The sequence below is a fragment of the Molothrus aeneus genome, chromosome 6 (assembly GCF_037042795.1).
Source record: "Molothrus aeneus isolate 106 chromosome 6, BPBGC_Maene_1.0, whole genome shotgun sequence".
Lineage (NCBI taxonomy): Eukaryota > Metazoa > Chordata > Aves > Passeriformes > Icteridae > Molothrus > Molothrus aeneus.
In genome coordinates this window covers 38939476-39011564 of record NC_089651.1, presented here as the reverse complement: position 1 = coordinate 39011564, position 72089 = coordinate 38939476, and the positions used below count along the sequence as shown (strand labels likewise).

Sequence of the window (72089 nt, the reverse complement as noted above, 5' to 3'; positions counted from 1 at the left end):
AAATGGGTTGCTATATTCATCATACTTCATGAATCAATATCCATTTGCTTAGGTTTGGACAACTGTAACAACATTTTATAGTTTACCTCTCCTCATATACCTTTCTTACAATCAGGAATAATGTAAAACTTTTCCCAGAGGTTGACAAAACTTAGCAGAATTTGCAGCTTGTTTTACGCATCTTTAATTTCCCTTCCTAATGAAAAAGATTCTGTTTCCTTGTCAAGTTTTAAAGTTAACACAAATAAAATACACAATGTTCCCCACAGATCTGCTGGCCAGTGTTGCTCTCTGAATAATAAGTCTTACCAGTGCAAATGATACTCTTATGATATATTACACTAGCATATTCATATGAATACATTCATCCAGATCCTGCTCATCACCCAAGGAAATCAGAATATCCACAGATTTGTGGTGACAAATTATGTACTTGGCAAGAGCAGGGCTCACCTGAGATGCATTAGGAATGAAGACAAAATGCTCATTATCAAATCATTTGTTCTCATTTATATGAGAGAGAATCCCACCTGACTTTTGCAAACAAAAGCAGAATTTCATCTTAGGGAAGGGATTATATTTCACTGTTACAAACATCCTTTTGTCTTCCTGCAATCTTGTGTCAATGTTTATTCCCTGTGGCATAATACAAATGGACTTGTTTAATTTTCCTTGTCCCACATTTTGCCACAGATGTTTTGTCCTTGCTACGTGTTAGCATATATTTCACTTGTATGGCCTTTGCTCCATCCTGGAAATTGGACCATAAAATTATTTCAGAGCCTGGGTTTAAATACTGAGTTATCCCGAATGCAAAGCACATCAATTAATCTTTCATTCTTTGTTTAAGTTAAAACTTCTGCCCCAGCAATCCTATGTGGTTCTAGAAGAAGAGTCCAGCAGTGCTGTTTCTGTTTTCTATAATAAAAATATTATATTTTTATAATATCCATATTATAGTCAGTCCTATTTCATTTAAACTAGAAAAGTCTTATCCCTACTATTTATTTTATAACACATAATTGAGCATTTACCTACCACTAACCTTAAAGTGTTTAACACCAGTATTTTTATTGATACAGACACGATAGATTATAGATAAATATAAGCTGAAAAATGCGTTGGAGAAGCAGGATAGCTGAGTTTGCACTGAGCTACTTTTATTCTTCGGACAACTTGTTCAAACGTAGATAGTTTGTCTAGTCTGTGCTGCAGTGATCATTCTGTCCTAAACTCTTAGGAGTAAGCATGTGGAATAAGTATTTCCAGCTTGGTTCTCTTCCTGAGGTGTACAAAATAAGATCTATTCCAGTATGGATATACTTACCATCATGTTTAAAGTGTGCGCCTGTGTTTTAATTCAGGAATATTACATCTTTGTCAGCATTAGAGTTAATAAAAAATGAGAGGAGGGGCAGATTTCATTGATTGTTAAAGTGAGTTTCTTGTTTGTGCAGCCACTCACCTGGTTTGTCAATGAGGTGATGGAAATCTTGCAGGAAAATTGGCTAAAAATATCCCTGTTTTTTTTTCAAAACTGATCAAAACTTCACATGTTTGTGACTTACTTAATGAACAATGGACTGATGAAAATATGTAGATAGGGGCTCTGAATATTGTTGTGTTGTGGAAAAAATATAGATGAAGCAGAGCAAGACAGCTTACAATACTAGAGGGAGGTTGCATGTAAATCTGTACAGTGCATTAAACCATTGTTGAATAACTTTGTTCTTCGAGGGAAAGAAATGTTAAAAGAAAGCGCATAGAGAAGGCTCATTAAACTTGAAAAGACATTGGGGATTTTTGAGTATTTCAGTTATTTTCAGTGGAAAACATATTTCATTTTGCGCACTGTTCAAGGTGACAGTAGCTAGGGTCATCTACTGCCTGAAAGGAGCTGCACTTCAGATCAAGTTTCTGGTTTGGTGTTTGCATTGTGAGTGCCTTGGACTGATTATCAGAACCCCAGATATGAAGTTTCTACTGACTTCTGTTTTAGGAAATTAAGTACCAGCCATTCAGTGAAGCTTTTATGGGAACCAGCTTTGGGCAGATGATGTGGGAATGGCTGGGGCAATCTCCATGCTGGTCAGGGTGAGATTCTGTTTGGCTCAGCAAGGAAGGCTTTTTGTGTGACTCCTGCCTTGCAAACTCCTCAGAGCTGTATTGTGAAATCTAGCCCCAGCTATAACCTTTTAAAGAGCTTTCAGCTCAGTCATCTCCCAGGTGATGGCATGGGTAGCAAGGTAAGTGTGTTGTGCTGTAACACAGCACTAAATAAATGTCTCAAACATTATATACAGTATGAAATTCAGTGGCTCCATCCAAAACACCTAACCTGCTCCATGCTTAAGATGTTTTAAATCAGTGTTTTAAAGTTCACCACTTTTATTTGTCTCACATTTTAGACATGACCTTTATCTCCAGGAAGTAACACTAGAAACCATTCATCTCCTATTTCCTCCAGCCCAAACTTGTAAAGGTTGTAAAGGAACTCAGGAAAACAAAAAGAGAGGAGAATGCATAACCCCTGTAGAATGAAATTAATCAGGAAATCTATGCCTTTATTTTTCTGTTTCAGTTTGGGTCTATTTTCAACGTTGCTTGCTTATGCTGAGAAAACTGAGGTTAGAGAATCAGCAGTCCCTACAGCCATGGACATCCACAATGGAACAGATATCCATGTGCAGCCCATGGAGGATCCCACACTGGAGCAGGTGGATGTGCCCAAAGGGGGCTGTGGCTCTTGGCATTACCTGGCAGGTCCTGCAGTCCCATGTGGAGGAGCCCACACTGGAGCAGGTTTGCTGGCAGGACTTGTGACCCTGAGGGGACCCACACCACACAATCTGTTCCTGAAGGGCTGAACCACATCCAAAGTTCCCAACTGGAGCAGTTTGTGAAGAACTGTCCATTGGAGAAGTTCATGGAGGACTGTCTCCTGTGGGAGGGACCCCATGCTGGAGAAGAGGAAGAGTGTGAAGAGCCTTCCCCCCTTGTGGAGGAAGCAGCAGCAGAGACAAGGTGTGATGAACTGACCATAAACCCCATTCTCATCCTCCTGTTCATCTGGGTGGGGAGGAGGTAGAGAACATGAAAATAGAGTAAAGCCTGGGAAGAAGGGACGGCTGGGAGGAAAGTGTTTTAAAGTTTTGGGTTTGTCTCTCATTATCCCACTCTGATTTGATTGTAATAAATTAAATTAATTTCCCTGAGTTGAGTCTTTCCTGTCTCTGAAAGCAGTTGATGACTGGTCTCTTCCTACACTTACGAGGGAGAGAGCCTTTCATTATATTTCTTCTCCCCTGCCCAACTGAGGAGGGGAGTGACAGAGCAGATTTGGGGAGCACCTGGAGTCCAGACAGGGTCAACCCACTGCATTCTTTTGCTAGCTTGTCCCCAGTGGCAAAAAAACCGTTTTTCTGTAATGCAGTTCTTCGTAGGGTTTGTTCACTATCACTGCTGAAAAGTGCTGTGTTGCTTTGGAGAGCCCAGACTGCTTGAATTGTTAGGATAATATTTTCTTGCAGCCATGGTTAAGTGCTAATAAGTCTAACTGTAGGTTTCTGCTTAGGAACTGCTGTCAGCTGGCACCTTTCAGAAGCATTTCAGAACTTAAATGGCAGGGCAGATATTTCATTATCAGATTAAGAGAATGACAAAGTTGCTGATGTTGGGAGGGAGATGGTCTAGATTAACCTCCCTTCTCAAACTAGGGCCAGTTAGAGCCAACTGGACTCTTCCTCTAGCTCAATTCACCTGACATTAATCATTCTAATGCAAACTTGTTAACTGGGGACTAAACATGTTTTTCAATTAGTATAGGCATGTGATGTTTTAACAATTATTGATATAAAAGAAGTTGTTTGGAAAGTGTTGCCTTCATGGAAATTAACAAAAAAATGTAGCATGTCTGAATCACCATTTCTGTGTTGCTAGGCTGAATGCCACAAATTCTAGTTCTCATTTGTGAAAAGGGCTTCTATGCCTGATTATCCCAATAAATTTTGTGCACTTGCACAGAGCTCCTATCATTGGTAACGTGTATGTGTTTCCTAGTTCTCTCAAGGAGCAAGCTGACCATACAAGATGTTGAAAAATTCTAAAGATCTTTGTTTGAGGATGCAATAAGGCAACCAACATTTTTGGCACAGGAGATAGTGATGAAATGCAGCTGGGAAAAGAAAGCAAATTGGAAAAATAAAATTCTTTCAGCTCTTGGGGCTGAGTATTCTGACTAAAGAACTCAGACTTAAAGATCAGAAACAAAAAAGGTAACAAACAATCCACCTGCAAATGCATACACACATCATCTGTGCCCTCCAAAAAGGAGTATTCAGGGTTCAGTATTCAGTATTCATTTTACCCCCACCATGGCTACCACCTTGTCCCCAAGCCCCATCCATTGGCCCCACCCCTGCTGCAGGACCAACCCACCATCCTTATCCTTGCTGCAGTCACTGGCAATTTAGAAAGAGAAATTAGGTTGTAGAATTACCAGACTCTCCTAAGGAACCATTGCTCTTAACTCAGACTCAGCAGGACTGCCTTATTTAGCCTACAGAAAATGTCAGGTCATTTCAGTTACCATGGCTTTCAGATACAAAGAACCCAGCCAATTTAAATTTGCTAAGGGCATGCAGATGACTGTCTTTACACATTGGCTGATATAAGGTAACTTTTTGATTCGTGTTAGTTTGTGTGGGTAATACTTTTGATTCAAAGTTTAATAATTTTTTCAAGCTTTCCCAATATAACTTTTATTTTTTTATGGAAATCAAGAGAGATTTGTAATATAACATTTCAGATTTTCAGTGTCTTTTTTAAAAGATTTTGATGCCATTTTTACATAAATATCTCCATAATCTGCTTATATAAACAGGACATTTATGACCTGCATGAAGAGAAACAGCTATAACATTTCTTGGCTTACACAGAGACTAGATCATTTAGCTTGTAATAAAAGGGAAATATTTTCTACATTATGGTTGATGTTTTTTGTTTGATGGAAAATTGTATCTTTCATTTAGATTTTAAATGAGCAGTGTATTTTAAAACTCTCTCTGATAATTATCCCTTTATATCCTAAATCTACCAACTAGAAGTACCATAACAAAATGGTACTGAATTTAATCTATAACCCTCTAATACCCTTTACCAAAGAAAGGGCTGTTTTGCCAGCTGTCATAACAAGGGACTGCAAAATGGCAGCCAGTTAATGTAATGAAGATCTTTGCCTCCCAGGTGTTTGTGTATTTCCTATCACATTAGAACAATGTCAACTGAACACTGGATGCTGCTGCAAAATTAATCATTTCTGCTGCAGTTATCCGTGCTCAGCTGGCACCTGAACTGTGGGGGCAAGCAGCTCTCATCACTGGTCCAGCAGCAGCTGGGAACCAGCAGCCAGCCCCTCCTGTCACCTCCCAGCCCTGCAGCAGCGTGCCTGCTCGCTGGCTGCTCCCTCCTGCTGCTCCCAGCAGTGTGCAGGGGGATGTGCAGCCAGCACGGAGCTGAGCACGGGAGAAAGCCTGGTGACATAAAGGTTTGGAGTGTGTAGGGGAGGCTGTCCCTGCTTCCTTCCCCACAGCCATTGCCAAGTGCTGATTTCTGTAGGTGCCATGCTGAGGTTTGATGGACGGTGTTTGGTAAGCAACAGGAGCCAGGGACACAGGGAGGCATTTCCCAAGTCCTTCCTAGGGGGTAACCACAGAAACCCAAAGCAGTAGTTCAGTTTCTCTGCAGAGAAAGGAATGGCTCCTGTTCGAATTTAGCAGCTCTGGATCCAGACTCTCATGCCTGACACTATTTAGTATCTGCTGGAGGGATGGGGGGAGGCAGAGGGGGCAGTGGCTGCATCAGCTCCTCTGAGTTAATCTACCTATGACAGGAGTGAGCACTGCTGCATACAGCAGCATCAAAGAAAGGGCTGCAAACATTTCCAAGCTATGAAATCCAACATCAGATTTGCCTTGCTTTTTCAGAGAAACTGGTAATTGCTCATTATAAGGTAGTGAAAGTCATGTTATCTTGAAACAAACCTCAATAAATTTTTTTCTGATCCAACTCTACATCCTCTTTTGGCATCACCCTGTGCAACAACTCCTTCCTACTTCTCTCAGCATTACACAGCAGTGTGTCTCAGGCAGCGCTGAGATTTCTTTCTCTCTGAAAGCATCCTCTTGCTTTTCCACCTGAGCTGTTGTCCATCCACCAAAAATCACAGTCAGCAGGTTTCCACTGTTCAGATCCAGCAGTTTTGAGTAAGGAGAAGTTTTGAGTAAAACTACTGACTCTGACATATGTCCATTATCAGTATCATATATAAAGGCCAGTGGCTTAGACCTATGAATTTAAAGCAGTTTGAATTGCATATTTATTCATTGAGGAAAATATAGACTGGCTCATTTTTTTAATGTCTAGCTAATGTACCTACTCTAATAGTACCCAGTGATATGTTTCTAATGTTGGCATCTGCTTGCACCCAGAAAAAACTTAGCAAGCACATAAAAAACTCACATCAGGTTCTGCCCAAATTACTTCTGTAAGCTGTACCATATGGTCAAAGATAAAATCTAATATTGGAAATACCAGTTGTTTAATTGCTAGCTCTAATACACTGGGGAAAATAAGATATTTACTCTGAAGGACTCATAATTTGACTTCATCTCTTCTGGTTTTATTGCATGAATGTCAGTGCTGCCTTTTCTGATCATTCAGCTACTCATTAGCTCCTTGGCAGATGTAATGTTCCTGCTCTCTTGCAGTTAAATTTTAACAATCAGACTGCTCCCTGTCTATCACAGCCCTCAAGCAATTAATGCTATCAGAAGGAAAAGTGACTTTTCAGATAACTGAACCAGCCTCACAGCTGAGCATTCTAAATAATTTCTCCAGTAAAAATGATTTTATAAGGATTTTTGGATCCCTTCTGATGAAGATTTTTATATTCCCAAACCTACTTTACTAAACAAATTTCCCTAAGAGTTTAGTCACGTCTATTTCAAAAAACTAAGAACTGCCTAGTAGCTGAGGACTTTTTATTCTCAGTATTAAATAATCCTATCAAAATAACAAAGGATGTTGCTATTTTATATACATTTGAAGATAAAAATATGGTGATTATATATCATATAGATAATATATGGCATTTTACAAAACACAACTATTTGAACACACCTTAGCTCCTGAAGACATTGTATATGAGAGAGGTGCTCTTTAAATTCCACAAGAATTTTTGCCACAAAAAAAAAGATTATCTATTTTAGATCCGTGTGAAAGCATATCACTCTGTAGATGGGTTTGCATAGTCATGTAAAGAAATGAAGGAGAAATATTCCCTCACATACATAAATACCACACAAGACTGTCCTGAGATTTTTTTTAACTGAGATCTTTTTTCTCCTTAGTTTGAGCATGTTAGGTAAGATTAAAAATTTACATATGGAGTCTACTGCAAACTGGCTTCTCTATTTACCATTATTTTATTAGCAACCCACTCAGATGAGTCCATTCAGAAAGTACTAGAGCTCTCATTATAACTACTATTTCTATTTTTATCTTGATCTGGTTCAAATGCAATATAAATCAATTCTTAAAAGATTGATTTGCTATCACTCTATAGAGTAGCAGTTTTAAAATCAATTTACTGATGACAAAAAAACAACTTATAAATTATTGGATCTGGTCCAGTAGAAAAATTGATTAAATATATAAATATACTTATTCCAATTCTGAGATTTGGGGTATTACCTTTTTTTTTCTTTTTTTTGTCTTTATTTTTATTTGTAAGGCAGTCAGGATGACAATTACCTACTCCTTTAAGAACAAGAACAAAAATATCCATAACAAATTCAGGAATTCACGCCTACTGAGGAGCTTTCTTTGAAACCTGATTTGCTAATGATTAAAAATAAAGACTGGGTAGCTGTTTGGAGAGGTAATCTGTTTTTCAGTATGTGTCAGGGGGTGCCTGATACTGGCTTTATTCAAATGATCTTTTCAAAGCTTGGGTTATCAGTGTTTCCAAGTGTTTCCCTTGAGCTGCATGAAAGAGATGAGAATTGGAAAAGGCAATACTTGAGCTACTTTTTTTTCTTAGGTACATTACCCATATATTTGTGTCAGCTTTGTGTTGAAGCTTTGTGTTGAAGCTAATAAGCAGGAGATGTGAACAGCTGAATTTCTCTGAGATGGCAGTAAATGAGATAAAAAATAATGCAAAATATCAGATTTCCTAATGTCCTCTGATGGCTCTATGTAGACAGAACTGGCAGCATGTTATCAGACACAATTATGGAATGATTTGGATTAGGCCTGCTGGGGACAGGGAAAACCAACTGTTTGTATACTTACATACAGACATACACTACAGCCACATGTACTCCCACAGCCTGAAATGTTTAGTGACAATTTATAAAATATATAAACTTTTTTTTCAAACCCCCCACTACTAAAATATCTCCCTCCTGTGTAAAAAATGTCCTCTTTGGCTGCGTTGCAGTATTGGTTTCAGTCAACTCACGGTCCTTTGCTCTATCTTAATGTGACTTCTAGAAAATTTCAGTGCATGTTTTTACCAAAGTTTTTTTTTTTTTTTTCTGGAAGCAGACAGGGAAAGTTTTTATTTATTTTCTTAATTCTACTTTTTTTTTAATTTCTAGATTTTTAGATATCTAAAATAACTAGCAGACATGAATCACTGACTGATGGGACCCTAATGGTCCATTGTGGCAGTGAATAATTGGTAGCTGTATAGAACTACAGAAAATTATACCCCAAATGGTTGTCTCACTGAAAAGAGACAGCTGGTACCCAGATCAGCTATCCTGAATTTTAAAGGATGGAGATTGCAGGATTAAAAGTCTCTTTTTTTTGCAGCAATCAGTTAAAAGTTCCAGGGAGATTTCCCTACTGAGTATATCCAGGTATTTGACAAAATGGTGACTCTGTCTCATTATATCCAGGTATATCCAGGTATTTGACAAAATGGTGACTCTAACTCATAATAGTTATCAAATGAAGATCAGCACTGCAGTCATATCAGGATGGAAGAAAGAAAGTCAGAGATGACATTTCTAGCATAAGCAGCCGCTTGATAGGATTAAATTTTCCATATAAATAAATACATTTGCTACCTTGATAATATCCTCCCTTGAATTCAGGATTGGTTTACAAGACTACACCAAATCCTCTCACAAAAACATTTTGGAAAGAAACCCTAAAACAGACCTTTTAACAACATAAATGCATAGTCACTGACACAATGTTAGTAGGATTACAACACATCCCCCTCCACAAGAGAAAAAAAGCAGCTTAACTTCACATTTAAGCAAAATGAAATAGCTGTCATTTCATCCCACTGAGTTGAGGCCCAGCTAGAGTCTGCCTGTGGGCTGTGGATGAATTTTCTGCTAAATGAGAAAAGAAATCTTCTGATTAATATGTCAATTTGAGAAATATAATAAAATATATTAGTATAATCTTTATCTATTGATGAGGTGTAGCTGTGGGAGTATGACAATCATATTTGGTTGCTCAGTTGAACATCTATGAAAGTAATGATCAGGTATAGATGCCCTCCTCAACTCAGCATGACTTATCATCCTGGCAAAGAAGTATCTGAATTAGTGGAGTTTTCTGGTGTCTATGTTTTGTTGGTTATACACTTAGAGAACTGTCCTGTGGAAACATTTATTCAAATTGCACCTCCCCCTCACCTCCTCAAACTGTTCACATTTAACTATATATCCTTGGCATTTATTTGGCAAAAAAATTTCATCTTAGAAAAGAAATACTACACTAGTTTCTTTTTTGACATTGAAAAATAATTTGTCCCAGCAGACAATGCTGTAGATTAGATCATAAAACTCAAGAAAAAAACCTCAGTCAAATAATTTAGACCTGATTAGGTTTCTAAAAATGGGAAAACTTCTGTAGTTTGCAACATTTACGGATGAAGAATAAGCTAATAGAATAAAAAAGGTGATTCTGATTGGGATTTGGTAATGTACTCTATAACATCTGGGACGACAAACTGATACTTGTCAGTTATTTGTGTGCTGCAAGGTAGATACACACATTCACATAAACCTTACCCAAGCTATTACAGCTTTCCAGAGAGTCATTTTGAAGGAATGAAAAGCTTTGATGTTTTATTAAAACAGCACTGTTTTGAAATAGCCTTCCCTGAGGATCTAGCAAACAAAATTAACATCAAACATACTTCTGTGGCAAGCATTTTTTTTTTTGCCCCGTAATGTATATAGCTATAAGCACATAGATTCACAGCATTCTAAAATTTGAATTTAAAATGCAAACTTGCTGTTCAAGACAGTGAAAAAGAGCATTTGATAACCATGGTCCTCGTGGGGAACCCTTGTTCACACTGACAAGAGATTTTCAAGTGTACAAAGAAAATCACTCATTCTACAGTCTGATAGCCAGCTAAATAACTTGTGTTTAGCTTTATGCCTCTGGAAAGTTTCCACTAAAATAATGAAGGTTTCAAGAGCCCTTAGGACTTTCATTAAGGTTTTGTGATTGTTGCTAATACCAGATTAGCACAGGATACTGAGGCCATGGCTTCACATCTTAACTCTGCATCTTTGCACTGTCATATCAGCCATCCAAGCTGTGTTACATCAGTGAGCCTTTGTAAAAAGAGGTGTGAAGGGATTTCATATCACATTTATGATGATGCATGTAGAACAAGATGTATTATTTGTTGCACTGTAGTGTTACTTAATCTACCATTGAGCTTCTTGGTAAAATGATATTTTGAAAAGGTTTGAGCATACTTTAAATAGCAAATGATGTTTCTCTTTTACGGGTACTGTGTATAATGTAGTTGCAGCATCTTTCTTGCCATTCTGTTGGTTTGGATACTGTAAGTCAGCAAACCAGTCAGAATTATCCTCTCAGTTTTGGATTAGGACTGGAGACAGCCAGTGGCTGACACACCTTTGCTTTAGCTGGAGCTGTGCCTGTGAAAAGATTTCCACTGGATAAAATCACAGAAGTTAATCTGTTCCCCCTTGCAGTAGCAGCCAGGTCTGTTCCAAAAATAACTAGCCATTTTCTGTATCACAGGGTAAAGCTCAGTTGTGAAAATAGAAAGTAACTGACTTTTGCCATGGAACATTTATAACGAAAATGTGCAATCAAAGGAAGCATTTGGCAGAGTTAAAGGCATGTGAGGAAAGGTAAATTAAAAAAATTCAGTGCACTGTTATGAGGATTTATGGAAGAACACCAGTATTACTCTTTTACACATCTGTCCAGTTTTCCTGTTTGCTCAGTGTCATTTTGGATATTGGCTTATGCAACAATGATGTCTTGTCTTTTCATGTTTTTTTACTCTCCACAGTCTATAAAGGATGCCATGCAGTCTTGTATAGCTACTGCTCTCTTGTCCCACTCCAATCATTTTAATTCCCACTATATTTTTCTTCAAGACCTTGACTGTGACATGAAGGTGGACCTGCAGAAAGAAGAAAATCATGCTGCACTGATCCTCCTGCTCTGTTCAGCAGAGAGAAGCACAAGACCTGCAGAGTTCATCCCAAAACACACCCTAAAATTGCAGAAATGAGAATCCTGTTAGGCAAAAATGTTTCAAATGACTGAAGAATTGTCACTAGCACAGCTGGAAAACAACAAGTCATAATACATGCTGCTTTTCCATTAGAATCTTTATTTTTAGTTCCAAACCAAGGACCTTGGAATAATCATTCCAGTGAGGTTTACAGATCATGAGGCTGCATTTCTGAGGCATTTACTCTATAGATGTAATATATTTAAGAATTTCTTTACTTTGAAAAAAAGAAATTTTAATTGGAAAAAGGCTTGTCTTTTTTTTTTTTAATTTAACAAAATAAGAGCTGTTTCTACAAACAGTAGTAGCTCCAAAGATCTTTAAACTCAAACAAAAAAAATACTAAGTAAAAAAATAAACAAAAAGAGGCAGAATGCAATCTCCCACTAGCACCACCTTCTTTGGAGTTAACCAGAAGGTGGCTGTGGGAAATATATGGTATTCCCAGGCTCCTTTGTATGCTTTTTTCCTCACCTAATTAATTTCCCATGTCAGTGAAAATATATGCTCCTTATTCAGTAAACGATATACCTTCACGGAACGTGTGGAGGCAAACCTGGTTTGGTTATGCACCCTGATACCCTCCCTAAAGCAAACAATTGTCATCATAACAAATCAGTTTCGAGTGGAGGATGTCTTGTTGCAATCCAGGCTTACTTTTAAAATATGTCTAGGAGATATTAAAATCAAGGAATCCATCAAGACACTGATTTTACCTCCTACTGTAATTTTCCCACAATCATTCTTTTAATGATCTAGATGTGATAAATACCTGTTTCTATTTCTTTGAAACACAGGGGTTAGCTACCCTCTCACCTCTTGCAAACATCCCTTTCTGCTTCACAGCTACCAAACACCTTTTTCATCCTGTGGAGTTTGCCACTTCTGTTTTAGACCATAACAATGTCCCCTATGCCAAAACCAACTTTTTCATTTGACTGTATCTATCAGTTCAACAAGAGTTAACATATTTCCCTGAACATGTATTCATCATCAGATACTGTTTTCTGACAGAGAGGGTGTTTTGGAACTTGCATAAGAAATCGTTCCATTGCTTTTTCTTGGTAGTTTTTGCTCAACATGTGGGGCTTTGATACATAAGGACCTATTGCTGCAGGGTGAGGGTAACAGCAGATTTGAATGACCTCCTTTATATGGGAAAGAGCTGCAATATTTTTGTGTCTATACAAAAATAGAGAATTTAGGATCCCTCCTATTTAACTTGGAAAGAATTAATTCATATACGAAAACTGTGTTACACTTGCATATGCGCATTTCTGGAACATGGCTTTTCTTGTCATTATCTCTAATTAAAAATGTTTGTGAGCAAGCAGTGCTTGTGTGTAATGTGCCATGCAATGTGTGCTTAGGGAATATTTTTTGGCCAAACTAGTCTCCATAACTTTATGTGAGACAGCAGGGAGATGGAGTCCTTCCAAAGTAATGGAATTTGTGAAGATTTTGCTGTAAGGAGACTGATAGTGGCTTATCTTACCCATTATACTGGAACAGAAAAAGCTAAACTAAGAAGCTGGACTGGCCCAGAGCCAGCCTGAAAGAAAGGAGACATTGTTACAGCAATCTGAGAGGAGAAACTCATGTTCATGGAGCTGTTTAGAGATAGGCAGCTTCAGAACAGAGCATGTACAAGAAGATAACAAAGATGGAACAGTTGCAAAAGGGATGGGGTTTTACAAAGATGCTTATGACAGATGATCCAGAATTCTTTCTTTCCCTTCTTTTCCTTCCTTTTCCTTCCTTCCTTCCTTCCTTCCTTCCTTCCTTCCTTCCTTCCTTCCTTCCTTCCTTCCTTCCTTCCTTCCTTCCTTCCTTCCTTCCTTCCTTCCTTCCTTCCTTCCTTCCTTCCTTCCTTCCTTCCTTCCTTCCTTCCTTCCTTCCTTCCTTCCTTCCTTCCTTCCTTCCTTCCTTCCTTCCTTCCTTCCTTCCTTCCTTCCTTCCTTCCTTCCTTCCTTCCCTCCCTCCCTCCCATAAAACCAGAAACTTTACTTGGAAACATATCAGCCTTGAAAGAAAAAAAAAGAACACCACCAAAAATCCCCAACCCAACAACCACCCCCCAGCCCAGAACCCTTTCTGACAGCAGTGGAAGGAGCAATGATTAATGAGTAACAAGAGGTTTGCAGGTAGGACTCCAGGGCACTGAAAGACCTTGTGGAATTTGCTGCTGTGCCTATAACCTGCCATCCCATACTGCACAGGAGTTCTTTGACTGTGAAATGAGATCAAGGAGGCTTGCCTCCATGGACTCTCCAATATTTATACAAAGTAAAACAGCTCCAAGGAGCCAGGGGAGCACAGAGCACGGGGAAGGAGTCATACCCAATGTCCAGATGTTAATTCATTACTATCAAATAGTAAGATAACATGGTCATATATTTGAGTCTCAGAATCTAAATGATGTGAGAGGAGAACAGTATGCTCATGTTACTCTGAGATGCCAAATGACAACTCTGCTTAGGGTAGACTACAAGAAACTTTTAATTAGCATAGTATTGACTCAGAATTCAGCTTCCAAGGGGTCTGGTAGTGTATATCTAGAAACTTATGATGGAGGATCTTGGTAAAAAAGCCCCTGACAGGTGAAGGCAGATAGAAGTAGACTTGCTAATGCAGTTTAGATACAAAATCAAGTGTTTAGTAATAAAAGCTATATATATATGTTGTGGGGAGGGTGGAAATTAGGAAAAGGATGACTGAAATAATTTTTGTGGCTTTGTGTTGTTAAAGCCAGTAGCACAAATTAATTTTAGGAAAACAGGAATGACACTTGTAAACAAACTGGAGCAAGGAGTTCTGCCAAATAGAGGGATAATAATATTATGTAGGTATATGTCTGGCACTGCATTTCAGCAGCTAGAAGGCCCCTCTTTTACCATACTGTAACTTGCCAAAAAATATTCATCCTGTTCTTGCCAAGGGCTCAGCTGAGATCTAAAGGTATGATGGAGAAACTTGTAAAATTATAATGCTTTATGTCTGTAAAGTAAATAAATTATTATGCAAGAAAACACTCCTGTTAAACTTATTGAGGAGTTGTACACAGAAATTGCCAAGTTTATTAAATGCTGGCAGTAATTTTTGTTCTTTGTACAACCATACTGTCAAAGTTATCAATCCTCATTGCTGTTAATCCTCTTACAGCACTAAGTGAACATTCAGAGTGCCTCCCTTGCTTTTCCAGTGCTAAATGAAGGCTAATAAAGTATTAGTTCAAGGTTTTTTTTTCTCTTATTAACCATATAGCTTGATATGTTGTAAACAGAGAAGACAAATGTAGAGAGTAGCACACGATTTGATTTAATTCGTATTTGGCAGAGCACATTCAGATACATTTTTAGCAAGCACTGACTTAAGCAAATACACTTGATTTTATTTTTTTATTGTTTTTCATTACTATTTAATGATTTCCAGTTCAATTTACCCTAATTTTGACTTGCATTGTTATTAATCATCTTTATTACTTGAAAATATTTGGACTCCATGGCATGAAAACAGTATTTAAATTTTGCTTGGAATTTGCTTTTCCTTGGCAATAAACAATAAAACAAGGGCAATCCTAATCTAACTTTCTTATTTTTAGATCTAATTTTATTATTTAGCCTTATCTTAATTTGAAGAAGAATACAATAGCTAATGTTACAGAGAAGTCACAGTGTACCTTCCTCTTACTGTATGTTTTCAAAGTTTAAAGAAATAATTTAAGAAGTATTACTGTATCTATTCTTTTTGCATTTCATCTTGAACATAAAAGCTATTTCACAAGTGAGTGATGAACCTTTCTGACTTCAGATTCAGTTTAGAGAATCCCAAGTTTCCCACTGCAGCCTTTCTTGAGAGAGGAAGAAGTACTTCTGGAGTCTCTAATTCAGATCCTAGCTCTGCTTTTTCACCAATAATCAATTATGTTATAGAAAAAGAAGTGCTAGCTCCCAAGAGCTTCCAGAATAACAGACTTGAGGCAGAAAGGCAAGCAGGATTACAAGTCTGCTCTAAGATCAGTCAATGAATGCATTGCTTTCTCATCCTCCCCCCAGCTCTTCTGCTTTTTCTGAAAGAAAATGGAGGGGCTTACAGCTGGTGGAATAGAGTACATATTTTGAGGGAAAATATATACCTCTTGTTCTCATTTAACTAAGTAATTCTTGATATGGTATGCTACTGAAATGTAATTGTGTGTGAAAATTTTGCAGTGTTCCCAAGACAATCATATAATAACCTGACATAAATGCAATAAATCACATGCAAATAATAAACCCTCCTAATGACATCATCTTCTTGTAAGAACATTTCTCCTCAGACAGAGAACAGACTCAGAATAAACCAGAGACAGCTTCTTTCAATCTCAAACAGAAGAGCAAATAGAAACAATTCTAATACTCCCAAGCCAGATAAGAGTCTTCATTCAGCCGTGTGAAGGCTGATCCCTGGGAGGAGTTTTCTTGGCTCCAGCAATGCTATTTGTAAGACAGTGCTCAGCCATGCCAGCAGCTACTACACAACTCTGTTTAAGACTTCACCATAACTTTGTCAGAAATAAGGAATCCAGAGGGATCTTGAGAAATGAACACATGCAAACCTCATGAGGTTTAACAGAGTCAAGTGCAAGGTGCTGTACCTGGGTCAGGCCAACCCTGGTATCAGCACAGGCTGGGGATGAACAGCCCCAGAGCAGCCCTGCCCAGAAGGACTTGGGGGTGCTGCTGGCTGAGAGGCTGCACATGAGCCAGCCCTGGGCACTGCCAGCCCAGAGAGCCAAACGTGTCCTGGCTGCATCCAGAGCAGCGTGGGCAGCAGGGCCAGGGAGGGGATCCCTCTGCTCTGCTCTGCTCTGCTCTGCTCTGCTCTGCTCTGCTCTGCTCTGGTGAGAGCCCACCTGCAGGGCTGCATCAGCTCTGGGCTCCCCAGAGCAGGGAACTGTTGGAGCGAGTGCAGAGGAGGGAAACCAAGATGATCAGAGGGATAGAGGAACTCTCCCATGAGGAAAGGCTGAATTGCAATTGTTCAGCCTGGACAGGAGAAGGCTTCCAGGCGATTTTATCGCAGCCCTTCAGTACCTAAAGGAGGACTACAAGAAATCTGAAGGGGAATTGTTCACAAAGGCTTGTGAAGATACAGCAGGAGGTAATGTCTTCAAACTGAGAGTAGGATTAGATCAGATATTACGAAGAAATTCTTTGCTGTGAGGGTGGAAAGCACTGGAACAGGCTGCCCAGAGAAGTTGTGGATGTCCCTTCCCTGGAAGTGCTCAAGGCCAGGTTGGATAGGGCTCTGAGCAGCCTGGTAAAGCAGAAGGTGTACCTGTCCGCAGCAGGGGAGTTGGAAGTAGAGGATCTTGAAGGTCCCTTCCAACCCAAACCATTCTATGATTTCATGGTTCCATGATTCTATGTTTAACAATTATCAGAATGAGTAATTTCTTTCCCACCATACTGCAGATTACCACACAGGACATACTAGTTCAGAGGTCAAGAAGATCCAAATTATTTTGGCAGTCTGGTACAATGTATTCCTTTTTTTGTCAGTATGTGTTCTGCAGGAGAGTATTCACAATTTCTACATGATTGGAAAATAAACTGTTTTGGTTTTTTCAAAGTTTCTGTGCCAGTTAGTTCATCCATCCATATTTGTGTAGACAAGGAGGACTGAGTGCATGAAAACTAAACTAACTCTTAATAGACAGATAGAGTAATTGCCATTAGCATTCTGGCAGAATGCAATTCAAAAACTTTTTTTTTTTTTGCTTCTTTGGCAACTGTGCCAAATGAAGAAAACTGTGGATGTTTTCAGACTTATGTTAATGGCTCATTTTCAGGATTTGTAGCTGGAGTATCAAGACAATGTGAGTCGGGTTACATCTTTGCACATTGTACAAAATAAAATTAAGGTGGGTGAAGTTTTCATTCATTAAAAAAATAAATATAGGGAGTTCTGTGCAAATGACAATAAAGGTTTGCCCATAAGAGGTACTGGTATCTTATTTAGCTGAGCAATTTATGCTATAGTCATAAGAGAATGTCCAAGATTAATTAGATAGGCACGGCAAGCATCATGGACTCATTGCAAAGTTTGTGTCATGACATTCTGATTGTGCTACAAATTCTTCATGTCACTGGATAGTGGGAAAAGTGCATGTAATAATACAGCCCTAAGTTATATATTACTGCAGAAAAAGTGAAGATTAGAGTGTCTCATGTGTCTGTCTCAAGGGAAGAAAGTAAAATTACTTTGTGAATCCTCTCTACTTGCAGTCTTGGCAGAAGCATCAGGAGGAATGTTGGAAAAATCTTCTGTAAGTGTGACTCACTCTATGGGCAAATGGGAAGGGGCAAGCAAAGTGATGCTAAAAATCACATATTTAAGAGGAAAGGAAGAAAAATTATCAAAAGACAGAGAGCTGTGCACAAAAGACATCATACCACTGTGGTCAGTAAAACTGAGGAAAACCAGTGTGATTAGAGGTGCATCAATAAGTCTGAATGTAATTACACTATGAGCTGCTGGGATTACAGATAAAAAGAATGTTTGAAGGCATTTGATTTCTGCAGAGAAAACTTTAAATTTGTCAATGCTCAAAATCTATTTTAGAGCAATTCAGTGTTAGCAAAGATAATTTTTTCAACTGAAGCTATTCATAGACTAAGAGCATGTGTGAGATGTCACATACCCACTTATTACATGTAATTCTGTGAAAAAATGAATATTTAATTTGTATTGAAATCAATGGAAGTTGTGAATTTTACCTCTCACAGAATTGATTTCTGTCTGAAAAAGGTGCTGTTAAGCACTGTAACATTCACCTTCACTATTGCAAATGTTTGTGGAAGAAATCTATAGACAGTTGTGCAGTGAATACTACATCTCTGTTATAATCTGGGGGATAATACATGATAATTAAAATGTTTTATCATCTTAAGAGAAGAAATGACTCATTATTGGCACACAGTCACACCAGGTTATACATATGCTGCTTTTCTAAATGTTAATAAAACAGAATGATTCACTGTGAGGCTTCAAGGACCACCCAAGTTCCACCTGGATCTCACAGGAAGAGCACTAGCAAGAGAGGGGGAATTTTTCCTGGATTTTGTCACCTACAGCATCACCTCACAGATCCCTGCACTTCTGGGAGTTCTGGTTGAAAAACTTGCCAAACAGAGAAGTCAAAAAGTTTATTGATTTAGAGGGATGGAAATTCTTAAAAAAATAAAGACTGAAAACCAGTTGCCAAAACACTGGCTTATTTAGATTTGTTTTCCTAGGAAGATTTTGTTGAGATTAGCTACAATTTTTCATGGTTAGGCTTCTCAAAAAAAGAGCCAGTCAAAAGCAGATGGCATGTTAGATAGGTTTTGATAGAATTTAGGTCATTTGAATTTGTCCCTAAGAGATTGCACGTTAAATTGGAATGTATAATTTTTTTTCATGTCGTATGAGATTCTGTTTTGATGTACATTTTTATCTTTGTATTTTTAATTATTTTAATGCTTTGTTTATTTTTATTTTAAAATCTAGCATATAAACCCAGGTCTCAAACCTGTGACAGCAGGTAAACAATTCTGTGGTAAATGTTTTTGAAACTTGGATAAGAACCTCACCACAATAATTAACTCTATGTCTGAATTTCCCAAAGCTCATTTAGGGAAGCTAAAACTCCCTAAGAAATATTGAAGAGAATGGACTCAGGAAATTATCATAAGCCTATTTAGTAAATAAAATACATCCAGCAAACTATTTAATATGTTGCCTGAATTAATTCATTAAGTAACTAAACTGGGCAACACGTTTGTGCACTGACCATTACATGGTTTTGAGTGTTAAAGAATGGTTACAATCTGGTTCATCAATATTTAACTCACATTCTGATAAAATCTGGGCTGCCTGGTATTTTTAGGACAGCCTTCTGTGTTATAAATATCGTGCATCTTACTAAAGACTCAAGATCTTTCCCTAAAGCTATTTATGTGACAGTCCAGCTGTGTGACATCAACACTTTTTATGTCCTTTATACTTCATTTTTGTTTCTCAGTGTGATCTGAACATTTTAATTTTTTTAGGCAATTCAGACCTCTCCTGCCCCTAAAGGTAACAGTCTTCATTAGACTGGGTTAATTTAAAAATAAAAGAAAATCTAAGTAGCTTCTTGAAAGTGATGTTCTGGGTTATCAAGAGCTATTCCATCGTAACCTGCCAGACATATTATAAGCCAAGGACATGCAAGTGACCAGCAGCTATCAGAGAAGACCTTCAGCTGAAAATGTCTTTAAAGGCCACATACCTTGTAAATTATATTTTAGAAGGTGCTTTCAAATGTTAACCAGTAATAGCATCCATGGCCCAAAAATGCACTATTATGCTATTAAGGAGATTTATAAGCAACTCAACTGATATATACTAAATATATTCACTACATTGGTAAGTACCTTTTCCTCTAATTTGAGACAGGGTCAAACTTTTAACTTAGTAATACCTCTCCTCAAACCTTCAGCTAGGTTTTGGGATAGTCAGAAATGTTCTAGCATGAAAAAGAGAATGTATAAAAGCTCCTGGAGCAGGAGCCAAATTCAGAATTTGATACATTAAATGAAACTCTTCTCTGTGCTATAAGGCTTTGCAATGTTAGGCAATTAACTAGAATTTCTCTTGGCTCTTGTACCAGCAACAAACAGTAGTCAGAACACTTCTAATTACAGACTGCTGTAAGACAGAAACCAAATGCAGATTCTGATTGGTTTACATACTGAATGAAGCCCATTTTGCATTTTGATAGTTCTTTCTCCTAGATGCCTCCGAGTTTGTTTTATTTCTTCTTTACACCTCAGCACTTTATGATTGCTGTGCTTACATGATTTTATTATCCCCTCTTTGCTCCAACACACTTCAGTTAACAGGAACAACATCAGCCCATGGAACCTGGACAGCTTCTGATTGGGTTTGCCAGTGGGTCAGCTGGCCTCCCACCTCAGGACAAGGCACCTCTACAACAACTCCCCCTCCACCCCTCTTTCTATGGGAGGGAAGCTCAGGTGCACTGCTGAGATGGAGCCTGCAGAATGATTCAGCAGGTGTGGGGAGCCACCTCCCATGAGATGCTACATCATGTGTCAGCATCAAAAACATGCAAAAGTGCACTATTTGTATTTCTGAACTTGCCAATGCCAACCAAAAAGACAAATCAGGAAATGCCATGGGAGTAGTCATTGCCCTGCTCTTTGCAGTCCAAATTCTGAAACAAACATTAGGCTTATGAAAATATTTTCAGGAGTGTTTCTACATCTTTGCTCTAAAAAGGCTGAAAAGCCAAAAGAGCCATCCACATTGCTAATTATCTACTAAACTGTAGGCACTTCTGTACAAACTGCTAGTTGCTTTTGTGGTGAACACAGTTTAAATAAAATATGAGGGCACAATGGGACTTATATTCTTGTGTTGAGAAATACAAAATGGGAGGGAAGCAATACCTCTCCTGCTGTGCACAACCACATATACAGGTCTCCTGTAGCTCCGACATACAGAAATCACAGAGGGATATCAGACCAATCACAAACTTACAATAAATACACTTTACCTAAAAGTTACTTCTTGAAGTAATCCTAGTGAAAGTTCCCCAAAAATATTGAAAGATGTGTAGAGTTTTGAGCTATTAATGGACATATGGTTTTTGTACAGATAGAGTATATTAAACATCATTCACACTTCAGGAGATTCCCTTTCCCTTTCAGGGCACTCAGCTTCAGCTGCTCAGCACGTTGGCTGGGATGTTGGCCCACCTGCTGCTGTACAGGGAGCAGTAGAAACATTTTTGTACTTTTGCAAGTCTTAGCTAATTCACAGTCTCTCAAGTCCTGCAATTCCATCTCCTTAAAGAGCACAATGGCTTTTGGAACACAAGTTAAATCATCTTTGGATTTATTATGTCTTAATATTACATGTGTTAATTATTATAGTTTTCTTTACTGCAGTGTCTTTGAAGCATTCCTTGTGACTCTGAGTACATTTATGTCTTCACATATTTTCATATGCAATGAAAATTCATTAAAGAAAAATTCAGACACAATCTCTCACTTTTATATGCTTTTCAGGTTAATTGGAATTGCATTCTCTATTGTCATAGAATCATAGAATGGTTTGGGTTGGGAGGGACCGTAAAGATCATCTACTTCCTGCTGTGTGAGACACCTTCTGCTCAGAGCTCTATCCAGAGCCCTGTTCCAGTGCCTTCCACCCTCACAGCAGAGAATTTTGTCCTAATGGCTAATCTAATCCTCCTCTCAGTTTGAAGACATTACCTTCTGCTGTATGTTCACAAGCCTTTCTGAAGAGCTCCCTTTCAGATTTCTTGTTGTCCTCATTTAGGTACTGAAGGGCTGCAATACAATCACCTGGAAGCCTTCTCTTGTCCAGGCTGAGCAATTGCAATTCTCTCAGCCTTTCCTCACGGGAGAGTTCCTCTATCCCTCTGATCATCTTGGTTTCCCTCCTCTGGACTTAATTTGCTTAATCAATGTCCCTCCTGTGCTGAGGATATTGTTACTGTTCTTGCCTACTCCTTATAAAAATACATTAGTATTATTAAAATTTATTGAACCAGAATTACTATGGAGTAAATATCATGCTATTGTCATGCTTCCTCTTTCAAAAGCTTTTTTGTGCTTTCTCCCAGCTCCTGCCTTTTGATAATCCAACTTTCAGTCGAAGGTCTAGCCAGTGGTGCTTTTTTCGTTTCCATTTTCAATGCCAATATTTTAAAGGCTCATATTAAACCCTGCCATCACAGCTTCCTTCCAAAACAATGGATATCTGGATGTAATAGCTGGAATAGATGCTACTACCTTTCATCAGTACTTTGCATTATTAATTTACTCTTACTTCATTAGAATATTGCTTCTTCTTCTTCTTTGTCTTCGTCTTGTTATCAATGTTATTTTTTAATATTGTTATTATTTTATTTTATAATTATTGTTATTTTGCTGTTGCTCTTGTTATTATTATCACCAACATCAACATCATTATCTTTATTATTACCTCAATGTTTCTGGATAAGAAGAATTTTCAAGCAAAAACAATTGATCCAACATGGCTAAATAATTCATGCTTATCCAGAATAGCAGTGTGGAAAACTGTGGGTGGGAGTTGAGTGACAAGAGCATAGCTAGGTGCAAATTGATTGCATATTTATACAAAGCAAAAAAAAAAATTAAATAATGACTTATAAGAGCTTTAAAGGAAGACTATCAATATTTAAATGTCATAACTGCCAAATAATCATTAGTCATTTTCTGTCAGATAAAGCATAGTAGTGCATTTTTGACAGTGTCTCTTGGATTAATCTACATTTAGCCAGGATGGGAAAGTACTATTTCATGAAGACTAGAAGCTTTTTTGCAGGGTTGTATCCATGAGCACAATAGAATGGGGTCTAGGGAGAACAAAAACTGTCTTCCAGAAGTTCTGCGGTTTGGGAGGAAGCCAGGAGGACCTAAGAGCCTTATGAAATACTATGCCAGACACATAATTCAGCAGTGTTAATGACAAGTATGCGGGCTAGACACATATGTTAGGTTCAGCAGTGCTGAGCTTTTCTGTGCCTAAATCTCCACTCTTGATCTATCAGCTTAATAAAGCTGACTTTGAGTGCCTCAAAATAGCTTTGAAAATGGAAGGAAGCATTAGAACATCACCTCCATAAGAAGGAATATATCTCTGGGATAGTTTATTGAACAGATGCCAATTTCTGCTAGTGAACTAGAAATATATTCTAATCCACCATGAAATTGAAGACACAAATGTAAAACACTATGGTGTAGTAACACAGAAAAAGCAATCAGTCATTGTAGCTATCTAAGTTTATGTCCTTCCATTATGGTGAAGGCTGTTTCTAAAATGTGTAGGGAGTTTAACATAAAAGGGAAAGATAATGACCCTGCAGCAAAGCCTTCAGGGAAAGATGACAGAAACTTTTGCCACTTAGTTGTGTCTGAAGTTCAGAGGTCTGTTTTATTCCAAGTCTTTCCACGGCACACCTTGCTTAGGTGCAAATGTATTTGTACTGTGCCTGTCCTGCTGAGACCCAGCAAGAGAAATACTAAGAGGACCAAAAGTGACTAATGAACACTGAGAACACCAAGCTTAAGGGTTTAAATCAGGGCATTCTGAAAGAGATCTGTTTTTAAACTTTGAATTCTCAGCTCGTGTAGCTACTCCATTCATTACAAATGCTAATAACCATGGCATTGAAATTAAAAAAAAAGTAAATAATGGGGAGGAAAATGTAGCATTTAAAAATTATTTGGTGCCTCCTGCATATTCTTAGCTCCTTTTCTTGGAAAACCAGCTTGAAATTTTTCAAGTTAAGACGTAGAAATGTTTTTAACTCTTGGCCTATGCCACTGCCCAACACAATAGGAGAAACCCCTGACCAGAGAAAGAGAAGAATCTGGATTTCCTAAGCCTAAGCCTGCTCCAGAATCAGAGCCAAGGAATGATTCTGTGACCATTTGCAGGATTTTAGGTCTTTATAGTAAAAATAGGGGCTGGTGAAGATCTACCTTTCTCAGTGAGTGATATCACTGCTTAGTGAGACTTTAGAAAAACAACTTAATGGCTTCACATAGGAAAGAGAAGAGGTTTTTTGATGTAATAAAGGAACAGTAGCCATAGAAAGGACATGGAAACCAGCTGGCAGTCATCACAGTAGAAACAGAAAGCACAGGATTTTGCTTCCAAAGTTGAAGTTCTTAATCTCTCACAGTACCCTTATTTAATGGGTTTTTCAGACCAACAGTAAGTTAATCCACCACTTCATCCACACCATCATATTGTCAAATGAATAGATATGGGAATTGTATACTGTGTTAGTTCAACTCACCAAGTAAGAGAAATTAGGGACATGTTTTTTCTAATCACTATTTGTACCCATAAATATTTGTTACCACTTTTCAGCAGGTCTAAATATATCTTCCTGAATTAATATGATCTATTAGCAGGAATTTTATTCTCTACTTCTATCCCAGAGTACATTATCCTTATTTCACTTTTCTGACTTGGAAAATAAGTTTCCTGTCTTCCACAAATTTCTATGCTCTCTTTGGCTTTTCCTGCCAAAACAGCAGACCCTGCTCTATCTCATCACCCTCCACTGCTGACACTATCCCTTAAGCTTTCAGGGGCACAAACTGGTGGGTTTTGGTGGTTTGATGTCTGGTTAAACAGCCTTTCTTGTTTTTAACTTTATTCAACCAAGAGTCAAAAAACTCACAGTGAAGAAAACCCAAATGGATAGAGTAGTTTGTTCCCAGCAAGGCCCATTCTCAGTGCCAGGGTCTGGCACAAAGGCTGCTCAGGTCATGTCATCTGGGATGCCCAGAGCAATGCTGTGCTGGCTTATGGGCTCAAGGATGCCAGCAGTGTGTTGGGTAATGAGAGAAATCCAAGCTCAAGACTGACTGTGAGTGTGCTCACGAGCAGGGCTTTGCTGAGAGCCAGGTATAGCCAGATGGCAAACCCATGATGGACAAGGTCTGTAACGTACTGTCACAGGGGAGAGTAGAGACTGAGGCTGGGGTGCAAATGCATGAGAGGAAGCTCTGGCTGTGTGGCAGCAGAAGTCAGGGGTTAGTTACCTGTGATCGCTTGCTGAACTTGATGTAACAGGGAACATAAAGACATACTCACAGAGAACAACATATCAGACTAGAAAGATCACCACATTTTATCCTCCTTTCCCCAGCCATTACCTCCTCTTCATCCCCTTCTTTCATAATGCCTACTCAGCATCTTTATAATTAATGTTTATTAATCAGTCTGCCAGAATTGAAGCAGATTAAAGAAGATTTAAACTACACACTGTAATAACATTGAAGGAAACCAGAGGGCAAGTAAATGCTTTCAAAAGCTAAATTGGGATGTTGATTAGATATCTGTGTGATCAAGAAGCCATGAAAAAGTTAACCTTGTAAAAGTGGAGAATATTAAATTATTTTCTAAAAGTTCACATGTAAATTACAACAATTTGGTTCATTTTAAAGGTATAGTGAATTTGTTGTCTTGAGCACCTAGAAAGTTGTTTATCTCTCCCTGTACAGAACATCTTTGATTAGGCAGTTTGTGTTTGCATGAGTGCTTCTGTCTTTGTTAATTTGTGTGCCTATCCAGGCTTATGTGTGAGTATCAGGTATATACACATGTGTTCCCACAAGGAATACATGCTACTGGCTTGAGCAAGGAAGCTTGACCATGGAGCTGCTCCAGCTCTGTTTCTCTCAGGCTACTGGACTCAGTGTCTCCTAACAAAGGTGACCAAAACCACATGTGTGCATGAACCAGGTAATTTATCCATATATTTATGCATGTCTAGAAGTTTAAAATATGTCTGCATGATTAGAAAGGACACTTAGACTCAGCAGGAATTTTCCAAGATCAAGTCAATTTGAAGAATATCTATAACAGAGAAGCTTGTGTCATGAACACAAATTCTCATTTTAAGACTAAATGCTGCTAAAACACATCCTTGTGACAACTAAAAATTATTTTGTTTCACCTAACTTAGACAGACACTTCAAAATAAGAGAAATCACACAAATGTCCCTCTCTTGCTAATGGGAAAGAATCCACCAATGTGGGAATGTTTGGGAGCCATCTTATTCTGCACAAAGCAAAAAAGAATCCTTGGAATATGTTAGGTTCCATGCCTAGCGAGATGCTTTTATGTAGCAGAAATATATGCCAAAAGCCATGGTATCAGAAGATTGAAACATGGACTTTTTCTTCTTGTGTTTTGTTTAATTTTGTTTATATACTGGAACCCAGGTGGATCTATCTGGTCATTTATTTTTAATATCAAAAGATAATTGTCTACAGAAATTTTCCACAACTAGGCAGGATGTGATAAGAGGTCAAGGTTTTCAGTGTGAAAAAGTCAGACAACCCAAGACAATGATCTTCAAAAATACATGTTTAAACAAATGTATTTTAAAAACCTTCCCATAGGAACTTGGCCTGAAGAACATGATACTAGTTTTATTCCTGTTCTTAGGGCAGTTTAGACATCAGTACATATGTTTTATTTTTCTGCACTCATATGAAAACTTACGTTGCTTATCTAGAGTGCTTATGGCCCAGAATTTATTCTTGGAAAGCTGTCTAGTTTCTGGCCATCTGCCATTTTGACAATGCAGGGTTGTTTTCAGTACTGTATTGAAGGAACTAAGCAAAAAACATTTAAAAAAATTAATAGAAATGAGGAGAAGCTGAAAGAAAAACAAGTCTGATAAGGTACTAAGTTTTATGCGTGTAGCTTTTCCCTATATTTTAAATTTTTTACCTCATACTTAGACTAAACTTGTTATTTGTTATTTAAATTCCAATCCCTTTGATTTGGACTACAAAAATCATACTTCAGAAGAACAGTGCCATGGCTATGAAATAAGTTTTACATATTTCTGCAGTAATGCAGTACTTGTAAGAACTGTGTAGAAAATGCCTTTATTTTAGGTTGACAGTAGTAAAGAGTGAAAATGCTATAGCTCTTTTCTAGTGACCAGCTTCTGTTACAAGATAAATGAAGCCTGCTGTAACTCAGATCTTGTCAAACTCAGATGCAAACAGATTGGTTTGCCCTCTATACTCCCATAATAATAAGTCTAAGGTCCTCAATAGCAATATACATTTGAAGTCAGATTTCAAAGCATGACTTGATCTTCTCTAAAGGTGTTTAACAGATGCAGAAAATGAGAGACCAAAAGTTTTTTGCTATAGTCACTATGCAGATCTGCAAAAGAACTGGAAATAGACTCCAGTTCTAAGCTCAGTCCAAAGCCCTGCCTTTTAGGTCACGCTGCTAAATTTATAGCAGATTATTTTATAGAAAAGTCGTACTTAGCAATGCAATTGAAATTGCCAAGAGTGCCATTTTCCATGCAGCCCCATTAGCAGCCCAAGTGAACATCTCTGTCAGCAGCTTCTGAACCCACCACCTAATTTCCCTCACATTTGGCAGAGGTAGTGAGATAATTAAGCTTCTATTATCATTATGCTAATTATGAGAGATACTTGTAATTGCTCTGAATGAAGGAAAAGTTCAAACCTGGTTTTACACCTTGAGACTCCTTCAACGTGTTCCTACTGGCAGAGATGGGCTTTTTAGGTTTTGTCCTCCTGTAAAAGCTCAACACAACCAAAGGAGGTAGGCAACATTGTCTCTCCTTTGCACCACCCAGCAGCCTTGGAGAGGAGCCAGGGCACAGCCAGAAGATTGAAAGGACCTACTGGAGCAACCAGCTGTGAGTTTAATTGTAAAGTGACTCCTTCAGCCAGATAAAAATTGTCATCCAGACCCCAATTACTCAGATTAAGCTTGTATTAAAAGATCCTTGGTGAGGACCTAAATATGTGAGAAACACTACAAAACATTTTACCATTGAGTTATTTCACCAGTTTCTTTTGGACAAGAGTTTTCTTTTGACACCTTCACAAGTCATAGTGAAGGTCGACAATGAGGAGAGGAGGAGATAAAGGCACATATATAACTGAGAAAACATATAACTTGTTGCTTAACATTTTAGAGGTAAAAGGGAAGACTAATAGAGTAACAAATTATTTAATTAATTGAATACTTGTTCAACTTTTCATTACACAAAGTTCCAAACCAGTTATTATCACTTAAGGGAAGTGTTTTCTGTTTGACAGATATTTCTGAAAATGGTCTTTCCAGGGTGACCTAAAAGTTTGGAAAGGAATTCAGTAATTCAGGGACCTGAAATGAATCATGGTCTTTTTGTGTTGTATGTTGGGTGGTTTGGGTGCACTTGGGTTTTTCAGTGGAACTTCAAGCAAGGCAGATACTATCATGATAATCCTGACTAGCTGGGCTCAACCATATCCTTATCTCTGAGTTTTACACAGCATTGGGACCCCTTAAGGGGGATGCTGATGAAACGGGTTCCATGGCAAGGTTATACTGGGGGAGGGGGGACTGCAGGGGTTGCCTCTGTGAGAATGGACCAGGGGCTGCCCCTTCCCAGGCAGAACCAGTTCCTCCTGACTTCAAAACAGACCCTAGGCTCCACAAAGCTCAGTCAGGCTAGTGGCACCTCCAAAAACATTTTTAAAAGGGTAAAAACCACTTCACAGCAGCTGTGAGAACAGAATGATAAAAATGTGAGAGAATCAACCTTCTAGGCACAAAAGTTATTCCTGCTTCCACATTGAAGCAGTTTATGAAGGACTGCATCCCCCATGTTGGAGCTGGGGAAAATTAGGAGGAGGAAGGGCAGCAGAGACAAAGTGCTATAAGCTGCCTGCAGCCCCCATTCCACTTGCAGGAGGGAGGAGAAGGAAGAAGAGTCATGAACAAGGGAGTTAAGTTGAGCCTGAGAAAAAGGAGAGGTGGGGAAAGGTAGGTTTAGTTTTGTCTTGTCTTACTATTACATTCTAATTGGCAGTAAATTATATTAATCTTCCCCCCAAGTTGAGCCTGTGAAATGATGGTAATTGCTGAGTGATCTCTCTGTTTTTATCTTTATCTGTATCTCACAAGTTTTTTCATCACACTCTTTCCCTTTGTCCTGCTGAGGAGGAAAAGTGAGATAGTGGCTGTAAGGTGATCTGGCAGCCAGTCACTCTCAACCCACCACAGCTGGAATTGTGGGACATCAAAGCATCTAGCACAGGGGAAATCAAAATACAGTAACAAAAATCTTCCTTTGCCATTGGTTATATCTTCTCTCACATACATATTTAAGTTTCTTGGGGCAATAAAAGTAAATTTCAGAATAAATTCTGGAAGAAATGGGAAGGTTCAGGAGTCGACAGTTGCTGCATACCTGTGTCATTTTTTTATCCCAAACGATGTGCTTTTGGCTGAGGTCAACCTCCACCATAGCCCATTGCTTTCTGGTTGCAGTCTTATAGTGAAATGTAAACATTTCAGACAGATGTGTGGCAGTAAATTGTCTCTTCAAATATTTCCTAGCTCCTGTGTAGTATCTGCGTGTGGATGTCTCAGATACTCCTGGGATGTCTTGAATGGCACTTACATTTAGACAATATCAGTAAACCCCACACAGCCCAAGCAAGTAAGACTCTTGGGAGGAGTCTCATTCCCTCTTTTCTATGTCATTAAGGTCTAGGCCATTCATAATTCACCTATGAATCTGAAAGGGGAATCCATCAAGAAAAAAACTTGCATTATTATATGTTTCATTAAGACCCACATGTTCCCACTGTTAAGCTGTCATCTCAGTGTCAGAGGCTTCCCATCCACCAGGATATTATGACTGAATTAATTTAATAATTTTTCACCAGTTTAGCAAAATTATTGCCACTTTCTTTTCCCTTAACCATAAATAAACACCATTCCCATATTTTCCTTCTGTTCATCATGGAATTTTTGCCAAGCTGTCTCCCTCCCTCCCCCTCCTCCCTTTTCTTCTCTTTACTGGCAAGTTTTCAAGGACATTTGAAGACAATGTTGAAAAAAATCATGAATGATCTACTCATGACTTCTAGGCAAGAGCTGCTGCATTACAATTGCATGGGAAGACAAAGGCTGACTGCCTTTTTATGTTTCAGCAGCAATTTAAGGCTGTTAACCTTGAAGGCAGTGGCAGCTGCTGACCCTCGAAGGCTGAATCCAGTTAGCACTGAGCCAGAGAGTGAAGGGCTGAGCAGCTTTAGAGCCAGCCAGGTCAGCAGCAGCAGGAGGGCTCAGTGCCCCAAGAGTTTGGCCCTGACTGATGATTTCTTAAAGCTGCCTGGGCTGAAATATTGATTCAAACCAAGTGACTTGTTCTTGCAGCTTGTTTCAGGTAGCAAAATAAGGTACCCCATGACTGTACAGCTAATAACTCAATTTAGGAGCTATTCTTGAAGGGCACAAAGTGACTCAATTCACCAGGACTTCCCTGGGAGCTGATGGTATTTGGCACTCTGCAGGGTCAAGCTCTAAAAACAAATATAAATGAAAGACTCCTCAGTTGACTTTTCACAAAGTGATGCAGTGAGGATTGGTCTGACAGATTAAAGTGATAAAGCCAGCTAAAAGTTATGTTGTAATACTGAGTATTTATTGGCCTTTTGTGTCGTGTAGCTGACAGACATCTGGCAAAATTCTATAGGGGGTGGGGATTCATGTATAAGGGTAGTTAATTTCACCAGTAATTTGGCTGAAGCAACACCAGTAAAGCCAAATTAATTCCATGGCAAAGCTTTGAAGATACTCAGATTATGAGACTAAAAGAATTAAGCTACACTCTTCTGTCTTTAACAGCTGATTAGTCCCACTGAAAAATCTTCAGTGCTACACTTATTGAAGCCTTTATTATTTGTTCTGGGTCTTTGTTATAGGTCGCCCTTGGAGCTTTCTCTACTTGATTTTAATTAAGAATATATCTGAGCTTGGGAAAGTAATACCTGAAACAAAAAAAGAGATTTGTAATGACAACAGTGCAGGAAATACTAATTTGTATTCAGAGCATGGAAGTGATGAGTGTAATTGCTAGCTGGTACCCTTGATATCACAGCCATATTGTTCATCTCTATACAATCCTGGTTCAAGTCCCATTGCCATTGTTCTTATTGCTATTTCTAGGCAAATGCACTTCTGAGTTTTAAATCAGATCTATTTGAAGACTTTACTATTTTCTTCTTTGCTTTCCTCATTTTCCCCTTCCAAATGTTGTGATTCCAGTCACTTGAGGGGGAAGGAGTTTACTGAAAGGTTATGCTCCAGGACTATCTTAGCTGGAATTGTCATCCTGCCAGTCCTGTGCAAATAGGATTTTCATTCATCAGCTGCTAACCAGCACAGGACAATTAAGAAACCTGTTTCCAGTTCTTAATCCCCCAAAAGTACCCTTTACGTAACACCACACCCTAAAACTCTTTTGCACATCTCTGGGCTGAGATCTGGGTGGTCTGCCCAAGAGTTCCAAGATATTTTGTGAGAAGGAGAAAAAAAGGAGGATGAAATCATTAATCTTTTTTTTCAACATAGCTTGTCCCTAAAACCAGCACAGAATAGGATGGGATGAGCCTTGCATGGTGTCAATTTCTGAACATTGTAATTTTCCCTTATTAATTTTACTTATATGTAGCCTGATCCCAGAGTAAAAAGGCAGCTATTAAAAACATCTAGTTTTCCTTAAATGAAATGTGTTATAATGATTGATTTTATGAATATTCATGCAGTTCTTAATACAGCAAAGGAATTAGAAATACTTACTGGAAAACAATATTAGTAGATTGCATTTACTGAGTTGAAGGACATGATGTAAATTGTTTGTACTATAACATGAAGATTTAACATAATGTAAACTGACATTTTTTAGCACAAAAAAGTGGCAGTGTTCTCATATCCTCTTGTTCAGAAAATCTGTCAAATGAGCAAGTGTTAACAGCAGTTTGAAAACAGTTCATGCCTGTGTTCACATTTTATTAATCACAAATAGATTTGAGATCAGATAATCTGCATGAAGTATTTTGATGCTATTTGAAGACACAGATAGCATTAAAAAATTATAAAAAAAAATATATGTCCAGTTCTGATTTCACTCAATTTTTAATAAAAATTATGATCATAAAGAGATTTGTTGAAGTGTGTTAAAATACCATAGAGCCTATTCCTTACATATCACTTTGCTTATATCACTGGAGACAAGAATCAAAAACTTGCTGATTCTGCTTGTGCCACAAATGATGCCACAGGAGGCCCTCACTGTGTCATCCAGGGAAAAGGAATCAGCTCAGTTCCCCCTCAGGAAGGCATTCATTATTGTGACTCTCCCAGCAGAGAATTCATAACCATCTGGCTTCCAATTAAGCAAAACATACAAAAGTGCTTTTGCTGCTTTCAGTTGAAGCTGGTATACCCTCCCTGCAGAACTCAAAGAACTACAGACAAAGACAACATTCAAGAGCTGAACACAAGACACCGTGCTGGAAGTGCAGATGTTTGTTAGAGAAGGAATAGCATTGGGAACTTATTTCCAAATGTGTTTGAGTTTTACATTAAACAGCCACTTGGTAAAACATTGAAATATTAATTTTAGGCAAGGACTGGAAAAATAATCACTCCTCTCCTAGGAGCCTGATTTCAGGGTAAGGTCAAGAGCAGTGATCTCCACCAGGGAAATGAAAGCCTCCTGCCAGGGCTATGGAAGCTGCTGGTGCAGCTCCAGAAGGCATCTGGATGTAGAACAGCAGCATGTCTGGTACTGCCTAGTGAGTAACATGGAGCTATGTGCTAATTTCTGGTCCTACAGAGTATATGCAATCTCAGCATTTGTTGGAGTGATGATTTATTAAGATTTGAGGGCATTTCTCACCTGGCAGGATCAGGGCTTTAGACAGCATCACATTTTCTTGTTCACCAAGATGCTCATCCATAGACAAGAACTAGAGAAACAGGAAGAATTATTCAGCAGCACCAGAAACAACAGACCTGCATAGCTTGGCAAGGCATCTCTGAGCAGTACACTGAGCTTGTAACAGAGCCCAGCTATATTTCAGAAGCAAAGACAAGATGTTTGTTCTCAGATAAAAGGGAGCAACATTGCAATAGTCTGAGACTGAGACCCAGAAACTGCTAAAAATGCTCACTTCTGCCTAAACCCATTGGAATCCTGCTGTACCTGGATGGAAATAGAGCCTGAAATGTAAACAAGAATTGATATCCAGCTTTCCAAAGGGAAAGGATTTATGAAACCTACAATGAGTCCTTCCTCCTGGTTCCTCAACCTTATCACATGGCATTAGGAAAGGAAAAGCAATAACAAAAGCAGCAATAAAGTTACAGGCTGTGGGATCTAGCAGGTCCCCTTTCCTTTGCATGCTCATTCAGAATTCCAGAGGGAGATAGCTAAAGGTGTACTATGGACCCATGCATCCTGCTTGGGCAGGCTGTGCTGGGGTGGTGGGAGGTGTTTGAGGAAGGGAAGGCTGCCTGTGAAACCAAGCACAGGTGGCACAGTCCATTGGGGAGGAAGCTGTGCCAGGGAGCAGAACCCAGCCCCGCCACCCAACCTCCAGAGAAGCTCTTGTTCTCGTGTGTTTGGACTGTTATAAAGCAATTCTGATAATGTGCCTGTGGTAACGTCATAATTAGATTTGAATAAAATATACTTCTTAAAGCAATGCATGTATAAGTGCTCCTAAGCACCCCCGTTGTGTAGAGGGAGCTATCAATGGCTCTGAGTGAAAATGTATGTAAATGTGAACTGTAACAGTTTTCCTGAAACTATAAACTGAAAGTACAGACACAGGGTGACTCAATAGACACTCGAATTGACAATTTCTTATACAAAATAATATAACACTGAAGAGAAGCCTCTGTGTTTCCCTCATCTGACCAGACCATTGCAAACCTTTCTGGAAGTTTAAGCTCTCCTCAGAGCAGCTAGTCTGAAACTTCAGCTGAACTTTCTTTAAGCTTCTCAAAATGTATTTTTCATGTCTGTTACCTCGAAGCAACTGAGCTGACACTCCTGAAATGTTGCATTAGTACTTGTTTCTAAGCTTGTCAAGCATGAGAAGAAACACAGACTTATCACTGGCATGAAGAAGAGCCTTATCCCCCAGCTGTAGCACTAGAGCATGATGGTGTTGGTGTTTAACAAAATTCCTTAATGCCTCAGGCAACAGCATAATTAAATCTTAGTTTTGCTTTCCCTTTTCCTTTGTACAGGTATGAAACTTAGAAAGAGCTGTAACTGTTACAATATTCCAAATCCCCAGTGGATAGAGACTCAGGGAGGTATGAATAAATGTAAAATATGTATTGGATTGTTCTGGAACAGTCTAAGAAGAAGTAAGCTCTCCAGATTTCAAGGAAATAGTGTCTGAAGATATTATCTTTCCTTATATTCATAGAATCATAGAAAGGTTTGGACTGGAAGACATCTTCTAAAAGATATTTGAGTCGAACCTCACATCATCTAGTCCAACAAGGTAGGCTTTGCAGAAATCTCTGCAGCAGACTCACTAGTCTTTAACTGAAGGGTCTTTTTTGCCCCTTGGAAACATTTGGTGTTGGCTGCTGTTGGCAATAAGATATTGAACAAGATAATATGTGTTTCTGTGTTCCCTTTTTCGAAAGAAAAAAAAAAAAAGAGGGTTCAAGGGAGTGGGTGTGACTTACATTCAAATAAGTGTTATGTACCTGTTCCAGGAGTAAATTGCTTTCACTATGTACTGCAAAATTAAAGTAACATATAAGAAATTGCTTGGGCTACTGAATGTGTAGGTCTGTGTAATTAAATGCAATGATTGTATCCAATGAAAGTAAACAATATAAAGTGATTTGATTTTGAAGGATATGAGAACAGTAATGAGTTACTAACCATAAAGTAAATTTTCACTATCTTCCTGCTTAAGTAATGCATTTGACAAAATTGTCCAGTTGCTTATTTTTCTAAGATTAAAACCACAGCATGAAACCGCATCATTAACTGCCACAGAGAAAAATTTAATGGCTCACTATCAAATAATTATGTTAGTCAAAATATGGAATAACAAACAACATCAAATCTAATATTAAACATTGTGTTTTTATATTCAGTCTAATAATGTGAGAAGGATAGCTACACCTGTAAAGAGCAAACCAAGTTAAGCTTAATAACAACAGTATGCACTTCTGTAATTAAATAAATATTAATAACTAACAGTTGAGATAGTCACAGAAAATTACAACAGTCTGATGTTTGGCTCTGTTACTTTTGTTTTTATAATGGTTCCTGTTAATTAGGGACAACATTGACATAAAAATTTTAAGTGAAAGTGGCACTATTTCAGCACTAAAATATTTTCCTCAGTCACCCATCTTTATGCATTCACAGGTCTATCTGACAAAACTTTGCCTTGAGAGTTGGACACGCCATCACCTACAGATTATTTTCTGTTCTGGTGTTTCAGCCACAGATGTAACTCCCTGTGCCTCTCCTGCCCTAGTATCTATATAGTGATTTTGTCTGACCACAGAGGATTAAAACTAGGTTAAAATTCATTGGAGCAGGTATACTGTTTCTGATTTGAAACGAAGTTTTCACTTCTGCAAGACTGTTGTCAGTTCTGTTGGGATTTTACATATTTAATGGGAAAGCCTCCAGAAATACATTAAGAAACATAAAAATCATTTGTCACTCATCATACCTTGAGGAAGAGAATTGTGTGCTTGGTGCAGTGCTTTGTTCATTTTAATAAGATGTGTGCCTACTGCTTGTGTTCTTTGATTTTATTGCTATGCAGCAGAGCATTTTTACATCTGACATGAAGGTTATGGAAGTCAGCACTAAACTTTCAAGGTTTTGCCCTGAGGTAGATCTCAACACATAGCTTCTAAGAGTTTGAAAACAGCTGTCTTCTTGCCCTTGGGGATCACTAGTAAGGAGCTGTAGGACTCAGAACTGGAAATACTTCCTGTCTGCAGTCACCTGGCAAATACACGAAATCAGAGCACAACCATTTCATGTGAGCTGAAGTTTTCCCTGTTTATTTTAAAAGTTTTGTCAAGAAGACACTCAGTGTAAGAATGTTTAGGAGTGTCTGGGTAAGATTGCTGGGGCATCTGCACTACAGCTGTTCTGTAACACCAGCTCCCCAGCTCCCACCATCCCAGCTCCTCTTGGTCTTCACAAGTTCCACAAGACTCCATTTCGGTCTATGAGGCTGGTTTCAGATTCTTCTCTCTCCTTTCCATCCATTTAAGTGTCTAAACTTCTAGACCATACAAACCCATGACTGTTAGTCAATCCCTTCCAGATATACCGCAAAAGAGACATTTGAAGATGCATAGCTGTCTGATTTGAAAAAAATCCCAAAGTTCCATATTTTAAAAATAGTGTTAATCATTTAAGGACATGCAGTTTTATCTTGCTTTGAACAATATTGAGGAAACCCCTTTCTCTCACCATCCACCATGTGTCTGTTATTCCTCAGTCTTTGCCAAGGTAAAATAACAATAAAAGTTCTCTTTAAGAGACAAGGAAAATGAATCTAGAAATAAATTCTATATTCTTGAATGTTTATGAATTTGGGTTACATTTTTATAGAAAGACTCTCCTTCTAATATGGAAAAATCTGAGCTGATAATATTTTGACAGAATTTTAAATTGCCTGCTTTACATGTAGCAAGAGCTGTTGACCAGATACTGAATTATAATATATTTATACTGTTAATTTGTCAGGATGCATGGGAAGAGGAAACTGCTGAAGAAATCCTTCAATATACTGAGTGCTTTAATCTTTATCTTCTTTCACTCTCACCACATTGCTCTTTTATCACCTGCTCTGATCTTAATCAGAATGACCAGGTCATCCTTTTTTATAAGCTTGCTTGATTAATTCTTTTTCAAGGTAATCTGTGAATTGAGTTTAGTAAGAAATTATAAATTGGATGATATTTTAATATTCTACCCTATCCCTGAGCTTTAATCTAGAATTGATGAGAGACAAAAAGAAACCCAAAGTGCATTTTAGGAAGCAAGACGATGAATGTCATTATCCAACACCTTTATAATTTCTCCTGCCCTGGACACCCTTAGCTTTCCCACTGAGTTCAAAGGGAGTTGAGGGAAATTCAGCATCTTCCAGAAACAGTGCTTTAGTCTTTTAGCTAATATATCTGCCTATGATCTCTGGAGAAATCTGATGATATTGGTATTTAAGACACTTAAACCTGGCATTCAGAATTCTGTTCTGTTACAATGCATTTCTACTAAGGCAACAGAAATTCTCTGTCTCCTTTCTCTCTGATGTTGCCTTTTTAATTTTTTGAATTAAAAAGCAGTATTTTCCTTCACTGTATTTTTAAAATAATTTGAAAGAGTTTAGGAAACTGGGTTTGGACTATCACCCAGCAATAAACTTTTAGATACCTGCAGAAACTTGGCTTCAAAGGGCACAGATTGTGAGGACCAGCTGAATAAGGATTGTAGATCTACTGGTTAAAGCTTTCCAACCATTTTCTAGAGGAACAGTTACCACATGTCTGTGTTTACACCCAACTACAACACGTGCTCTTTATCAACTTTCAACATGACCATGCTAAAGCAATGATTTCACCCTAAATGACACTTTAGTTTGCTTTCCAAGCACAGAAGGCAAGGTATGGTTTCTCTCTGACCCCTCACAGACCATCAGTAGAGCTGCCTTTGGTCTCAACAGGTTTGTGAATTATTCATAGTCCTTTTTCAAGACTATGAAAAAGCTATACAGCAAGTCTGTTGTTTCAACTTAAAGGACAAATAGAATGACAACTGGACAGTATGGTTGCAACAGAATGTATTCCTCAAGGGGTGTATTATTATTTGCCCATGAGGATTCTGCTAAGGGTTTCAGACTGCTATAAGGAAAGAGGAGATGTTTATGGTGCTATCAGTACACCATAAACATCCATGAACTATAAAGTCAACAGAAAAACACAGAAGGAAAATTTGCTCCATTTGCATCAGTATTTTGAAGAAGGAGTGAGTTTTGTTAGGATCAGGACAGGCTTGAATCATGATTTTGATGTGGAACTATGTCAAATTCTGGGGTTTGCTGGGCTTTTGCTCTAAGCCACAAACAGGAGATAACAGCTGCTTAGTGTTTTAACTTTGTAATCACAAGAATTGTAAACAAAGAACAAAAGAAACAGCTTATACCACAAACCTTCTTGCTCTGTTTATGATTGTTGATGTCATTGTCATTTAGTCCTGCCAAGGGCTGATACACATAAAATAAAGACAATAAATGCAACACTTGTCTGTCTCCTCTCTTTATAGTTCCTTTTTGAAGGTATCTGCCAAGCAGATAGCTCTGGAAAAATAACTGCATGCTTTTTTCAGCTGAACTTATCACAGGTAACTGCAGTGCATAGTGCTCCACACTCATCCAGCCATCATTAGGCAAATAACTGCAAGAATGAGAATTAGGCTCAATTTCCTGCCTAGACATAGGTGGGACATCCTGAGACTATCCAATTTAAGAATTATGACATTAGGACAATGAAGCAGAAGAGGCTTAGGTTCACAGCATCAATATGGTGTAGCAGTCTGGGGAGACCCAGAATATACAGATAGGGTTTTTTAATGTTTATAATCTCTATATGCTCATAATCTCATAAAAGATAATAAGAAAGTTGCCTGTTACTCTATACAGCCATATAAAATCTTTTATCTAAAGAACAGACACCAGACTTAGTGTCAGGCAAGCTGGAACAAAGCTCCAGTAATTTCAGTAACCTACTTCTATGTCACTGGATAATAGCCACTTTTCATTTCTGATGTGGGTAGTCACAAGAAAATGTCAATTTAAGATAATTTTTTCTAATGCATTCTTCTAAAATTAAAATGCTTATTTCTTTTTTTTTTTAAGGAAATTTTGATGTTACCATTTCAATGTCTTTTCCAGACACCATTAATTGTACTTTCCAATAAGCCCTAGATGGCAATCGAGTCTTTCTGAATCTAGTGTTAAAATTCCCACTGTTTTTAGTGGGGGTAAGGATTTTCTTTTCCATGTATGCATATTTACACAGGTGTTCTTAAGGCCACACACTTAAGTAGATGACTTTAGTTCAGTGTTCAAGTACTGTTTTTCCAGAATCCCTTCTCACTCAGCCCCTTACCCTGCTTTTCAGACATAGAGGGTTGTTGTTCTAAGTGGCACAGTCTACATGCATGGAGACCCTGTGAATTCAAAGGATGTATTGCTTATGCACACCAAGAATTACTGTAGAGGCCCAGAGAAGTTCCTTCCCCTTAAGGGTGGGTCATCATAATATTCTAGAAACCACATCCTGGAGTACAAACTGGGGTCAAATAAGTCACCTTAGAAAACATGGCACTATAGTGAAAGATCAGTACTTGGCTCCAAAATTGTTGTTTTTCTCCACTCAGGCTTCAGAATGAAGCCATTCCACCCAAGCCTGCTCACTCTTTGAATTCACTTATTGTCATCACTGAAGCAATAAAGTTTTGCTCATGGAAAGTTTAAATTTTGTGCTTGTATGCTTGATATTTGAGATGTATTATACACTGCATGTAGCCCCTTGACACAGCAATGGGCTTCCACTCTCTGAGCGGTGCCTAAGAGAGGAGCCATGAAAATGAGCAGTCTGTGCCAGGCCCAGCTGCAGCCACAAACAGGTTTACTAGTGACCACTGCAATGACCAGGACATCTGGATGTGACAGGGGTATTACCAGCACCCCTGAATTTGTGGCAGCCCCTGAGCTTATTGCTCCTGGCAGTGAGCAAAAGTGAGGATGTGCATGGAGGTTGGTAACACCTCAGATCAACACAACTTCAGGATTCCTGTAAGTCCATCTGCAAAACCTTAGCTTGCACACATAGGGACTGGGACAGGGTATGCTGAGATGTGACACATCTTCCAAATGCCCCAGTGCTCTCACAGCTCTGAAATCCACTTCCATCAACCTCCTTCATATCTTTTGCCCAGAACTCTGGAGAATTTGTGTTCCAAAGGAAAGAGCTCTTACAGAAATATCTAGAGAAACAGTGCCTTTGCTGAAATGTTCTGTATCTTGAATAATACTCTGTATACTTGAATTTTGCCCAGAACCCAGAGAGATAGATCTAGAATGGCAAACTGCTTCTCTTGGGGGTTTTCCTCCCAGGCAGGCAGTGCACTACTGGTCCCAGTCATGTAAAAGACAATTCTGAATACTCTGAATCCCTCTTCTCTCTCTTTCTCTCTCTTTACCTATTACTGGAATGACAGAACTCAACGTGAAGGCTTGGCTGGGAGGATGCGTTTTCAGTCTGAGGTTTTTGCACAAGAGGTGTCTATCAGTGATGCAGCTGTGTTTCCTTGGACACTGTGTAATTTGAGGATCTGCACACAATGCACTGCACTAAAAATGACTTATTTTTATTTTCTAACACGATGAAGAAGCCATAAATCTGCAGAAACTTACACCATGAGAAGAGTGAGCCCCAGAATATCAAAAAAAGAAAGAGGATCACACACTCATTTATTTTGCTGTCCCATTTCCAGCATTGTGTGAATTAGGGCTACAAGTTTCACATTGGTATTCAGGAGGTCATTTGTCACACACAGAGAAATAAACTAGAAGGAACATTAATGGTGACAAGCATACAAGGCTACTGAACAGCAGAAGCATTTCAATCCAGTTGGGAATGAGACAAGCAAAGTTTCACACACCTCTGGTCCGGTTGCCATAAATCCAGCATACCAGCAATGAACGCATTCAAGCACACCTCTGAACTGTGAATTGCATAGATTCACATATTAATATCTGTAACTATACAAGTCTAAAGGTCTACATAAAGCCTACTATTCAAGGAAGGGTGTTTCATATAATATTTGCTTGACCTAGAAAGAAGCAATTTAAATTATTTTAAGATCCCTTAATCCTGTTAATTATTTTTTTCCTGAGAGAAACTGAAAATCTAGTGGCTGTTAAAGACATGTTTATGGCATAGTCCCTTCTCATTAAAAACAAAAAGAAAAAAAGAGAGAAAAAACCCCGTGTATGTTGCATGACCAATTATAATTAAACAGTAAGCTTATCTTTACAGGTTCGGAAGGACAGGATAAGTTCTCTCTGTAGTGACTAGTATGACCAGGCTAGCAAGAGGATTCAGAATCTGAAAGTTTATCTCATCTTCTCTCTCCTTTGCTTCTCTCCCACCAAAGGAGTCTGGCTAAATCGAAAACACCAGCCCAGCTCCATTCCCATTTCCCTGGAAATGTTAGCTGTTGTGAGCAGTGACTTGAAGTCACAATTACTTGGGAATCTTTGTTAAAATATAGTGTTGAGATTTTAGCTAAGATTAAGTATGTTCATTTTCCTAAGTTTTCTTATGCTGACATGGAAACTCTTTGGGAGTTACCAATGTAAGTAATTTTAATTTTTTTCCTTTAATATTTAAATGCTGAAGAATAAAAATCTCTCTTTTTGTACCCTGGTGCAAAGCATGAGTAAGAAAAAAACCAACACATTTAAAAGTAGATGATTCTCACTGGTTTTATAGCAGCAACATTGCCACCCTGGTCCTGATATAGCAAGAGACTAACACAGAACATTTCAGCAAAGGCACTGTTTCTCTAGATATTTCTGTAAGAGCTCTTTCCTTTGGAATACAAATTCAATATTGCAGACAGGCCTCAATTTAGTATTGACTTCAAAGGAACAATCTCTGTCAAATGTCCCATGTTCCCAGCTTGTTTGAAGATGGAGATGTACTGACGCCCTTCCTGTCAGGGAAGAAGGAAGGAAAAGAGGTTTGTTTAGTCCAAATCCCCACTGGTTGCTTTCCAATACATCAGAAAACTGGTATTCAGTCAGTCTCTCTAAATAAGAAAAAGGAAAAAAGTCAGACAGCTCAGTGATTAATATGCTTACTTGAATGTCAGAGATGTATGTTCAAATCCTTCTTCTGTCAGACTGTGGAGCAGGGATGTGAAGCAAAACCCTGTGCTTGAGGAGAAGATCAGTCAATCTTAGTTGGGTTTCTGCATCTGTCTCTCCTGACAGTTGGGTTCTTTTTTTTTTCAGTAGATATACAATACCGAAATAATCACTGCAGCAGAAGTAACTATGCTTTGTCATGAAAAATGCCTTAACCTCCAGGCTACAGGATTTCCTTTCCCTGTCCTTTTGTGATCTGACTGCATTTTGTGCAAGGCTTTATGCATTAGGCGAATTAAGCTGATTTTATTCATCTGAGATCAAAGAATAAGCATAATACAGAAGGGACAATTCTTTTCAAATGTAAAGTCAAGATGCACACACGTGTCTAATGGGAAAAATGTAAAGTAATTTACAGGAAGGAAAATCAGTGTGTTGGGGAAGTGCCTCTAGAGGGTTAAATCATGGCATAGCAGAGGTTTTGAAGATTCTTTAATTGGCAGTGGTAGCATGATGCCTAAAATCCTTTATGAATCCAGTTGGGTGCTCTCAGGGTAAAATATGAAGGCCAATCAGAAAATACATGGGATGGAAATTCAGTGCAGAGCAAATCCATTGACTTCAATCCTTTCCCCGACCCCGCCATGTGAGGGCACAGGTGCAGTCCCATGAACCTGTCACCTCATCCTTATCCAGTCTCCTTGTACCTGACCTCTCCTCCCAGGAGAAGTGTCTTTGGCACGCCCAGACTGCCCTGAGGGATCAGACATAAGCAGAACGTGCTCTGCCAAGTAAGAACACCTTATTTGTACCTGACACACAGGAAATATTGTTCTTGGGTTGTTTATGCTTTATTCCCTGTGGCATCTGCTAATATATTCTTGGTCTGATTCTTATCTCTTACTGACACACATCAGAAGCATTTCTAAACCTCTGGGCGCAGAAGGGTTTGACATTTCTAGTTCAGATCAATATCACATCAGCAGAGATGAGTCAAACACTTGCAGCTCTCATTCCTGTATTATTTATCCACATTCAATTTTCTCTCACCTCTTATTGACCTTTTCTATTCAACTAATATGAAACCAAGGCCCTTTGAACCCAAGTGCCAAGGAGTGCAGCTGGATTGCAGGCTGCCTATTGTCCTGAGTAATGGGCAGCTAAAGCAGCAACAAGCAACATTCACCACTCGTTCATGCCTTACCTGGGAAAATACTGCTGAATGTAAACCAATCTCCCAGAGAACTTGGCCTGCTGCTGGAGCTCATTGATTAAATTAGATTCCTGCAGACCCTAACCTCTCCCCCCAATTACAGTGTATCTGATGAGCACCAAGCACAAATTACTGTCACTCTGTTTTCATACCACATACAAGTAGACAAAGTTATGATGGCTGAAATCTGAAACCAGCAGAGCAGTGATGACAGTCCCTTCCTTCATGGGCAGTCCCTGAACCCTGGCTATCTTCAAGGGCAGCCTCTGGCTGGCATCACTCTGAATGACGCCAGGAAATGAGGCCACTTTTTGTTTTCACATCCTATTATTCATGGCTTGTTTTAAATATGATTATATGGACACTAGAGTTGTTTTTGTCATTAGCCAAACAGCAGATAGGGCTTTATTTTATCATATGAATAGATGCATATCTTTCTCAAGTGTTCCCAGAATAATAGAGGAAGAATAACTACAAGAGTCCAGATATGGGCAGAATGGGCATACACATACCGACCAGGTACACAATTTGCAGAGGAGCACTTTTCCTGTCACATACACACCCACCTCAGAACAGATTAATGACAGGCTCAGGTGGGACTCAGTCTGCACAGATCTACAGGAGACACAGGATGTTCATGTGTTTTCTGCAGCCCTGAGATATTCATATCAGCAGTACAAGGACTGTATCTTTGCTGCTACTGTCTGATATCTTTCAATGGAAATAATAAATCAATCAAACCTGGCCTGGCACACAACCATATTAAAATTTTTTTTTAAACTATATTAAAGTAACAGAACCTGCTCATGGATGAAAATGTGATCAGGCCTACTTGTGAATGCGTAATTGCTTATGTACGGAATACATGATTGTGTTCTGAAATTATTTTTTCTTGATGTCTTTAGTGTTGATAAACCTCAATCTTTGAAAAACATCATCTTCATATGTCATAACAGAAATATTTGTTTCATTTAAATTGAGAAAAAAATGGCAGAGTTGCTAGGATTTTAACCTTCACATGAAAGAAATGCAGGTAAGGCACATCCAGTACTTAGACCACGAATCATTTCTCGAAAATAAAGTTAAGATATGGATTTAATTTTCCTATTTTAATTAGACACAGAGTAACACCCCAGTTCTGAATATTCCACATACTGGTGTGTGGGAAGTCCAAAGTCAGACACTGATTTTTTTTTTTCTTGAGCCTATCTGCATTCAAAAGGAACTTCTTCCAGAGCATATAAAGAATTGCCTTGTCTTTATTTCCTGTGAAATTTCAGGCTCCTAGGTACCAAATGATAGAACTATTTAGGATAGCAAGAGTAAGTACTGCTGAACATTTAACACACAAGTGCAAAGGAGAGCACTGTTGGCCTTTTTACTATGATAAACAGGAAAGGAAAAAAGCCATGTGCCATTCTGCAAGATTCTCTTCTCTCCCTTCAGCAGATACTCTGCTTCTATGTCTTGCAAGCGAACAATGAGGAATATTTAAAACAGACTTTCTTGAGAAGGAAATGTTTTAAGAATTGCCATTATATAAAAAGGGAAAGGAGGGAAATGCATCAATAAAGTGAACTAAAGCCTTTTTAGTCTGTCTAGTCTCACAAAAAGAATGGCAATAAATATTTCCATAAAAGGTATGTTTACCTCCCATAATCTCCATGACAACAATTATTTCACTAGGCTCAGAATTTTCTTCCTTCCTTTTATTTTTTCATTTTGAATTAGCTGCTTGTGTAGACAAGCATCTGCTGCCTCTCCATCTCACAGCTGCTCCTTCTTGCTTTTATTCTTACTAGTCTGTATCCCTTACCCATTTTCAAGCAAATAGTACAAGACTCTCTGAAATGGTCAGTCTGGGCAAAAGGCCAGGAAGTGAAATCAGCTCTTTACCAATAGATTTCCTTCTATTTTACTTTATTTCCCTAGGAAATTTTGTCTCATCCCAAAAAGCCTGCCAGTCCTAGAAGTTTTATGTGGAATTACAATACTAGTGGTATTAACTAAAAATATAGGGGTTTCTCACTTCAAATGAAAATTCACTTATTTCAAAAAATGGTTTTATTTAGGTCATAATCTGATAAAATACTAGAAACATGTAATAGGACTGGGGTAAATCTCAATTAGACTCTAATTCTCCTCTTCTGTTTGCTTTTTTTCTAGGATAAGAGGACATCAGAACTCAGCATTTTCCCATGCCTCCAAAACCTATGGTTTACATTGACTACTGATAGTACCCCTGTGGACCAGGAAGCAAATTGCACAAAGGTGGTGTTGACCTTATCACAATGCTTTCTAAGGGTGGCCTTCAAGCCACAAAATAGCTTCAAGGCCACTAACACCCCTCAGGACACAGTGCATCTCCTGTAGCTGCCTAAAAGGATATGCTTGAACACCCACATGCTCAATTTATGTGGTAACTGCCTCTTTGGTTGTGACTGTCCTTTGCTCTTTGCCCAGAGCCTTGCACCACGTGGCATCAGGCTGCTGTGGGGGCTGCCCAGCTGTGCAAACAATCCCGTGGGCACCAGCACCAGCTCACACAGCAGTGCTACCACAGACACGGCCCCTTGGCTCCCTCTACCACTCTGGTACTTCAACACTAGTGAATGATCTCACTTCTCTCTTTTCTTTTGATTTCTTCCCTATTCAATTCTTTTTGTGTATACTCCTTATTTTCCTGCCTACTTTTTTTTTTCTCTGTGCTGCAGCTCTCTCTTCCTTTAACTTACCCTGTGCTGATCTCCTTCTCTTCTCTTCTCTTCTCTTCTCTTCTCTTCTCTTCTCTTCTCTTCTCTTCTCTTCTCTTCTCTTCTCTTCTCTTCTCTTCTCTTCTCTTCTCTTCTCTTCTCTTCTCTTCTCTTCTCTTCTCTTCTCTTCTCTTCTCTTCTCTTCTCTTCTCTTCTCTTCTCTCCTCTTCTCTCCTCTTCTCTCCTCTTCTCTCCTCTTCTCTCCTCTTCTCTCCTCTTCTCTCCTCTTTCTTCTCTCCTCTTCTCTCCTCTTCTCTCCTCTTCTCTCCTCTTCTCTCCTCTTCTCTCCTCTTCTCTCCTCTTCTCTCCTCTTCTCTTCTCTCTTCATAATCATTTGAGCTTTTACTATTTCTGCCATTTTTTATGGCAAAATAGACCATATGGCCATACCCACCTCCAGTTCTTGAGGACCCCCTCACACCAATGTATACTCACCACAAAGCTCATGTGGGGCCAGACCATGCTACATAATACAGGAAATATGAAGAATTTGAAGGCTGGGATGGAACTAGTATGAATTATCCAGTCAACAAAAGGAAGGGAGTAAGCTAGAGTGAGAATAAAAAATATCTATACTCTACAGTATTTTTGGAAAAGATTTAGTGTGTTTAATTTAAGAGTTCTGGAGTTCATTTCCCCTAGCTAATTACAGAATGGAATCTTCCTTAATAACTCATTAAAGATGAGTGGAAGTAGTAACAGAATACATTTTTTTCTTGCATACTTAGCAATGGAAACATGAACATAATAAACTAAACAGGCTTTAAGAGGAACATATGCATATGCAGTAATGCTACAGCCACATCAATGCAGTTCATCTACTAAATGTCCCCTTAGCAGGTCAGGATTAGTTATATTTTATGTCTATGTCATAAATGTAATAGATATACCACTGTGTTCATACCAGCAGTTAAATATCATTCTTTGTTATTAAGTCCGATACCTATGTGATAATGTCACTGGAAATTATTATTACAGTAGACAGGGACTTGCATGACCCCTGCTGGGTTGTCTTTTCCAAGCTCTGTAAGTGAACCTTGTAATCTGCAAAGTCCTTTTGAGAGATGAATAATTAAATTCTTACAACTGTGCAATTTGTTACAATAAGGCAGAAATTCTTATTTTAATTTCCTATCCTGTTCTCAGGAAAAGTAACAAAGAGATGCTGGATTCCACCTGGCATTTTTACTCCTTGTTGCAAGTTGTTTGCCTGAACGCAGAGAGATTAAAAAGAAATCTTGTCACACTGTTGAAAGAACACAGTTGTCATTGACCTCAGGACGGTCTTACTTTTAAAACTAAAGTATTTTCTTAAAGAATAATATAACTGTGTAGTGAGAAAATACCTTGCCTAAACACAAGTTACATATGAAATGTAGGGCTGCCTAATTTGATAAATCATATATATATATATTTACATATTATACCACAATATATTATATATATTTTTTTATATGATATAGATTTTGTTTCATGGGGAACTTAGTGACCAAAGGAGGATTTAACGCACAATTTTTGAGGCACACTGCCAAGTGACAGCAATTTTCACTTGTTCAAAATACCTGTTTACATTAGGTTATTTAAATGATAACCTATATCTTAGCAGAACATGGAAAGCCGGGAAGTAAATTTTTACTTTACCCACAACAAATTCAGCAGAAGGATGTCTGGATCCAGTAGAGATAGCAGTTGGGATCAGAGGGAAGGAGAGAGCTCATAGGGACTGTACAACCTGACCACAGACAAATGGCATAGACTCTGGCAAGGCTGCAGCAAGCTAAAAGGCTGAAGCCGTGCAAACAGGCAGCGCTCCCAGAACACTGATCTTCATTTCTTGCTCCCTGTCCATGGTTTCCAGCCCCAAACAAATCTGTATCACTCAACAAACCAGGTGATAAATGGAGGTGCACATCAGCAGCCCTCCTTTACACTAGCAGAAAAGATAGCTGCTTCTGATATTAGATACTGTCTCCAGGTTTTGTTGCATAATAGGTAGACAGATCTATTTCCAGACATTTTCCTGTATCCCCTTGGGGAAGAGAAATTTACTGTCCTTATGCTCTACACATTTTAGTGTGACACGATCATTTCACTTGTCCCCTTGAAAGCAAGGCATCCATACTGTGCCATCCATCTACCTCTGGGAAGTAAAATATGGCTCTTAGCAAGATCTGGATACTGTATCCCTCAACAAGACTCCTCCTAATGAAAATACAGCCCCTTAGGCCCTAGCAGTAGCAAAGTATGTGCTGATATACAGATGACATATTTCCTGGTTAGTTGCAAAAAGAATAGTTGTAATTTACCTTATAAAAATACAAAAGGAATCCACCCAAAAAGAGGAAGGTAGTTTTATTAACTCAGCACTTCTCAAACAGCTCCTTAGTAAAAATGTAAGTATTATTATAATACTTACATTTACATAATGAAATAAAAATAAAACTTAATGGCTCCTATTAAAATACAACTAAAGCAAACCACTGTTTTTTCAGGGGCTGAGATCTTACAGGAAAAAGACTAAGGAATGACTATGTCTAAATAAGGCTTTAACTATTGAAAGCAACAGCTACATTACAGCTTATATATCCATCAGTTGTAACATTCACGTTTGTGTAATAAAGCCTCCTTTATATGTAGAAGTTTAGTTGCCGCACATGTGTGTGGGAGTAGCTAGTCCTCTCTTTCAAAAGAGGACTTCTCCAGAAAAAGCCTCATGAAGAGTAATTTCTTACTTACCTAAAGGTAAGAACTAGAAAGAACAATAAAAACCATAGGAAGAGCTGTTTTCAGGAGATCCAGCAGAGTTGTTATTTTTTAAATATTTTGTAGGACATTCAGGGGCAGGAATAGGAGAGGAGAGCAGATATACAGGCAGGTTGAGTAGGTGTACAGCCACTGCCTCTATTTTCAGCTGGTAAAAACCTTCAGCTTTGGCAATACAGTGTTTTCATCTTTCTGTGCAGTACAAGTTCCTCCGACGAGACTGGACTGCCCAGGGCACTGGTGGCTAACCTATTGTTTCTAAACTGGTTTGCCAGGTTGCTGGTTCATATATAGCCTAGGAAATTAAAGTCATGGCCTGTGTGAAATGAGCCACTAATAGCCATCAATTACCTGGTAGAGGCCAGTCCAGATGGCTCAAATAATGCTCTTGGCTGACAGCTGAGAAGAGATGCAAGACTGAGCTGCATTCTCCTCCTCAGGGACAGAGTCCTAGGTTTGAAGAATAATACGAAAATTTTGGGGCATCTACATTATTCCTTCTATTTATAAGTTTAGCTTCTGTTTGGCTATAATAAATGAACTCAATTTTGAAAGAGAAAACAAAGTGAAGCTGTAGGATTGCAGTGGAATATTAGGCAAAGCCTTGTAAGCATTCCCCAGTAAAATGACAACTGTAAAGCTGTAGCAAACTCTCTTCTCTCCCAAACCTATCAACCAGATTTGGGGAAAATGGCTCAAGATACTAAACAGGTATGTGCAGAAGCACAGCTTTTGTACATCATCAAGAAAAACAGGGGACTCAAGGAACAATTCATTTAGTTTGGGCACATTTAAAGCTAGATCCAGTGAAGAACTAGGTAGATTTGAATAGCAGGTGATAAAGTTTCCTGATGCAAAATGAATTGCATCTTTCTGGCTTAAAATGCAGGCAGGCAGTAAGAATCTCCATGTGCTGACCCACACAGGCAAATAGCTCAATGCCTCTAACCTGGTGCACCATGGAGAAGAATGAATGCAAGAGTTACAATTCCAGTAAGCAGCAGAGCTCTGAATACACAGCTGCTACAACACCGTAAACTTTGACTTAGGTGGCTGTTAGCATCTCAATGCCTTGATTAACAAAAAATCCGAATCCATCTAGAATTAAACCAACAAGCTCTTGCTTTGTTATGAAAACCTCTTTTCCATAAAACCAAGTCTACTGGCACCCAAATGGACTGAAATTACTGAGAAACCAAAATCAGATTTTGTGACTGTTAAATCACCCCCTGTATCCAGAGCTATGGAGTTGATGGCACAGCCTCACTTAACCAAGAAACCTCCAACCTTCAAGGAAGAGATAAATTAAGCTGGACCGCTTTTCTCCGGTAAGCGCTGTGCAACAAGCTAGCAAGATGGCCCGGGCATCTCGGGGACACGGGCCTGAAAACAGGGTAGGGTGACCTCGGTTCGACAGCTGCGGCTCGGGGCTTCGCCACCCGCCTGCCCCTCCGACAGCGGAGAAGGCAGAGTCCTACCCGGCGGCTGGACACCCGCCCGCCGGGCGGGGCGAGCGCTTCCTGGCGGCGCCGGGAGCTGCTTGTCCTGGGCCCTCCAACAAACGGAGGATGCCGAGGTCAGCCACGGCTCCCGACACGTTTCCTCCGGCAGGTCCGGGGAGGGCCATGGCAGCGGGGTCGGCACTGGAGCGGGACGGCGCGGGCAGCAGAAGCCAGCCCAAGCCAGGCCGAACTCCACCACAGCCGCAGGGTCAGCCCGCGCCCCTCAGCACGCCGCGTCCCGCCGCCGGCATGAGGCGGGCGGGGCCCTGGTGCCTGCTCCTGGCTGCGGCCTGCGCCCTGGGCCGGAGCCCGCCAACCCCGCGGGCCGCCGTGCGCTGCCTGGCCGCCGGCGCCTGCTTCAGCGCCCACCTCGCCAACGTCTCGTACGCAGAGGCCCGCGGCGCCTGCCACCAGCGGCGGGGCAGCCTCGCCTGGGTCACCGGAGAGCAGGAGCTGGACCTGCTGCTGGAGCTGCTGGCAGACGCGGCGGTGCCCGTGCCCGCGCCCGCAGTGTTCTGGGTCGGCCTGAAGAGGAACGCCTCCGCCTGCACCCACAACGAGCAGCCGCTCCGCGGCTTCTCCTGGGAGGGCGTCGGGGGTGGGACGGCCCCGCAGGAGGTGCCGGCTGCGCTCGGCCAGTGGCTCCAGGAGCCCCTGCCGTCCTGCATCACCGCCCGCTGCGCTGGGCTGCACCTGGCGCCTTTCCCCAGGGGCGACCGCAGATGGGGCTGGAAGGAGCAGGTCTGCCGGCTGAAAAGCCCGGGCTACCTCTGCAAGTACCAGTACGAGGGTGCCTGCCCCGACCTCCGTCCCACGGGCGCCCTTGACCTTGGCTATGGGCTCCCCTTCGAGGAGCGCAGCGGCGGCCCCGGCTTCAGCCCGCCGGGCACCGTGCTGACAGTGGCGTGTCCCGGCGGGGAGGTGCGGCTCACCTGCCAGCCCGAGCCGGGCGGCTTCGCCTGGAAGGCGGCAGAGAAGCCCCTCTGCCCCTGCCTCTTCGGCCGCACGACCCCCGACAGCGGGCGGTGCGCCGAGGTCGCCGGGTGCCGCGATGCCGCCGGCGGCTTCGCCTGTGCCTGCATCCCGGGCGGCCCGGACGGAACTCCCTGCCCGGGCACGGCGCCGGCCCCCACCGCTACAGGTGGCCCCGCCGAACCGTCGGATGCCGGGGTGGAAGGGCAGCGTCCTTCCATCCCGACACCCGGCAGTTCCACGGAGCCGCCCGCCACTGCCACGGCCGCCGCCGGCGGAGAGAAGACGGCTGCTCCGCCGCCTTCCTCCTCCTCCTCGTCCAACTACGTTTTCATCCTGGTGACGGTCGCTGTGGTGGTGCTGGTCATCCTGGTCATGACCGTCCTGGGGGTGTTCAAAATCTGCTTTAACAAGAAGTCCGAGGGCCGCGGGGACAAGGAGCCGCCGGAGGCCGGCAACAAGGCGGAGGCAGGCTCCGCGGAGCCCAGCGGAGCAGCGGGCGGTGAATAGCCCCGGACCGCCGAGGCCGCGTCCCTCGGCGCTGCCCCGAGCGGCAGCTGCCACCCGGGCCAGCGCTCGGCTGCCCACGTCCCCCCTGCCCCCTGCCCTGCTGCCGCGGGGAGCCAAGGGAGAGGCGCCGCGGGACTTCGCTGGGCAGGGCTTGGACATTATCAAACGCAGGAGCGCACAGCGATATTCTTTTGAGGGGATTGAAGTCTTTGGACAGTCGGAGTTTTTGTTGGTCTGAAAAAGAGTTATTTCGGTGCTGATTTCACTAAAATATAAATAGATCAGCCTGGCCGACAGAGCGATTGCAGCTGCAACAATTGTGCATTTTTATCCTCTCAGAAGCTGTTCGTCTGGTGCCTTACTTGGAGCAAGCATAAAGTGGGCCACTTTGAGCACTTGCATCTTGTAATTTACAATTCACTCCTTGCCTGAGTGGTACTTGGAGGCTCTCGTTTTCAGTCTAATTGCTGGAACTTTTGGAGAGGTGAACTGCCATAATTTTGGGTGAAACTGCAACCCATGTGCTTTCATACTGACATTCTTAAAAAATGAAAGAGCATTTCTATACTTAGAAAGTCATTAAACTGCTGAGGAAGTGAGAGGTTAATGGGGAGTCAGTTTTATACTTCAGCTGATGAAAAGAATAAAAGATAATGTAAATCATGTTTGTTACTTCATACTCATTTTTATTGTAGCGGAGAATAATTTTTTTCAGTTACAGTTTTTCTCCTAAGTTAGGTAGTTACAAAACTTGCTTTCTGTGTGCAATATGTGGCTCCCTTAGAAGGAGACAGACAAGGTGCTGACACACCACACTGCGTGAGGAGTTAACCTGAGTCCAAATACATCATGCAAATCTCATTCTCTTTAGTCAGATATATTGTTTTCCGTGGGGTCCCTGGAGAATAAGGAAAGATTCACTGTTCGTGCCCTTTTCTAAATGAGGTAAACACTTCCTCTGTGATTTCCCTTGGGAATTCCTGTAGAGGAGCTTTCAACCTGGCTGCAGAAGTTGCTTTCTGTGCAGTTCAGAGTGCTGATGCTCACTTATTGTTATTATGGTGTTGGTTTTCAATTAAAGTTGTAATATTAAATATTGATTCAAGGTTTTCTGAGTGCAGTTATACATATCTAAGTGGTCTCATCCAAGCCCTTTGGGGTGCAGGGAGAATAGGGAAATATTTTCTTCCCTTAAGAGAACTTTAATCTCTGAAATATCTCTTTAAATACACTTGCTTGTTTGTTTGTTTTCCTCTCTTGAGAGCTGACATTCTTACTACTACTTTAATGTTGAGTTTGAAGAACTCTGTTTAAAAATAATGCATGTTATTATTACCTATTTTTCTTGCAAGCAAAGACTTGATGATAAATATGGTGTAATCATCTGCAAAGGATAAATAATTACATAAGTAGAAGTTTTTATTTTTCTCTCTCTCTCCCTTTAATGATGATAGGCAGTTGCCATCTGGGAAACAGTCTTTTGCTTTTGGTAAAGAGGTCACTGGTATTTGTGAGCCATCAGACTGACTGTAGCCATAAATTCTCCTGTATCATGACAGGAATTAAATCCATCTAGGTGAGAATGCTGCTCATTACAAGGTGACTCATAATCTGCATACTTTTTAAATCTGTTTATCTGACATTTATATTTCAGAAGGCAGGCATTTTTCAGCTTGGGCAGGAAGCTTGATTCTACATTCAGATGTTCACAGATTTGGAAAATCACTTAGCCATTAATGCCTTATTTCTTAATAACACCCCTGTTGCTGTCAGTGTAAGTAATTTCTTTTATGGGATGGTGTGTGTGGAGCTCTCTTCTTCTATTGGAGTTGTATAAGCAAATAGCAGCTAAGATGAATGAGAACCTCTCTAAATTATATTTTTTGTATGTTTTAGTCTTCCTCTCATATCAGATAGCTGAACTCTTCTGACAGTCTGATGGGACTGTCCAGGTGTGTTTTTCGAAGCTCTAGAAAGTCTTTCATTCTCTGTTTCTGGAGTCTTACCAAGCACACAATTAAGTGCTGAGTTAAGCACCTGCCTATTTATTTTGACATCTCTCAGTATGTGACTCAGACTATTTAGTTAAAATATACAAGTTCATGCCCTTGCAAGCCATTCACCTGTCTCATAATTCCCATTTCCCTCTTCCTGTGAAATCATGTTTTGATTTAAGAGTTCTCTTTCTCACACAATTCAGGATCATTAGACATTTGTCTAGAGGACTGCACAAGGGTTCTACTATGTTGTCCTCAGCTTATAATTTGACTTATGTGAAACCAGGCTGTTTTGCATCTAAGGATGGGATCCATCTTACCATGCGTAGATATATCCAATAATTGATCTAGACTTTTTTACTCACCTAGACACCTGTACTGCCTATCAAGAGAAATATGTGCTTGCAATTAATCTCATTTTAGACTAGATGCTGAAAACAGGACCTATGAATTACATCCTGAAAGTGCCCTTTCTCTGCATTGACTGAAAGAAGGCATATGGAGGCTAAATATATTTAAATGCCTGTAAAATACACATTTAAAATTAAATCAGAAAAATCAGCTCACTTAAGTCTCCAGCTGTGCAAGTCACTTTTCTAAAAGCAAGCTCATGGTGCCTTCTGTCTCTTCAAGACATGGCTAAATGGTCATAATTTTATTATTGCTTTTATTGCTTTTATGTGTTAGAGATTCTTGTTCAGTATGTCTGGGTTTTTTACCTTATTTTTGCAGTCAGTAGAATGCAAATCAAATAGCATTTGGAGTTGTTTGGAACCTGGCAACTTTGAAATGCATGAATTTATCTTTCTCTATTGTTTCAGACCAAAAAGAAGATGTTTTGGGAGAAATGACTGATCATTTTTGCTTTCCACTCTTGATCAAATTGGGTCTTTAGTGAATAAGAAACCAACACATACCTGTCATGCAACCATTGGTTCATATCACAACCATGATTCACTGGTCTGCAAGGCAGATACAGAGCAGGGTTTGCTGTTTACATCCACAGAAGGAGAATAAGTAAGATCATGATGAGTACAGATAATCATAACAAGTACTGAGATAATAAAAGTGTCTGATTATGAAAATGGATGCAATTTTAATAAAAATTATTATGTAACACTCTATAGAAAACCCACAATCAAATGCAAGCATTTTTCCAAAACATGGCAAAGATAGAGACAAATCCTTTCTCTCGTGTTGTACACATGCCCATTGAATAAACATTATATAAGCACATTATATTCCAACTGTTTTTCCAGCATAGGAAAAAATATTATTTCATCCCATATTAAAGCCATATAAATCACATATAAACTTTGTATCAGTGAGTTTTACAATCCTTACATTTGTAATGAAATGGTGATAGCAAGACACTGTTACTATGCATTTGAAAATGGTGATTCCTTCAAAGAATAGGAATGTGCAGATCTCTTGTCTATCACAGTTATCCAAAAAGTGTCCCATGTTGCCAATTTTAGATTTCCTTAATTCCTACAAATATAGTTTCACTGCTAGGCAAATAATTTGTCAGCTGCATATTTTACTTATGAGCAAGTGATGAATTTTTAATGGTTTGTTTCATCAAATAAAAAGAAATAAAACTTTAATTTCTACATTTTAAAAAAATAATTATTTATGCTGCTAAGGGCTTAATTAGGTGTTCTGTGGGATTGAAATGAAATCTATAAGTGGACATGGGAAAAATTTGAGTACTTCTGACAACACTTCTCCTTGTTTAAGTGTATCACATAGCTTAAAGAATATTAAAAATATAGTGGATTCTGTGCTTCCCCTGGAAACTCCCTATCACTTAATTTTTTTCATGTTTTAAATCCCAATTTTCTTTCCTCATTATTACATAGAGGTCAGTCACTGGTAGATGCAATGTAGCTCCTTCTAGAAATATTATTTTCTTTATTTCTTCAGTTTGTGGACACTTAGCAAGGCTGTAGTGTGGCAATTCATATATTTCACTAAAGATATATAATTGACTTAAAAGGCAAACACAGCAGGGCAGCAGCAACAGTAACCACAGTCCCAGGGCTTCAAAACATTAAACTTAGTATCTTTTCTTCTTCCCTCAGTTCTTCTGCCCAGTATGCAGCCTTGTCTTTCTCTTCTGGGCTTGTAGTCGGGGACTCAAAGACTTGAAAGTGGATGTGTAAAAGGAATCATCTAGCAAGCAAATCTTTTCCCTTTTCTGTATTGCTGACTAGAATCACAGAATCATAGAATGGTTTGGGATGGAAGGCACCTTAAAGACCATCTTGTTCCACCACCCTGCTGTGTGCAGGGACACCTTCTACTAGACCAGGTTGCTCAGAGCCCCATTCTGGCCTCCAACTCTTCAATGGATGAGGCATTCACAACTTTGCTGAGAAAACTGGTCCAGTGTCTTGCCACTCTCACAGCAAAGAATTTCTTCCTCATGCCTAATCCATTCCTACCCTCTTTGTTTGAAGCCCCTCCCCTTTGGCCTGTCACCACAAGCCCTAGGAAAATGTTCTTCAACCTTCTTGTAGGTACTGGGAGGTTGTTTGTAGGTACTGGAAACCTTCTCTTTTCCAGGCTGAACAACCCCAACTCTTTCAGCCTGTCTTTGTAGGAGAGGTGTTCTAACCCTCTGATCATCTGGGTGGCCTCCTCTGGACTCCAGCATGTCCACATCCTTCTCATGTTGGGAGCTCCAGAGGACAGCACAGTACTCCAGGTGGAGTGGAAGCGGAAGTGGAGCTGGGGAATGCAGAGGTGTGGTGGTGGTCCTGCCTTTGTTATGTACTTCCCTTCCTTCCACCTGCCAGTCCTTTTGCATTCTAAGTCAGAAAAATGGGGAAACAACCACTCTTATGTATTTTAGGGGTAATATTAGAGAAAGAAGACTGCAGGTTCACAGAGAGGATGAGCTGAGGAGGGGAAGATGAGAAAGACAGGCAAGCATCCATCTTTACCAGGGCGTATCTGTCCTAACTATCTTCTTGCTGCATATGTTTCCAGGTGTTCCTCAAAATGTGGTAGTTTGCAAACGAATAAATATTTTCAGTCATTAAGCCAGGAACAGCATATGGGTTATAACCTGTCAGAAAAGCATGGTTTTGTTTTTGGAATGTAACCAGCAGGCCTTGTGTTTTTGGCTGATAAGAATGATTTACACTGTTCTCTGGAACATAGCATAAGATCATAATTACAGATAGCTTGAGTGGGATTATAAGTGATCAAAGTCTTTAATGCCTGTGCAGAGGAATGTGTTACATTACTTTTCATTTTTAGGAGTATATCTTTCTCTAAGGGAAAGGATTTTTCTCAGTCATTGGAACCTGAGCAACTTTGAAGATTCTGCTCAAATAAGAAATACTGTAAATTTTACTTTATTACAGTGAAAGGGCAGTGAAAATTCTTCTGTATTCAATTTCTGTCTTGTCAATATGAGATTCTTCTTGATTTGTGTTAAGGAAAAAAATTATTAGATCTTTTTCTCTATTTTAATGATAAAGGAAAAAAAAAATCTGTGAAATTCAGTGTCTGAAAAATCCACAGTAAATTAACATTCAGAAAAATCTATTATCTATCTGCTTCTGCCTTGTTTTCCTGAGTTTCTTGTAATTCCATAAAGTATCTAAATTGTCATTTAGTTGTTAGTAAAAATGCCTAGATACTTTCTAACCTTCAAAAATAACAGTCAGATTGGAAAACAGCAGCTGACATAAAAAGCACAACTTCATATTTTTTGCTGAGTTGGGAGTTTGTGTATTTGCTGTACTCTAAACAGTGGAAGTTAATTATGTGAAAGAGCCAAATTCCTGCTTTGCAATGCCTGTACTGGACTCTACTTACTTTCTTCTGTTCTTTCTTCAGTCTGCTGAGAGAGAAGGAATGAAGTATCCACCAGTTTGGCCTTCTTTTATATCCATTCTCCCCCAAATATCCAGCTTTGCCATGTTTTGGACCACTCCAGTTGACCAGCAATCCCTTGGGCTTTCCATTGTGAATCTGAGCACGGGCAAGCGCTGTGTGCCTGAGTTGAGCTTATGCCACACTCAGCCCATGGCAGCAGCGCTGGTGTCACCTGGCATTGCTCAGCTTTATGAAGTGCAGTGCAGTCCAGCACCCTCCAGCAGCTTCCCCTGGGCTGGTAGGGCCCACACGTGCACTGACAACAGCACTGTCACTAACAAGGTAAGTGGAGACCATACAATCCTGTTCCAAGTCATAAATACAACACAATTCAGATCCCAAGTCAGAAATGTGGTAATTGTTATCTGTCCTACAACTTCCCTATGCTGTGAATTTGGGCACTTTTATTTGAGCCTTTCTAGTTAGGAAGCTCAAGAACCCACAGAGCAGCCCTTAGACATATTACACAGTGTAAGAACCCATATAGAAAAGACATTTTGGGGGGGGGTGGTGGTGGTAATGCAGAGTAGAAGGAATTTTCTGTATATTTATATAGTTTCCAAGGTGATGCTACCCATCATAGACACCATAACCATACAAAGACAAATGTATTCCATCCAGACTGGATACAAAAACCTGTACACCTCAGGCAAGATACAGCACCTTGCTATTTCTGCTTCATAGCTGCTTATTGCTCTGCCAAATCCAGATTTTAGGCTTTTGGAGAAAAAAGTTGGAAGGGAGTGGGCGTACTTAGCTTTTATTGAAAAGCATCTGTCTTGTCAAAATTTTGCTTGGTTTGTAGCTGTCTAATGATGTACTTTGAAATACTCTCAGGTTCACCTTTTTTCTTGGCCATTTCTCTCCACAAAAAGTAATATCTAAAAGCATTTTTCTTAAAGAGAAATCTAATTAGTAAACCATCCTTTCTTCCTGTGGCTTAGCCTGAAGTTATTAGCCAAATAAGGCTACATTGAAGAGGATGGAAGTGCTAAATACACAATTCAGTAGAAGTATTTTATTCTCCTCTAGAGATTCATAATTCACATTCTTGTCTGTAGAGCCCTGGTGTCAAGTAAGATTCCTAGGGACTAATATCACAGAGTTTAGAACACTGGATTGATATTTCTTTCTTGGCTAATTTATTTTGGTTTTTTGAAATTATTTTTCTTGGATCTTTTTTTAATCAGGATTATAAGACATTAAATTGTCACTGTTCTAGAAATATGGCAGAGTAAAGTCAAACCTTATATAACATGAATGTATGACATCATTAGGTTCTTTTATTTCAGTAAGACTTAGTTTCATATTTAGAATTAGGATGCTGATTTTGGTAGCAGGTTAAAATACAGCAAATAGTCAGTGTTAATAGAGAATGCCATATACATTAGAAATGCAGATTTTTAGATTTACAGAAACAACCAGAAAGGCTGTTTTAAAATTCTGATTCACTGGAAAGCTGGCATTTCAGAAATTCTTTCATCACATTCAGAAAACTGATTCTCATTCTCTGTGAAGATATCAAATGGATTCTTTAAGAGTCGAATGCAAAGAAACCATACTCAGTGTAATATTCTCTGCTGTAGGGACCATCCAGAGAGGCAGAATATCTGCATGCAGCCATCACTTTTTTCATCCACTGTCCAGATATAAAGGGCCTCTGTGACCTTGTTCAAGTCCACTAACTGCAGGCAGCAGCCAGCCTCAGGATTCTGAGATGTGTTGTCTCTGCTACTCCACTGGGAAGCCTGGTGAGAAAGGAAAGTGATTTCCTGTGCACCATTGAGTGGGAAAATGCTGCAGCTGATGTGTGCTGCCCACCTGATGTGAGTTCCATGTGAGGATTGGTCTCTGGAGTACATTCTACAGAAAACAGTCCAGTCCATTGACTGGGTACTGCTTGGTGCTGTCCCACTGCTGGGTATAGGTCTCAGGCTAAACAAAGTGCAAATGTTGCCTGTGTTTCAGTGGCCACAAGGCCAATTTCCATGACAAAGTGAATGCAGTATTTTTAAAATATAAACCAATACTCATGGGGAGTATTGTATTGTAACCAGTATTACTCCTGGTTACAAATTACAATTCACCCACTTGCAGCTGTATAAAAAGGTCAAAATGTCACCAAGAAATAAACCGCTGTACTATTTTTTCAGTGAATTAAGCACTAGTTAAAATAATTTCCATATAAAATCTGAATATTCTTATTTGCCATTTGGAAAGCATTAAAAAGAGTTCTGTTTATTTTCTAGTACACATTATTTCATGAGAACAACTTTTTATCTTTCCAGTGGTTATGTTCTACTATTCAGAATAGTAACACAGAATGAACTAACTTTCTTTCTATCTAAATTGAATGATTTACTGCTGTTGATCACCTCTCCCAGAGTGAAAAATAGCAGGAACAACTGTTAGTTTGGGATAAACAGATTTTGTTTCCAGCTGAAATCACACAGAGCCAGGAATCATAGGGGCAGTGCTGGCTGGGAGTGAATCAGCCCATCCATCTGAAGGCAAGCCTGCCATCTACTGAAGGCCCAACCCAACCTCTGCGATGTGCCTGGGAGAACTGAAACTAAAGTGCAAATGCTGGTAGGTGTGCAGGCTTCCATTGCAACCTTTGCAAGGCAAAGAGAAAAAAAAAAGAACAAAACCCAGTTCAACTTTTCATTAAAGCTGAGTATGCAGTATGAATCTCTATGCTTTTTCTCTCTTGCTTCATCGTGTCTGAGATTAAACAAATTCAACAGTAAAAAGTAGACTGATTCTCTGTTTGACTAATCTGACCATACATAAGGATATGCCTGGGTGAAAAGGACCACATAAGATTATGAGATTGATGCCATCTTGAAGATATTCTGAGTGAGAATTCAAGTGAAGCCCTGGAAATAGCATCATGGATATCATGGGGCATTTTACTGTTTTGACAGACATTTGATTTCTGTGAAAATTTAATTGAGCTTATAAAGCAATTTCATCCTCATTTCCCCATATGTACATGTAAAACATGACAAAATTTAATATTTGCAAGTTTTCTTTAAATCTTGTCCACTAGGAAGTAAAAGAAAAGAAACTGTACAATTGTTAAAGCTTTTCATGAAATATTTTAATAAGGATGTAACAGTTTCCACATTAGCAATTTTTAGACTAAAAGGAGTTGACTCACAGTCCATTGAAGGGAATTAGGATTTTTTTCTCTCATTTTGATGGACTTTGAATCAGACAACTTTGAAATACTAAATTTATACATTCATTTAACAGTACCTAAGTTTTGGTGAAAGAAATGTACAAAGTAGCATCCTGCTTTTTGCTGCTGAGAAAAGTTAAAGGGTATAATTCAACAAAAAAATCTGTAGTCAATCCACCACCACAAATACTAGATGCCTTAATTGTCAACCTTACACTTTACACTGTACTTAAGCACTGCAGCTACGAGTACAATGCTATGGGTATGCTGCTACTAGAGATTTTTCCAGTCTCTTGCTTCATATTGCCAGTAGTTATAATTGATACAACCACAGTATTGTGCTAGAGAAGTGATTTGTCACAGCTGCTGGGAGACTTGCCACTGTGTGACACTGTTAGCATAGGTGGTAGAAAGCAAAAAACATAGCTGCTTATTTCAACACAGTCTGTAGCAACACTTCTGTGTGGGATAAAAGGCAGTAGGGATAGAAGGTTTCATTTAATCAGCTGTCATTTATCAAAGAAAGCTTCAACTGTTTATATGAAATTTGTTTTGTCATAAGAGAAGAAGAGAGAAAATTCAAGAGAGAATTTCTGTGGGGGAGACAATGAAAATGAAAGAGTTAGAAAAAAAGACAATGTTTTTATCTGGAAAGAAGCCTTCTTGAGCATCACCCATTTTAAATGCAACCTTGCAAGTAGCCACCACAGACATAAGTACACAGTATAGATTGCTTCAGAAAAACACGTTCACAACACAGTGACTAGAATCAAATAAAAATCAAACAAGAAGACATCTGGCACACATTAAAAACAAGAATCCTTAGAAATGAAACATTAAGAAGCTCTGGGTCAGTATATTACATTGGCAACATATGAAACCCATTTTGTTGGGTTTTTTTAGTGCAACAGAAGAAACTGGAGCTAGGGTAATAGCTATTACTGAACAGCTACTTTTTCTGTCAAGTATTTATTTCAGAGACTGGTGGAGATTTTTAAATGACTCCCCCTTTTTCCATATAGGCTAAAGTGACTTTGCCATCATCTAGGTAATTCAAAAACTGTCTCAGCTCCCTTCATTGCTGTTTCACAGCTGACGGAGCAGGCTCAAGACAGCAGATTCACAGTCTATGCTCCCTTTAAACTTTAATATCAGCACACTTTATAGTGTGTGTGGACAGATTCAAACATTTCCCAACTCAGCAGTCCCCCCAGCTCCCATCTCAGTGAGTCCCAGCCCTCTGCTCCCTGTGTGTCACGGGACTGCTTATCTCCCATCATGAGCAACCTGCTGCACAGCTCCAAAGCAAAGCAACAATCAGATTTTTTCTAAGACATTTTCTGCTCTGTTTCTGCCAAGGAGCACAGAGAGCCAAAGTCCCAGTGAGTTGGAAGTTGTCTGCAAAGCAAAAAAAATCTCCATGACTATGCTGCTTCTTTCTCGGGGACTTTTTGCTCCCTGCTTTCTATTTTATTCCAGGGGAGGGAAAGGTAGGCACAGAGAGAGGCTACTCACTCCTTCCTGGGCGAGGGCAAGGTATGGGTTGGGGGAAATTTTTCCAGCATTTCTAATCTCTGAAGAGAAGGTGTGTACTGACAGATGTTGAGTGGGGTCATTTTCAGCTGGGGGGAGTCTGAGCCTGAATGCTGGGGCTTGACTGAAGCAGGCTCGACTCAGTGGCCTGGGGTGTTCCACCAGCCAAGGGGAAGGGCAAACTGTACAAAAGATGGAGGGAGAGAAGTCACTGCAGGACCTTTACAGCCACTTGTCAGACACAGAGAAGAATGGCAGAGCCAGGCCACCAGACCCTAAGCTACCAGACCCATGAGAGCCACAATTCACTAAGTGGATGTCAAAGCATCAGAGAATGCACCGGCTTTCAAGGGGGGCCGACGAGGGTGCAGGGGGGCAGCAAATCAAGGATGTGGGGTTTTCTTCGCTCTTTCTTGCGCCAAACACTGGTGAGAGTGAGCAGGACCAAAATCCCCTCCCTCCCAGCCTCCCCATGCCACAGCCCTGGCTTCGCTCACCCTCCAGCTGGGGGGCAGTGAGGGAGCTGGGGGACAGGAATGCTTCCTTAGAGGGTGGTAATCCTGGAGGTGCAAGTGCCATTCCTGTACATGCTCCCTGACTCCAAGTTGTCTGGGGGAAAGTCCTCCACGCTGTATGCCCTGCTCTTGAGGGCAGTGGCATAGTAGTCGATGGGTTCCTCTGCAGCATTGTCCATCCAGCTGAGGCAGAGCAGCCTCTGGAAGGACCGCTTGAAATTGTCTGAGAGAAAACCATAGAGGATAGGGTTGGCACAGCTGTTGGCATAGCCCAAGATGACAGAGAGCTGGCTGATGGTGGCATCATCCTGCTCTACAAAGACATTGACCAGCTGCACAATGTAGAAGGGCATCCAGCAGATGACAAAGACCATCACCACCATCATGACCATGAGTGTGATCTTGCGCTCTGAGCGTTTGCGTTGCTGCCAGCCAGCCTTCAGGGCCACCATGCGCATCTTAGCGATGATGAGGATGTAGCAGAGGCAGATGGCCACCACAGGCAGCAAGAAGCCCATCAGAAAAGTGTAGATCACAAAGACCACCAGCCATCTCTGGGTGGGCTCTGGCATGAGCATGTTGCAAGCCACTGTTCCATCACTGTTGGCTGCTGTGTTGGAGAAGATGATGATGGGCAGGATGATGAGGATGGAAAGCACCCAGACACCCAGGTTGACCATCTTAGCCACTGTGGGCCGGCGGTACCTGGCCGCCTTGATGGGGTGCACCACGGCGATGTACCGGTCCACACTGAGCACCGTCAGGCAGTAGATGCTGGTGAACATGTTGATGGCATCCACACTGAGCACCAGGCGGCAGAGCAGGGAGCCAAAGGGCCAGTGGTGCAGCAGGGTGGAGGTAACCAGAAAGGGGACGCTAAGCATCAGCAGCTCATCTGCAATGGCCAAGTTGAGGATGTAGATGTTGGTGGCTGTCTTCATCTTGGCATAACGTAGGATCACGTAGATGACCATGGAGTTCCCGCACAGCCCCACCAGGCACACCACGGAGTAGATGAATGAGATGAGGATGGCGCTGCCCTGAGACTCACTCAGGGTGCTGTTCGGAGCGCCAGAGGAATTCCTGCCGCCCGAGTCCATGCCCTCCGCCGCCGCCTCCTCCGAGGCGCCACCGGCTCCGCCGCCACCACTGTCGCTGCCGCCGCTCTCGCTGTCGCCGCTGTCGCTGCCTGCACCGCCCGGAACCTGGGGCAGGTGCCATTGGGGAGCATCCTCTGCCCGGACCCCCACGCCCCGGCTCAGAGCAGCAGGCGTCCGCCGCCGGCTGCGCTGGGCATCATCCTGTCAGGGATGCCGGCGCGGCGGCTGCGGGACGCGGGCATCGGGAGAGAGGCGGCTGCAACTGCTGCTCCCCGGCTGGTGAATGATTAATAGCAGCGGCGCGTCACCAGCTAAGGAAAGAAGGAAGGAAAGAAAAAAAAATGCAGGAGGAGACGTAAGTGGGTGTCCCTTCCCACCCCCTCTCCCCTTGCCCGCCTCCCATCCCGCCCTCCGGCTGTTCGCAAATCCGGCAGCTCCAGGGCAGCCTGTTCCCTGTTCCCACTGCCCCACGCTACTCAGTGCCCCCCTATCCCGCACTTCTCTCCCCACCCAGTATAGTTTCCCCCACTTCCACTGATCCCCTCCCCGTCCACCGTCCTCTCCCTCCATTCTCTGCAGCTCTCCCTCCACGGCACCTAGGTCCAGACCAGGGGCACCCCTGGCAAAGGGACTATCCTTTGTCCTTTAAGAAAAAAGCCTGGGTCTTGCATGGGTGAGCAGTGTTACCTAGGCAAGCATGCCTCATGTCTACGCAGCTGCTGTAACCCTCTCCTGTCACTGCACCGTCGGCATTGCCCACCTCACAGCGCTGGCACCAGGCACGGCACCGAGCGACAAAGCACAAAACATTCAATCCTGTGCACTCAGCACTGTCCGTGCCTCCCACCGCCACGCAGCTCCACACCCCCGACCTTGTCCTGTCCCACCACCAACAACTCTAGATATCACCCATGAGCAGCCCTGCCCCTCTCCACACACTCTGTCCTGAAAGATGCCCCCTATCATATTGTAACACCCCGGCACATGTTTTGCCTCTGTCTATCACATCCAAGAGTGAGTGAGCAATTTGCACACTGCAGCTTGACACGACTGTTTACACCACTGTGGTGCCAAGACCATCTCCCGCTGTCCACGCCTCTGTCCCCACACACCTGCTTCCAATCATAGGATCACTTCAAGCTCAACCACCACATGCTGCCTCACCAGTGTTACAACCCCCTCTCTTAAAATATACTTTAAATATATAATATATTTATATAAAATATACACATATATACTTAATATATACTTAAAACATATGCATATCCCTGATAGGACTGTATCCACACCAGGGGAGGCTATAAACCCTCCTGAGCCTGTACAGTGACACAAACCATTGGTACCATCTCCATTCATATGCTGCATATATGCACTACATAACTTCTTCCAGCTGTACCCACCAACTGCTTCTATACATTGACCTATGCTGTGCTGTTTTTTACATACACCCTGATTCTAGATGAACACACATACACCTGCAGTTTCTCCTGTTGTCATCTCTAGGCAGACACTGACACCTTAAACACCTCATCCTCACCACCAGTTCTAAACATACGTGAACATCTTCAGGTAGTCCTAAAGCTGCATCTCTTCTCTGGCAAGCAAATTTTTCTTAAAAAAAGAAGAGCATGACCTTCCCATACACCTCTCCTGCTGGGCAATATGTCTTCTCTCTACATGTTTTTTTTCTGAGTATACCATCTGTCCTTACATGCTTGTACATAAAACTAAATCCTTTTTCATATACCACCATGACCATTCTCTATATACCAGCTGACTGTTCTGTATTAACCAGACATGGTTACTCACTAGTTCACACAGACCCTCACACTTGCTCACTGCATCAACATTCCCTCAGCCCAGGCATACCCATAAAACACTCAGTAAATGCTTATTTATTCTGTTGTTTGTAGCCCCCATCTGTGTGAGCAAAGCACACCTGTTTGGTAGTGACCTGTCTCTTCACATAAACTGCTGCACAAGAGCACCACTTACTTTTGTCAAGAACAGCAGGTCCACATCACACAAATATCACCACGGTGCATATGCTGCTATATGCTCCCCACTGCACTGCTATACTCAGCATCACACATGCATCCTTGCAACCTACTCATTTTACCGTGCATACATACCCATCACCTCCTACTGTTCACACATCTTTCCTGTTATCACCGTCTGCCCACCATCACAATTATGCATATTATCACTACCCACCACCTTAATATGCAGATACATGCAGCATTACCATCAATTGATTACGACCCATCGTCAGGAATTTATTCTCTCTAGAACCATATATATCCTTCTACCTCTCATCAACACCAGCATCTATTTAAACACATGCATGTAACCTCTCTGACTGAATGACTTTGCCCATATCAGTCATCACCTCCAGTCATACACACCTAGGCACTCCCATGTGATGGGCATGTGCTCTTTGACACCTTGTCAAGAGTATTACATTTAGCACATGCATACTTTTGCGTGACCCTTACCAAGCTGTTTCTTTTCCTTCCATGTTAAAAGAGAAGATTGTGAATACATATAGATGTATATATACACTCCTACACATTAGAAAAGTAGCCTTATTCAGTTTTTAGTAATTGCACACAAGTTCTATTTGGATGACACACTTTGTGACTTTTGAGGAATTTTTTAATTTTTATTCTAATATGGAAATGCATTTATTGAGCAGTTTTTGCAAACGATTTTACTATTGCTATAACTGTTCCTGTATATGAGGGTTTAGCTAGGTGTTTGAGCACTTGGGGATGTTATACAAATTAAAATTCATGCTTACATTTGGGTTTTAGAGATTGTATATTCTGATGTGTTAGCATCAGGGCTTCCAGCATACAGAGAAAAAAATTATATTTAACACCATGGAAAATCCTTTCTTGCAATGTGCTATCTGACGCTGCTCAAATTTCTGCAATTACATAAATTTAGCTGAAGATTTATCTTTAGAGTTTGTATACTAGAGAATATGAATCAGCCTTCAGTCACTGATATGAGAAGGAGCAGAAGTCAATAGCTGCAAAGCCATCAACAAGAACATCTGGTTGGTTTCAGCACTTCAGTCTCTCGGAAAACCTACAGTTCAAATACAATCCAATTTTTGTTTACATAAACATTAGTTTTGATGGTCATTTGCTTATGGAGCACAAACCAAAGGGTTTCCTTCTTTCACATTGTAATAAATTGGCATTTAGACGTTCATGCTATTGCCCATTTCACATTACTTTGCCATGCTTGGATTGGTCCACGCCCTGCTCCCAAAAGGGTTGGTAAAAACTCTTCTGTTGAAGTAGATGTGAGCATGGTGTTCTTTCTTACTTCATTTATTCAAAATAAATCACTTAGAAATTGTGATCCCTACAACCGTAGTAGCCCCATTAGGCATCACACACATACCTGCTTGACATAAGTGCCCAGGAAAAAGAAATGCCATCATAGGCATAATTATAATAATGTACCCTGTGCTACAGCATAGACTCAGAAAGTTTGATATCTCCATTCACTGAAGTTTCCTTTGGATACAGAAAATGTCACAATAGAGAATGATATCACCTTCCAAAAAGGAGTTGTTTGAGTGCCTGCTTAGTCTCTTAGATCAGTTCCTCTAACAAATATTACAGGTATTAATTTACTGAGAATTTATAGCTACTGATCTTTACAAATGTTCAATGTTGCTCAAGATTTTTAACCTCAACTATTTGATAAAGTAGAAATATTTGATCAGAAATAATGCATTTTATTATCTCAGTAATGATATACTGCCATTTTAAATACCAACACTGGCGTAGTTTTAACATTCAAAGATTCCTTTAATGCAGAAATTCTGACATAAACCAATTCTAATTTGGGAACGTACTTAGAAATTTTATTCTTTTGGAGTTCTTTCTTTTGCCTAAGGACTTTACTGTAAGGAGTAGACCAGAGGTCTAAACTTGTGTTTATAATCTACCTGTCACAAAGTGGGGATGGGCAGCTTGACCTTCTCAACACAGTCTGCAGGTTGGCCTAAGATATACACAGAGCCTTTCCAATTGCCCATTTTTGTTGCAACTCTTGCCTCTCATGGAAGGCAGGAAAAAGAGTTATCTCTCAGATAAACTTCTGGGCCATGCTGGGAAGTCTAGGACTAAGGCTTAGGCCATGCCTGGGGTTAGAATTAGGATTGAGACAAGAAGCCCATAGCTCCAGGTGCAGTTGGGGTTCAAGGGGGAGGATCAGTGGTGGGGTAATCTGTGAAAAGAGCTCACACCAGAACACTTGGGATAACACTGGACATCTCAGGATACAGTTCATCCCATACCTAGGCTTATGTTAGGGTCAGGAGAGAGACAAAGCCAAGAGCTCCAGGTGAAAGGGGTTGAAATGGGTTTAAAACCAGAATAAGGTAGGGGAAGACTCCACAGATGCTATCTCCTTACAATTTTCTCCTCTTTGCTATAGGATGGGGACTCTGGATAGGGTAAATCTTGACTACTTGTCAAGTTCCCCCTTGGACTGGGGCTAGAAAAGAGACAAAGCCAAGAGCTCCAAGAGAGCTGAACTTTAAGAGGGACTGGTAAAGGGTGAGGAGAAGGCTGCAATTTTTTCTCTGTCCGCATTCTCCTACAGGAAATGGCTGAGCTGTCAGGTCAAGGTCCATTCCAAGCACACTGCAGGGTTAGACCTAGGTGAGGCAAAGCCCAGAGCTCCACATGATGAAGCCCTTCCCAGTGATAATCAGAGTGCAATCCCTTCAGCTCCATCTGAACTATCTGAGGTGAGAGTGCCAGTGATAATTAGAGTAGCTGGCAAATCTTTCTCCTGATGGCTGTGTAAGGCTGACACTGAAAATCTCCAACTCAAAAAAGCCTACAAACAGCTCCCAAGGCAGATGATACCTTTTCTCTCTGTCAAGACTCATTGCACCTGTGTCATTGTGTCTCGAGTACCATGGCAAGAAAAAGCAAACAGTCATGACACTTAAAAAGAGGTCTATGGTAATTCATTAAATATTTAAACCTGAGACAGTATATGAATAGTTTTCTTCAGTAGCTTTCTTTTGAGCACAGCAGTGATGTGGTAATGCATGAGACTGCTCTAATTTGCATACACCATGAACCCTAAGTAAATTCAAAAGAGTTTTTGTGGGCTGAGTCATTTCAATGAGGTCCCACTGACTAATTGAGTAGTGTCTCCTATTCAAACTGTAGACACCCTGTGCACCACTCAAACCAAGTGTTTCTTAAATCTTGCTGAGAAATTAATGAGTGAACACTCTTACAACCATATATTTCTACAAAATAGTAAAATATAATATAATTTGGGTAATCAATTGAATTATAGCTTGCTATAGTTTTGTTAAAAACCATTCAGTACCCATTTCAATAGCATATCCTTGGAAGTCATACATTTTTCATTACCTTTTGATTAAGATGGAAAATTTTGTGCTGCTTGAACCACTCAGATGTAAATTCTGTTCTTAATTTTTGAAAGATATCATTGGATGAGCTTTGGGTCAGCAGAGATTTTAACTTTTTATTAGAATGTCAACATATTTTTAAAAGCTCCCCTTTTAATATAGATATTTTATCTTAGATGTCATGATTCTGGTTATAATTTTACTTTTAGCAGAGTGCCTAAACTTTACATCAATTTTAGCTATGATTGAAAATGAGGTGCAAATAGACAGATGGAAGTGGTTCATTTTAGTAGTATTGTAGAAAGCATTTTCTTAAAGAAAAGTTTTGTCATTTATACCTTACAATTAATTGAGAAATTAACAATTATTCTGTAAGAACAGATGTGTTAAACAAGATTCATCGGAGAAAGAGTCAAGCTGTTGCTTAGAGAACGCACAAATGAATCTGTGTCTTCATCCAGTTACATTTCACAGACCCAGCTGCTCAAAAAGTTCAAATCACATGGCTGACAAAAGCTGTGTTACATTGCAATTCTTCCCACTTCATCATGTTTTCTACTGTAGGAGTTAATAACTGGCACAAAGTACCATTATTTAAATCAATTATCTAGAAACCATACATCAAACTGCTTTGTGTCATTAATATTTTTTCATGCAGGCTGAGGGCTGTACATGCGTGCTGACAGCACCCTCCCTCTCAAGAGCAAGGTAGCTGCCCCAGCAAACAAGATATAATATAGTACACAAATCTGACCTCAGACACACTTTTTCAAGGCTGAATAATTCTGTCTACTGGTAGTTAACCAGGTTTGTATAAATGTGCAAGTGGTTGGTTCTCAGGTTTCATCTCTTGTCTCCTGTGAAAAAGTTACTCAGTGACAAGTGTCAGAAGCAGCAGGTGCAACCCAAAAGCTACTGAGTAAGTCTGGGCTGGAAACATAGCCAAGGACAAATTGTATTTAGCAGATTTCCATCATGCCTAGCTAAAATGTGCCTGGATCAGGGCGAAAGCTGAAGAAAAAGCCATTAGGTTTTCTGCTTCTTGTCTTGTGGTGAGATGTTTCCCTACAGCAGATAGTGCTCTCTGCTGCTTCATCCAGCCTAATTTTGGAAAGGCTCTGTTATTAGTCCTCACCAGATTCTTTACAGTAATTGCTACATTTAAATGTCTGCTGGTTGGATACTGTTTTCCAGTGCTAAGTATTTTTTTTGGCAGTATAAATATTGCACTAAATGTAAGAGGAAAATAAGGAGTGATCAATTATGAATGGGGTGGGCTGGAGAGAAGGGGGGTGGTGTTTGCAAGCAAATAACTTTAAACAAATCAATAAATATTTGTATGATTGAAGAGAGCAAAGTAAATTTGTAGGATAACCATTGATGTTATATGGCACCCAGTTAAATTTTATCACTTATTTCATATAGGTTGTGGAAGGAGTCCTCAGAGTGTGAGTTTTCATTTAAAGGTGATATGAATAAATGATACAGATCTTCCTGATGAATAGCTTCTCAGCCTTCTGAAACATATTTATACAGCAAACAATTATTAAACTCACAAATCTTGTTAAAATTTGATTTTCATCACATTCTGATGTGTAATTGTTTCTTTTCACTTGAGAGTAATGGGAAGCTATTTTTAGAATGGAAATGAGAACACACAGTTAAAGGGAAATATAAGTACTAACAACTGAAGTAGCAGTAGTGTCACACAGTGACAGCACCAGTCTAGTTTGTGCTGCTTGAAGCTTAGGTCCAGCTGCACAAGACTGACTAAAGAAAAGCCTGATCCTATAGTTAACTTTGGTTATCTCTATTGCTTGTATACCTCTGGAAATGATTCAGCATTTGGGGAACATTATTTTATACACCTAACAGTCACTGAAAATATTTCAGATAATTCTTTTTTTCTAATCTATTATCTGGTATTCTCATGTCCTGTGCTTTAAGCAGCCACCAATGCTACTCCAGAAGGGTACACTGCTGTGCTCTGGGTTCAGTAGGAGAATGATGATAGCACTCTGATGTTTTAGCCTTTGCTAAATGTTGCTCACCCTGAGTCAAGGACTTTCCAGTCTCTCATGCTCTGCCAGTGGGGAGCTGCACTAAAAGCTGGGAGGGAGCCTGGCCAGGATGGGTGAGCAAACCGGCCAAAGGGACACTCCATACCATAGAATGCCATGCTCAGTTTATTAACTGGAGGGAGTAATCAAGGAGCTGCTGAAATCTGCTTGGGGACGGCCTGGACATTAGTCAGTGGGTGGTGAGCAATTACATTGTGAATCTCTTGTCCTTTCCCTCTCCTGTTCATTACAATTATTGTTACGATCATTATCATTATTGCTATTATTAGTATTATATATATATATATATACAATAAAGTGTATCATGGTTTTAACATGCATAATCACATTGCTGTCTCATTGTATGGACAGGGCTCAAAAGGAATGAAGACATTTCTATGTCTTGAGTAAAGGTACTATTAGTCATTTTCACAAGCAGTTACACACATGTAAGTGTCCCTGTTTTTCCATAATTTTATTTTCACCTCAATTTAAAACTCAAAGTATTTGTTTTTCATTTTCTACTATGCATATAATCTTCTTTCGACACAAAAATCACAAATTGTTTTCACTTCATTTCTTATTTATCCGGTTGCTGTAATTTTCAGACAGGAAATGTGTTTGCAATTTCCAAAACTATCTAAGAAGATGAGTAGTCAAGGTCACAAAACAGGAAGGGGTGGTGAATGGCCGTTTC

The 72089-nt window shown here is 40.1% G+C and overlaps 2 protein-coding genes across 2 annotated transcripts; one reads left to right on the top strand and one right to left on the bottom strand.

Moving 5' to 3' along the window:
* Positions 1-50280: 50280 nt before the first annotated feature.
* On the top strand, positions 50281-52359 carry CLEC14A (C-type lectin domain containing 14A). Its single transcript, XM_066552852.1, is given in 4 exon segments — positions 50281-50323; positions 50326-50394; positions 50397-50440; positions 50443-52359. Coding segments are annotated over 4 exon segments (1410 nt in total). The 3' UTR covers positions 51697-52359.
* Positions 52360-60662: 8303 nt separating this feature from the next.
* On the bottom strand, positions 60663-64217 carry SSTR1 (somatostatin receptor 1). Its single transcript, XM_066551819.1, is given in 2 exon segments — positions 60663-64020; positions 64023-64217. Coding segments are annotated over 2 exon segments (1200 nt in total). The 5' UTR covers positions 64048-64217; the 3' UTR covers positions 60663-62845.
* Positions 64218-72089: the final 7872 nt, after the last annotated feature.